Raw genomic sequence first — 72,089 nt, 5'->3', positions numbered from 1 at the left:
AGAGTCAGAGACACAGAGAGAGAGAGAGAGAGAGAGAGGGGTAGGTTCCCAAGAACTTCATAACCTCTTCCTGCATTGAGGGGGATGACAACCGCCCTTGCTAATGTTCTGAGGGTAGTTCGACTGGGCTGGTCTCTGGGCTAGTGAGTCAGAGGCTGGCCAGGAGCCCGGCCCCTGGGGGTAAGGCGCAGCATGCTACATTCAGCCTGACCTCTGTGTCATCTCTGGGGTTGGAGATTTCCCACCAGGTCTGAGACAGTCAGCAATACAGCCAAACTGCGCTCCTTATGGTGAAAGCCGCCCTGCTCACCCCAGTCCCACGGGCAGTGGGGAGCTCCTGTCTCTGCTTTGAGAATCCCTGGTCCTCTTCCAGGCCACATCTAATCCAATCGCTAATGCAGGGGCAGCCCTTTTCTGGTGTAGGCATCGTTAGTTTTCCTGTTACCTGTGAAGCCCAGAGCAGGATGAGGGGAGCCACTGGCCATGGCCCCTGCTGTGTCCCCTTTCCTTAGGAGTGTCTGGCTCAGTGTTTTTCTCCATCAGCATCTCGGGCAGCTCTTGTGGTGATATCTCCAATTTGCCCTGTATATATCTCTTCTGAACACAGTTGCTTTCATGTCACCTCCTCTCCCCTGAGAACAGGGACTCTCCTTAGCTTTTCTTTTTTTTTTTTTAATATTTATTTTTTTTTGGGGGGTGAAGCATTTGGGGTTAAGTGACTTGCCCAGGGTCACACAGCTAGTAAGTGTTAAGTGTCTGAGGCTGGATTTGAACTCAGGTCTTCTTGAATGCAGGGCCAGTGCTTTATCCACTGAGCCATCTAGCTGCCCCCTTAGCTTTTCTTTGCATCCCCATTGATTAGCGGCATGCAGGGCACACAGTAAGCAATGAATACATGCTTACCGGTTGACCCATAAGGCCTCTGGACCCCCTCTCTGAATAATGTTTTTAAATGCATAAAATACAACCCAGAGGATTATTAAAAGGAAACCAATTATGTTGAAATGAAGATTTTTTTCCCCATTGTAATTCACACCCCCAAAATCTCTGGGTCCTGGACCCAGGTTAATAATTCATAATCTAGTCATTTGACCAGGAAGGAAGGGAGTAGAGCATGGGAGGAGATGACAGAAGACACAGCAAAGTGAGTCGTCCAGTGGAAAAACAAGGGCTTTGGAGTAAGAGGACCCGGGTGTGAATCCTGACTCTAACATTTAACAACTGCGTGATCTTGCACACATCTCTTTAACTCTCTGGGTCTCAGTTTCTTCAGCTGTAAAATGAAGTGGTTGAATGAGTCATTGGAAATCTGATTCAGTCAACTGATGCCACCCCGAAGCAGCCCGGTCCCCAGCAGAGGGCCCCGCAGCCCCTCTTCCACACTGTATTTGTGGACTTACTTACTACTAGGAGTACTGGCATCCACCAGCCTGAGCAGGCCTGCCAAGCCTTCCCTGAGTCACTTGCTTTATTCAGTATTCAGTAGCCACTGCTTATGAGGCAGACCCCACTCCCAGAGAATGTTCTCACTCCCATGCCCAAAGGCAGTAAGTCAGGAGGGGAGGAGCCTGGCCTTAAAGAGCTCCCTTTAAAAATAGAAACACCTGGAGTTTGGGCGAGGAGGGTGCTAAGTGCTCCTACACAGGAGGGAGATCTTGGGACTTGGAGATTATCTAGGCCAGGGTTTCTTAATCAGATAGATTTTTGGGGAGGGGAGAGTGAGTGTGGGGTACGTGAACTCAGGGCAGCGAGGTGGCACAGGCCTAGAGTCAGGAAGACCTGAGTTCAAATTTGGCCTCAGACACTTACTAGCTGTGTGACCCTGGGCAAGTCACTTCACCCTGTTTGCCTCAGTTTCCTCATCTGTCAAATGAGCTGGAGAAGGAAATGGCAAACAGCTCCAGTATCCTTGCCAAGAAAACCCCAAATGGGGTTGTGAAGAGTTAAACACAATTGGAAAAACTGACCAACAAACACAAACTAAAATGAGGGGGAAATGACATCTTAGTTTTAATTTAATCGGTTCCTTTGTAGTTATAAGTATTTTCTTTTATGCTACTCAGGCCTGCTACACTATGCTGATTTGTGCTCTCTCGTAAACAAATGGGCAAACCTGGTCTTCAATTTTCTTACCTCTGTGGGGGACCTATTATAACCCAAGCCCTATCGCATGAGAACAGAAGAGGGGATTAGTATTCTCTATTAGAAGGGTGGGGGATGGAGGCAGCCAGGTGGCACAGTGGATGGAGTGCCATGCTTGGAGTCACAAAGACTCATTTTCCTGAGTTCAAACATGGCCTCAGACACTTCCTGGCTGTGTGACCCTGGGCAAGTCATTTAATCTGGTTTGTCTCAGTTCCTCATCTGTAAAATGAGCTGGAGAAGGAAAATGCAAACCATTCCAGTATCTTTGTCAAGAAAACCCCAAAAGGGGTCACAGAAAGTGGGACAGGACCAAAACAACTGAACAATCAGACAGGGAGTACCCCAAAAGCAAGGGCAATATTTCTTCTCATCCCATAAAACTAGGGGCTAAGAGTAGGGATATGTATTCTTCCATAAGGTCCTCCTTCCCTACCATGATTTTTCATGTCAATTTTATGCAGGTGTGCATGTATATGGTGAAACCAACAGGAAATGGATGACCTCATTTAGTTAGACCACTCAACAGGACTGTCAGAGTGTTTACAAGTTCCCTCCTCAGTAAATTCCTCAAGCCAGAGAAGCAAGTGAGTCCTGCTGCCTAGCACTAGGGAAATGAGTAAGTCAGGTAAAAGACCTGACGAGTCGTTGGGAGGATGGTTGTGTGGAAGGGGTAGACAAGTGGCTAAGAAGTGCTGAGTTTGCTTTTAGAAGAGTCCATGTTGACCTGTCCACCATGGTGCTTTTCTTGTATCAATCTTGCATGGCCAATACTAAGCTGTGAGTCATGGTTGAGGGTTGAGGGAGGTGAATCAGTCCCTCTCTCAGAGCTTCCTCAGCCCCAGAATTCCCTTACATAAGCAGAACAGTCACTCACAGCCTCAAGCCATGTCCCTTGACCCCAGTTATCAGACCCACGGGCTGTTGGAGGGAAGCACATGTATCCTCTTTCCAGAGAGTCCCACAGGGATACATGTAGACACTCACATATACACATTCCTTTGGTTTTTTGTTTGGTTGTTTGGTTTTTTTTGGCGAGGCAATTGGGGTTAGGTGACTTGCCCGGGGTCACACAGCTAGTAAGTGTCGAAGTGGTCCTGAGGCCGGATTTGAACTCAGGTCCTTCTGACTCCAGGTGGGGGGGCTCTATCCACTGATGCCATCTAGCTGCCCCTACGCATTCCTTTGTATACATCAACAGTATAGTAGAGAATCCTGGAGTTAGAGACAAGGGCTTGAGTTTGAATTCCAGCTCTGCTCTTTAATGCCCATGTGACCATGGCCACTTGCCTTAAATGTTTCTGGGCCTCAGTTTCTTTATCTGTAAAATCAATTTATCAACTGACAAGCATTCATATAAGCTTTAAGGGTTTGTGTTTGTGTTTGTTTTTGGTTTTGTTTTGCGGGCAATGGGGGGTTAAGTGACTTGCCCAGGGTCACACAGCTAGTAAGTGTCAAGTGTCTGAGGCCGGATTTGAACCCAGGTACTCCTGAATCCAGGGCCGGTGCTTTATCCACTGCGCCACCCTAGCTGCCCCAGCTTTAAGGTTTGCAAAGTATTTTACTTATAGTGTCTCATTCGATCTCACAATTTAAGCCCTGTGAGGTAGCTGATACTATTCCCACTTTACAGATGAGGAAACGGAGGCTGAGAGAGAATGATTTTGATTTTCCCAAGGCCACACAGCTAAAAGTGTGTCTGAGGAAGACACTTCTTCCTGACTCCTCCCTCCTCCACGGGCACCCAGCGACCCATTCATGTGTGTATACATATAGGCACACTTTTGTCCATAAGCACATACATGTGGTCACACACACATTTCGTTGACCCCAGGGACTCAGTGTGCAGACACAAACACACGATGCAGACACATTCTTAGGCAATTTTTGAGAGTCCCTTCCCAGGCTCTAACTTCTACAAGTCCCAAGACCCCTTGCACACAGGCAAAAATCTGTTTTACTCCACACACAAGTATGCTCACTCACTTCCTTGTACTCAGAGCATATTGAATCATTCACACACACACACAGACACACAATGATAACACAAGGTTGCTGACATATGCACACATAGCAAACACACAACACCAGGGGAATAAAGACTGAGTGGAAAATGGGGACTGCTTGGAACTAGGCAGAACCAGCTGTTCCAGGCCACTGGGAAATGGTTCCCATTCCTGGGCAGTGAGGGAGGCAGAGTCCTCCTTTCCCCTCCCAACATTATTTTTTTTTCCTTTATGAGCAGATTGGGCAAAGATGCCTAGGACCTAGGCTCCCCCTGCTGGCCACTAAGTTATCAGAATTTAGTCTCAATAAAGAGAGGCAGGAATCTTTTCCACAAGTACACAGGGAGAAAGGACCCAGACAGGCAGGTGAGTGCTTTGGCCAAGGCCAGTACATCAAGTCAGGGACTAAGTCTATTCCAGAGGGTGTTGACTTCTAGACTCAGGATCCTTGCAATAAGACATGCTGCCAGCAGCCAGGATGCAGTTTGCAATGAAACATTTGGTTTAGCTCTCATAGGGCTTTCTAATTAATCCATTAGTCCATCTGGCCAATGGGCTTTTTTAAAAAAATGAACTCTTAAAAATTGTCTTTTTCTTGATCGGAACTCAACAGACATCAAATACAATGAATGCAGGTGTCTACTATGTATTGCTTGTCTTTCTTCTAAAATACAGAATATATATATATATATTTTTGTGGGCAATGAGGGTTAAGTGACTTGCCCAGGGTCACACAGCTACTTAAGTGTCAATTGTCTGAGGCCAGATCTGAACTCAGGTCCTACTGAATCCAGGGCCAGTACTTTATCTACTGCACCACCTAGCTGCCCTAGAATAATTTTTAAAATAAAAACAAATAAAAATAAAATAACAGGGCCTGCTCAAAATAAATAATGAATAGATAAATAAAATACAGAATAAGTTCAATCTGTAGTTTTTCAAAATAGTCCAGTGCTTCTTTCTAGCCTTCCTTCTGATCTCTTCTCTGCACTAAAAAAGTCACACTGACCTTTTCTTTCCTTCTCTTTTTTTCCTTTCTTATATTTCCTTTTTATTTTCCTTATATACCCCATCCCTATCTTTCCTCATCTTCCCTGTACCAAATATGCATGATCAAGCAAATAAATTCCCACATTGCCAATGGGCTTTGATGAGATGGCCTTCATAGGCACTTTTTTTTTTTTGAGGTCAATTGGGTTAAGTGACTTGTCCAGAGTCCCACAGCTAGTAAGTATCTGAAGCCAGATTTGAATTCAGGTCCTCCTGACTCCAGGACAAGTACTTTCTATCCACTGAGCCACTTAGCTGCTTCTCCTTAGGCACTTACTACCATGAGTTCAAGTCCTGATTCTGCCTTTGTTATACTTTGGAGCAACTCACTTCTCCTGATCCTGGGGTCCCTAAGCTTATACCCCTCTCTATTTCCCCAGGATGATGTGAGGGGCACAGGAGATAAGAGATGTGAGAGGAATCATAGGAACATAGACTTAGGAGACATAGAGCTGGAAGGAACCTCATATTCTAATTCTGTAATTGGACAGGATGAAGAAGTTGGAACTCAAGGATGGAAGGAAGGGGCTTTTCCCATTCTGTGCTGAGTCTGAGTCTATGGCTTCCAAAAGCACGGACTCCACTTACCCCCCCTCCCCCACCTTCTTTCTGCATGGGAGACTCCTTAGCTCCCTTCAAAACTCAGCACAAAAGCAGGGTTTTGTTTTTTTTTAGAAAGCTTGCCTTGATCCTTTCCCAACACCTTAAATCTCTAAAGAAAGATGGTAGAGAATGTCAGTGACTGTGTTATCACTGGAAAAATCTATATAGTTTTCTCTCTCTCTCTCTTTTTTTTTTAGTGAGACAATTGGGGTTAAGTGACTTGCCCAGGGTCACACAGCTAGTAAGTGTCAATTGTCTGAAGCTGGATTTGAACTCAGGTACTCCTGAATCCAGGGCCGGTGCTCTATCCACTGCACTACCTAGCTGCCCCTTAGTTTTCTCTTGATGGGCACAAGTCATCTGGCAATTTATTTTAGAGTCCTGGGAGGGGTTTCCAGAGATCATCTTATCTTCAGAAATCTGTTGGGGGTTAGGGGTTTACTCCAATTCCATAACCAACCTAAAGAGGCAGTGTGGTTCAGTGGATAGGTATACAGCCTTGAAGGCAGGAAGGCAGGCTGATTCCTGACCTGCCTCTGTGGCTGTGTGGCTACTACAGGTGAGTCATTAAATTTCTCACTGTTCTAAACAACTCTCTGGGACTACGAGGTGCCCAGAGAGTGCTGACCTGCACTTGGGAGAAGGAACTTCTTCAACGGGATTCTGTACATCAGTGAAATCACAAGTTCCAAGCCCTATCCCATACCTAGTCCAACTGGCTTTCAGCCCAACTCTGCTTTTCCCAGCTCAGTCCAGTAAGCCCTGTCCCTAAAATCCCCAATTCATTTTTGTTTTTTTGTTTTTTTGGTGAGGCAATTGGGGTTAAGTGACTTGCCCAGGGTCACACAACTAGTAAGTGTCAAGTGTCTGAGGCCGGATTTGAACTCAGGTCCTCCTGACTCCAGGCCAGTGCTCTATTCACTGCACCACCTAGCTTCACCCCCCCCCCCAATTCAATTTAATAGAACTTAAATGTTTTTAAAACAGAAGATGGGAGGGGAGATAGGAAGTCTGATAAAGGAGATATAGTCTGTACCCTGATGGAATCTCTCTTATCTCTAGGCAAAGCCACCTGCTCCCCTGTTTGGCTCTTAAAGCCCTTTACCACCTGACTCTAATGTACCCTCCTAGCCATACTGGACATTTCTCTTTCAAGCACTCTATTTTCCAATTGTCCTAACTTGCTATTCCCCATGGCTGACTTTCCATTTTCCTATCTCCATGCCTTTGAACATGTCTCCCATGCCTCCTTTCACTTCCTCCTCACCTACACATTATAGAATCACTAGTTTCCTTCAAAGCTCGATCTCCCTCCCCACCAACCAGCCCTAGGTGTTAGTGCCCAACCCTCTGCAAATGACTTTTAATACATTGTCTAGTTTACATTTCCGTGTTCCTATTTATCTTGTGTGTAGCTTGTTTGTCCATATTTGTTTGTATGTTGTCTCCCCCATTAGATTGTGAACTCCTCGAGAGAAGAAACTGTCTTTTGCCTTTCTTTGTATTCCGGGTACTTACCACAATGCCTGGCGCATAGTAGGTGCTTAATAAATGCTTATTGACTGAGTGACTGTTCATGCAGCCCTGGCCCAAATAGAACAGAAACTCACTGAAGGAAGAGATTATATAATTTCTTTCATTGTATATCCAGTTCCTAATAGTAGTAGATGCTTAAGCAGCTGGTGGCTCAGTGGCTCAGAAAGACTTATCTTAAAAAATAAAAATAAAATAAAAAAGACTCATCTTCCTCAGTGCAAATATGGCTTCAGACGCTGCCTAGCTGTGTGACCCTGGGCAAGTCACTTCACCCTGTTTGCCTCAGTTCCCTCATCTGCTAAATGAGCTGGAGAAAGAAATAACAAACCACTCTAGTATCCTTGCTAAGAAAACTCCAGATGGGGACACAAAGAGTCAGACACTACTGAAAACAACTAAACAACAAGATAAAGCACATACATTTCTCTCCCCCCCCACCCTGCTTTTTGAGGGGCAATGAGGAGTAAAGTGACTTGCCCAGGGTCACACAGCTAGTAAGTGTCAAGTGTCTGAGGGCAGCTTTGAACTGAGGTCCTCCTGAATCCAAGGCCAGTACTTTATCCACTGCACCACCTAGCAGCCCCTGCAGTACACTTCTAAAGCTAGCAAAGAAAGCACACGGAACATACTTCACGTGTTCTCTTCACATGGCTCAAGACATCAAAGGTCCTTGTTCTAGGGTTGGAAGGTCATCTAGTCCAACACCCTCTTTTTACAGATGAAGAGACTGAGGCCTGGGAGATAAAGTGATTTTTCCAATGTTATACAAGTATAAGATATAGTAGCCTTGTGAACCACATCTATAATTTCTTCTCTATAAAATTTTCAGTGATTCTAACATTTCCTCTTTGCTCTTAGACGAAAGTGTTGCTTTGGGATTACCTAATTTCCCTTCTCCCACTCCCTTGTTTATTTGTTATTTGTGATGCCCAGAATCAAAAGGTTCTTCTCAATTCTCCCTACTTTTATATTTTTACTTATTTCTTTGTATTATTAAGTGTATACACATCATGAACTTGAACCCTAACTTCTGTTTTTACATGGACGGGATTTAGGAGAATGCCTTCACCCAAATGTCTTCATGGGAGCCTCTGAATTTGACCTATTTCCCCCCCAGCCAGGATCTCCACTGGGAGTATCAGAATAAAGCCCATGTCTAGGTCTTTACAAATAGAGCTAAAGGGCCTTAGGATCCAGTGTGAGCATTCCAGTAATCTAGTAATTTATGTTTTGGACATGCAGAGAGTCTTTTATTTCAGCCCGAAGAAAGGATGCAAACCATTACAAAACACTCCTATTATCCCATAGACAGCAACAAATATAGCACCTATGTACCAGTCAGGGAACTAAGAACTTTACAAATATTACCTCATTTGATCCTTCAAACCCTGCTATTATTATCCCCATTTTACAGTTGAGGAAACTGAGGCAAACATAGATGACTTGCCTAAGGTCACACAAGTAGTAAATATCTGAGGTTGGATTTGAACTCAGGTCTTTCTGGCCTTAGGTACAACACTCTATTCATTGAACCATTTAGCTGACTCAATTTTTTAAAAAATGAACATGGGACTTGGAGTCAGGAAGACTTGACTTTACGTCCTGGCTCAGAGAATTAACAACTATATATGAGGTCACTTCACGTCTCTGGACCCCAGTTTCCTCATGGATTCTGTTCCCCAAAGTCCCTTTTAGGTCTAAATCGATGATGCTCCAATCCTAAGAATTCTCCTTCCTTCCCTACAAATCCCACCTTTCTTCTGGTATCTATACAGTACCCCAATCTACAGCTCCATTTTGTGTTTGAGACTTTCCCAGGATGGCCTGGCATCGCCATCCCACTAGAACCTTGAGAATTGTTCTGTCTCCCTCATTCAAGCACTTGGACTGAGCTCAGAGAGCTCGGTTTTTGACCCTACTATGGCTTGAGGGTGTTGTGGGCTCTCCTTCCACCCCAGAGTCCCAGGAAACCCCTTGTGGCCCGACCAGAGCAGCTGTGATTCATTCGAGAGGGCCTGGGGTCCAGTCCTGGTGAAGCTTGTTGGAAGAATACTCTTCTCAGTTACCCTGTACTAACTCCCCAGTACTGATTACCCGCCCTTGTCTCTCTCTAGCTTTTCCTCATTTTTTTCTGCCTTGAATGGATTCCCCAGAACCTCTTCAAACTCCCAGGTTCTTCAGAAATCTGTTGAGGGGGAGGAGTTGGTAGTTCACCTTAACTCCATAACCAGCCCAGCAGGGTCAGGAATATTTATGCTCATATCCCTTCTTAAGAAGACAATTCTCCAGGATCTCATGCCAGGGGCTTGCTTTTTAGATAACACTGGCATTTGCATCTCAGCTGCATTTGAGTTCACCTGTTTGGGGCCAGAATTGACATATTCCCCCAAATCCACAGTGATTTAGAGATGGGATGGGCTTTATTTCTCTATGCAAGATCAATGGTGTCAAATAGGGATCCCTAGGGGCCACATATTGACTTAGAAAACCACAAGTTAACTTTATCCCTATTTTTATCTATCTAATTAATTAAACGTTTCCTAATTATATTTTATTTTATTTTATTTTTTTTATTTTTTTGCAGGGCAATGAGGGTTAAGTGACTTGCCCAGGGTCACACAGCTAGTAAGTGTCAAGTGTCTGAGGTCGAATTTGAACTCAGATACTCCTGAATCCAGGGCCGGTGCTTTACCACTGCGCCATCTAGCTGCCCCCCTAATTATATTTTAATCTGGTTTGACCACTGAGGAATTTGACACCCCTTTACAGGATCCTACTCACTGTCCCTCCGTACTATCTGACAAATTCCATTTTAGCTTTGTAATCACACACATACACACACACACACACACACACACACACTCCCCCTCATGAACTGATCTAATCTCACTTCCTAGAGCGATTTTACACTTCACCCATCTCCAGGATGCATATGCCTGAATTCTTGTACACCGCAGGCACTTAATAAATATTTGTTTGATTCTTGACTTGTAAGAAGAGAAATTATAGGAAAGCTTGTTGAGGGCAGGAATTATTATGGAGTTTGGGGTTGGGTTTTGTTGTTGTTGTTGTTGTTATCCCCAGTGATTCGCATGTAGCAGGTACTTAATAAATGTGTACTGACTTTTCCTGATTCAATGACGTGAGCAGAGCTAGAAAGAACTTTAGAGATCATCTGTTTTAGTTTTTTTCATTTTACTGAGCAGGAAACTGAGGCCCATAAGTCATCTTCCAAGATTAGGTAGGTAGCAAGTGGCAAAACCCAGAATCAACCCCCATCCTCAGATTTCCAATCCAGTCTTCATCCTGTGCCATACTGCTCCAGATTCTAGGTCTGATGACCCATACTCCCAGGAAGGTTGTAGTCTACCCCTCACAAAGCCTTCCCTGATCCTATCTCTCTGTAACAGCCTTTCCCTGGGGGCCTCTTTGGTTATACCTCTGGTGTCTTATCAGGTAGCATGGTGCAATAGAGTTGTATCCAAATACAGTCAAACTGGATCATCTCTTATTCTCCCATCTGCTCAACTGAGGATCTGGACTCATGCTTCACTGTAGAAAAAGTCATCCCCTTCACAGAGAGCTTCTTCCTCATCTCATATCACTCAGCTTGCCTTCTTCCCATTCACACTTGTCTGACATTGAAAAGGTGGCCCTTCTCCAGGTTAAACCCAACCCCTCTCCATGGACTCTGGATCTCTTCCCTTCCCACATTCTCTAGAAGATTATCCCTCAATCAGTCCTTCTAATCTTAAATCTCTCCCTATCGGGGCAGCTAGGTGGCACAGTGGATAGAGCACTGGCCCTGAATTCAGGAGGACCTGAGTTCAAATCTGGTCTCAGACACTTGACACTTACTAGCTGTGTGACCCTGGGCAAGTCACTTAACCCCAATTGCCTCACTAAAAAAAAAAAAAAAAATCTCTCCCTATCAGCTGCTCCCACTGACTGCCTACCAGAACACTCATCTCTCTCCGGCCCTTAAAAAACCCCAATCATCCAAGCTAGCAATCTTCCTTTATCTCTCCACCCTTTCTCGCTAATCATACTGGTAGCCTCTAATTTTTCTCCTTCCAATTGACTCTAAACCCTCTGCAATCTTTCTACTTCACATTCAACTGGAGCTGCTTTCTTCAATGTTACCAGTGATCCCTTAATCAACAAATCTAAAGGCTTTTTCTTAGTCCTCATCTTGATTTTTCTGCAGCCTTTGACACGGCCAATCATTCTCTCCTCTCTAGGTTTTCAGGACCTGCTCAATCAGGTTTTCTGTAAATTCATGCAGGTCACACCTACTAACTGAAAGTGTCCCCTGGGGCTCTACCCTGGGCCATCTTCTTTCCTCTATATTCTCTCCCTTCTCTTGTTGAGATATTGTTAATCTCAACAACCCCCATGGGTTCAGTTATCAGTTCTTTACCATGAGGTAGCTTGCTCCAACCAGAACCCATTCTTTGTCATAGGGGTGACCTCATGATATTTGGATGCCAAAGTCAGAAAGGGCATTTGGTTTATGTGGGGCAAAAAGATCTTGGTGGGGACAATAGGATTTTTTTTAACTTTTTTTTTTAAATTAGGCCACCAAACTACGATGGAAGATAAGATGTTGAATTTATCCATACAAGATGAAAACATTCTTTTTGGTGGCAGTGAGGATTAAGTGACTTGCCCAGGGTCAAATAGCTAGTAAGTGTCAAGTATCTGAGGCTGGATTTGAATTCAGGTCCTCCTGAATCCAGGGCTGGTGCTTTATCCATTGCGCCACCTAGCTGCCCCCTTGCCTTCTTATTCTGTTTTTCTCACACTTGTCTGACTTGAAGACATGGTCCTTTTCCTGGTCAAGCCCAACTCCTCTATGTGTGCCCTTGATCCCATGCCCTTCCACCTTCTCTATCAGATTGTCCTTCTTCAATCCCCCTCTTCTAAGCTTTTTTTTTTTTTTTTTTTTTAGTGAGGCAATTGGGGTTAAGTGACTTGCCCAGGGTCACACAGCTAGTAAGTGTCAAGTGTCTGAGGCCGGATTTGAACTCAGGTACTCCTGATTCCAGGGCCGGTGCTCTATCCATTGTGCCACCTAGCTGCCCCCCCTTCTAATCTTAAATCTCTCTAGATTTATTGGCTACTTCCCTGATGCCTATCAACCCACCTATTAGGTCCTATACTAATCTCACCTGGAAAATGATGGTGTCATTGAAGTGGGTTGTTGAGTTTTGCCTCATGGCCAAATATATAATGAAGGCAAACTGTTGTTGTTGCTGTTTTAATCAACATTGCACATTTAGTGAAGTCCAATTAATCAATAAAATCAACCAATCAATCGATAAAGTAAGCGACTACTACATGCCAGGGACTTGCAATCACGGAGAACTTTTCCACCAACTACCCAACAGCTGAGAATTTTTCCTACAGAGAAATTTATAAAAACAAAAACATTTTCTCCCAAGAGTATTATTCTAGGGTGTTTCTACCATACTTGAGCAGTTTGGTTATGTGTTATCCAGAGGTTTGATTCTCAGATATTATGAAATGATGGACCACATCAAGCAGACCATATCTGAAGACATTTAAAAGAGCCGGTCACCTTTCCAAGCCCTAATACCCCTTCTTTCCACACCAGACTATAGTAAGCACCTGCAGAGTCAAGTGTTGGCAGTCCTTGGATTTTCTACCCTGGATCTCATAATATTGGCAGTTCATGCAAGGAGGAAGCAATCACTGACACCACACTCTGCTTGCCACCTCCACCCAGTCCTGCTGCTGCCTTTTCACCCCAGAAAATCCTTCCACTCTAGTGTCCCCTTCCCCTGATCAGTCAGTTCCTCCAAGAACCTTCCTCTTAAGGAAGTGCCCTTGCTAGCTATGTTCACTCCTGGGTCTCTGGACTTCTTCCTCCACTGTGCTCCATTTCTGTGCTCCCTTCCCACAAGTTGTTTAGCTTCCTTTTATGTGCCATCTTCCCCCATTCTAATGTAAGCTCTTTGAGGGTAGGAAAGGTCTTTTTTTCCCCTCTTGTATTTGCATCAACAGTTCTTAGCATAGTACTTAGGATAAGGTAAGGAGTGTATGGGGTATTCATGGAGAACTAGCACTTATGTTGTGAGAGCTTGCCGAGCCCTTTTCAGGGCTGCTCATCGGTACTGGGTGTTCACTTGTCACCCAGCTCTCACCTGTGACTACAGGAATCTGCAGCGTGTGCAGTGGCCACACCCTGCTCAACCATCTCAGCAGATGGCTGGGAAGGCAGCTAAAGCAGGTGCTAAGGAGTGTTTAGAGCTTGGTCAGACATCAAAGAAGTCAAGGTCATTCAAGGCAACCCTGGGTCATCAACAGTCATCTTGACTTTTGTCCTGCCACTGGACTTTGATGATTCTGGAAGAGAAAGTGAGGCTGGTGACTTTGTGCAAAGCTGCCTCACTTAAATCTAATTCACACAAAAGTCAAGACATTAACCTGTGATGTTACTGGTCCTCTTCAAAAACAAAGAACAGTACACGGTAAGCACTTCACAAGTGTTTCCTGACTTGACTTCTTTTTTTTTTTTTTTTTTGTGGGCAATGAGGATTAAGTGACTTGCCCAGGGTCACACAGCTAGTAAGTGTCAAGTGTCTGAGACTGGATTTGAACTCAGGGCCTCCTGAAATCAGGACCAGTGCTCTATCCACTGTGCCACCTAGCTGCCCCCCCACCTAGCTGCTTCCCCGTTTTTGTGGGACAATGGGGGTTAAGTGACTTGTCCAGGGTCACACAGCTATTAAGTGTCAAGTGTCTGAGGCCGGATTTGAACTCAGGAACTCCTAAATCCAGGGCCAGTGCTTTATCTACTTCGCCACCTAGCCGCCCCAGCCCCCCTTTTTTTTGATGAGGCAATTGGGGTTAAGTGACTTGCCCAGGGTCACACAGCTAATGTCAAGTGTCTGAGGCCGGATTTGAACTCAGATCCTTCTGAATCCAGGGCCAGTACTCTATCCACTACGCCACCTAGATGCCCCCTTGATTTGACTTCTTTGCAAATGATTCCCAGATCCAAATATTTAGCCCTAAGCTATAGACTCCCATTACAATTGCCTTTTGGACACCCTGAATTGAATGCCTTATAATCATCTCAAACCCAACGTGTCCAAAATAGAATTTCTTGTCTTTCCTCTCCAAACCTCCCTTATTCCCACCTTTCCTATTTTTGTTGAAGCCACCACTATTTTCCCAGTCACCCACGCTCATGACCTCCGTGTTATCCTCAATTCTTCATCCAATCTGTTGTCAAAGTTTGTTCTCTCTACCTTCTCTGTACTCACACAACTATCCCCATGGGGCAGGTCCTTATCACCTCACGCCTGGATTATTACAATATCTTTCTTGCTGGTCTCCTTGTCTTGTCTCTCCTAACTTCAATCTATCCTATGCTCAAATGCCAAAATGATTTTTTAAAATAAACTTCCCTGGATCCTTGTAGCCTCCAAGATCAAACCTAAAATGCTCAGTTGGCCATTTAAAGACTTTACAAACTTGCCCCCTTCCTATCATCTCAGTTTTTTCACACTTTACTCCCTACCATTTACTTGACAATCAAGGTACACCGGACTATTTGCTGATCACACAACACTCCATTTCCTAACTTTTCACTGACTGTCTCCCATCCCTGAAATGCCCTCCTTCCTCACTTAGTTTCCCGGGCCTCCTTTAAGACTCAGCTCAAACCCCACTTTCTGCAAGGGACCTTTCCCAATCCCCCCAGCTACTTGTGCCTTCCCTTTAAGATTTCCTCCATTTGCTTTGCATGTATTTTGTGTGCATATAATTATTTGTTTGTTGGCACCTCAATTAGAATGGGAGTGTCTTGAAGTAAGGAATTGTGTTTTTGCCTTTGGTTAGATCCCCAACACTTAATACAGTGACTGGCACAGAGTAAATGCTTGATAAATGGTTGTTGACTGACTAATGGATTAATTAATTAATTCCTCTGGATTTACAGGGTGGAAACAGGAAATTGTTTCCAGATATGTAAAGTGAATTGGGCAGCTCAGAGGCGCTATAGAGTGACAGGTCTGGAGTCAGGAGACTCATCTTCCTGAGTTCAAATTTGCCCTCAGACATTACTACCTGGGTGACCCTGGGCAAGTCACTTGTTGGCCTCAGTTTCCTCATCTGTAAAATGAAAAGGAAAAGGCAAACCACTCCAGTATCTTTGCCAAGAAAACCCTAAATGGGGTCACAAAGAATTGGACATGACTGAACAACAAAGTGAATTACATAATTGAGAAGGACTGGGAAAAGTCTGATGCTTGCCTGAGATTTTGTGAGAATGCATTTCAGAGGTCAGAGAAAAGTCAGGCAAGATTCCAAGGTCAAAAAGTCTAGAGAGATAATCTCCCGGGGCTCATGACCACCAGGTACCTGCTATGGTATTTGTCATCACAGGGAAGTGCCACTAGAGGGCAACATTTCTACACAAATGAATTACAGCCTTTCCTCCGTGTGCTGCACCTGAAGCTGTATGTCCTTGAAGCCACTGTAGAGAAATGGGATTATGTTGAGATACAGTGTTGGACGGTTGCAAGGTTTCCAGAGACCTGTGGGGGTCATCTTGTGCCTTTTATTGTACTTCTAAGGAAAAAAATAAACCAATACTCCTACACTGTTACACAAGTCAATAAACATTTATTAGGTACCTACTATGTTCAGGCTACTGAGCTAGGTACTGGGAATATGATATAATTCCTGTCTTCAGGGAGCTTTCACTCCAAAGAGAGGATAAGACAAAAGAGCAAGCAATATACTGGAGCGATATACTCTTTTTTATATTTTAATTTTTAAATTTTTGCAGGGCAATGGGGGTTAAGCAACTTGCCCAGGGTTACACAGCTAGCAAGTGTCAAGTGTCTGAGGCCGGACTTGAACTCAGGTCCTCCCGAATCCAGGGCCTCTGCTTTATCCACTGCACCACCTAGCTGCCCCCGAGTGATATACTCTTATTAGCACAAGAGTTAATGGCTAAAATGTCAGTGAGCATTTATATCTTGGACATTGACAAACACTAACAATCAGGGCTCAATTTCTTCTTTCATTGATCATCTAGACTTTAAAAAGCAATGGGGGGGGCAGCTAGGTGTCATAGTGGATAGAGCACTAACCCTGGAGTCAGGACCTGAGTTCAAATCCGACCTCAGACCCTTAACACTTACTAGCTGTGTGACCCTGGGCAAGTCACTTAACCCCAATTGCCTCACCAAAAAAATTTTTTAAAAAGAGACCTTATAAAAAAATTTTAATTTTAATTTTAAAAAATGTAATAGGGGAAATGCTAATAATGCAGATGAAACTTAAGATGTGTTGCATGTACACTTTCCCACCCTGAGAGCTGGCTGTTAAATATTTACCAGTATACTCCTGCATAAGACACAAACACAAATAAGTAGGGTATATATGAGAGTATGATAGGGGCAGAATACAAGGTGTTCAATGTCCAATCAGAGTTGGAAGGGATCTTAGACATCAAGGTCCAGGGAATAAACAATAGCCTAGGGATCAATAGTGGCCTAATACCTGTTTTAAAATAAAGTCATTTTTTGTTTGTTTTTTAATTTAAAACTGTAAAAAACTATTCTTATGGGATTTGGACCATTGGCCGTATTTCACCAACTCCTAATTCTGGTTCACCCCTCTCATTTTACAGATCATGAAATTTGCACCCGGAGCTGTTGATTTGTCTAAGATCACACAGGTACAAAACAGCAGACCAGGATTTGACCTCACTTCCTTTGGCAACAAATATAGCAACGGCATCACAATGATAGCTAGTGGTTATACAGAGCCTGGAGGCTTGCAAAGTACTTAACAAATATTGCATTTTATCCTCACAACCATGGGAGGCAGGTACTATTTATTATGTCTATTTTACAGATAAAGAAATGGAGGCAGACAGTGATTAAGTGGCTTGTCCAGCATCAAACAGCTAGTGTCTGAGGCAGGATTTGAACCCAGGTCTTCCTGACTCAAAGTCCAGTACTCTATCAACTGTGGGACCTAACCATGACCACTCCCTTTTTTTATACCTAGGCTTATGGTTTGGACCAGATTCGATCCTGATAATCTGGGTTCTAATGAGAGGGAGGAAAGAGGTTGTTTTCACTCTCTCTAGTGTGTTATGCCCCCACCCTGATAACCTAGGTACAAATGATTTAAGCTCAAAGACTCATGTTGAAGATTTCCCCAAAAAGGAAAAGGAGAAACGTATTTAATGTACAGTATAAATTAAGCAAGGAATGAGTATTTTTTCTTTTTTGTTATGAATTTAAACACTAAAAAAAGGTACATTTGCATATACAAAGCAAAATGACAGCAAGAACAGAAAGGATTCCATATGAAACTGTGAATCTCCATTTTTTTGCCACTTGCAGTTTTTGGGGAAAAAAGTATATAGTGAATCCTACACATGTCTTTCCTTCTTTTTCTTTCTTTCTTTTGGCTCTATCCACTGTGCCACCTACCTGCCTCACAGCACACCTTTAAGTTTGGTCTGCATTATTCACATTTCCCCCATCACTTTTCTAAGGTCTAGACAATCAATAAAACAACAAATCAAGCCTGATTTCCAAAGTGTAAATACTCACATTGAATATTTAGCAACCAATCGGTGGATTCTTTCTATTTTAGCTTTGCCCCTTGGTTATAATAGATATGGGCATTTTTCATTTAGGACCTTTCTGAAATATAATTTCCAAGGTTTTTGTTTTTTTTTTTTCTCCCCCTTATAATAGCTTTCAAGGAGTACATTGATTCCTTTTTTTTTTTTAGTTCATTGATTCTTAAATTATCTATCCTTGACCTGCTCTCCAGGCCATTTGCTTTGATATCAGATATTTTCTTTTTTATCCTCTGTTTTAAATTTTTTGATTCCATTCCAAGGCTTCCTGCTGTTTCATAGAATCAATGATTTATTTAGTCTGTTCTAGTTTTCAAGGAGTCCATTTTTGAGTAAGGTTTATCACTTTCTCACCTAAATTTCTTCTCCTAATTACTTCCTCTAGAGAGCTAATTTATTTTTTTAATCTCTTGCTTCATTTTTCCAAGATATTCATGCCATTCCTACAAAAGTTTTGTTTTGTTGGGTTTTTTTCACTTTTAGTTACTGGTTACAGTTGTTATAGTTATTAGTTTCTCTTTTTTGGTAGGGAATTTCTAGATTTGTAATAAATTTTTTTTTTTTTGGTGATGCAATTGGGGTTAAGTGACTTGCCCAGGGTCACACAGCTAGTAACTGTCAAGTGTCTGAGGCCACATTTGAACTCAGGTCCTCCTGAATCCAGGGCCAGTGCTCTATCCACTGCGCCACCTAGCTGCCCCATAATTTTTTATAATGGTCAATTATTTGGTTACATCTCTAGCTTTAGTTACCAAATTGGGGCTTAATGCCAGAGCCAAGCTCCACTCTCCCACCCCTCACACCCATTATTGTTTTCAGTGGAGTAGTCTTGCCAGGCACAGTCTTGCCTACATGCTCTTGACCTTGGTCCCCAGGGTTCTTGTGATGGCTTCTACTTCCTGGGATTAGCCTGATGTGGGCTGGAATTAGGGTCAGATTGATTGTGTGTCATCCCAAAAGAATTACAAGACTCAGTAACTCAGTTTCCCAAGTTTTATTGCAATACTGTGAGTGACCACAGGGAGAGAACCAGAATAGTGGAAAGGTATCTCTCAAATAGTGAAAGAAAAGACAGTTATAGTGTAGATAAATTGATTTATCAATCTCAATATGCTAATCTCTACCTTCGGGAGGTACAGGGGAAGGCCTGTCCTAATTTGGAGTTCCTGGGGTCCTAAGCCAACCCCCAAGGCAGGTACCTTTTTCAGTGGAGGTGTGTTTTGGGAGTTTACCCATCATAAGGTGAATCTGGGGACAAATTTGGCCTTTTCTGTGCACGTCTCTTTCTGATTCCCATGGCTAGTTTCAAAACATCTTCATTTTTCATGAGAATTTCTATAGCCTGTCATTTTATTTAAGGTCTTCATGGCCTAGCTCCCTCTGTTCCCGTTATAGGTACAGATCACTGGGGGTACAATAACCTAGCATCCTGATTGGTAAGTTATCCATTAACTGGGGTCTAACTCCCTTTTGGAGCTAACATCTGAATTAAAGCTTGGGTCTTAGGTTTTTCTGCTAACCCTCTTTGCTACCTCCTACATCACTTTCTGATCGAATGCTGCCTTTGTCTTGGTTAACGTGAAGGTGGAAGGTACAGTTTTATTGGAATTAGTGAGGAGAAAGTGTATCCTTTTTAACTTTCTTCTAAGTGACGATTTTATAGTCCATGAGAACTGTGTTACATTACAAGCCCAAACCTGAATCATGAGACTGGCCTTAGTTAACCTGCCCTAGGAATACTCACAGAAATAAAGTGGTTTATTTAGTCAAGAAGCAAGGGAGGAAAGGGAGCCAGGAAACAGAAGCTGAAAACACAAAGCGTCTCCTGAAGTGCAGAGATGAGGAAATGCTGGTAAGAGGAAAGGAAGTTTACACAAGGAGTCCTGTCAGGAGAGACCTGACCTCCCACAGACAGTATGTTATAATGGAAGGAACCTTAACCTTGAAGTAAGAAATCCCACTCCTACTATAGGCAAATGATTTTACCTTTAAAGAGAGGATATTAAAATTCCTAACATTTATTAAGAGCTTACCATACACTAGGCACAGATACAAAGGGCAAAGAATACAAATACAAACAGAAAGAAAGGCAGTACTTGCCCTCAAGGAACTTACATTCTAAGGGGGGGGGGGAGAGAAGAGAACATTTAAAAGGAAGCTGAAAAGAGGGAGGAGGGGGCAGCTAGGTGGCAGGATAAAGAACCCCAGCCCTAGATTCAAGAGGATCTGAGTTCAAATTTAGCCTCAGACACTTGACACTTAATCCTCATTGCCCTGCCAAAACAAAACAAAACAAAAACAAAACTGAAAAGAGGGAGGAGGGTAAGGGAGAAGGGATGAAGGTCCCCAGCACAGGGGTCATGGTATAAAATGTTCTGAGAGGGGGCAGCTAGATGGCACAGTAGATAAAGCACCGGCCCTGGATTCAGGAGAATCAGAGTTCAAAATCCAACTTCAGACACTTGACACTTACTATCTGTGTGACCCTTGACAAGTCACTTAACCCTCATTGCCTCGCCAAAAAACAAAAAAAGTTCTGAGAGTCAGTCTGCAACCTGGAAGGGAATGAAGACATGGCTGGTCTAAGTATCCTTAAAAATGGAGGTTCTTGGAGGAATCGGCCAATTGGAGGAAGAGACCCCAGACGCAGAGAATGTTCTCTATCTGTGAAATCCAGATGTGGAGTGAACTTCCTGTGTAAGGAGCACACAAAGGGATTGTTGGTGTTCAGCCATTTCAGTTGTGTCCGACTCCTCATGACCCATTTGGGGTTTTCTTGGCAAAGATACCGAGAAAGCTCTGTAGCACTTTGGGTAAGTCCTGTGATGAATCTTGTGGGAGGACATGGACAGGAGGCAGAGAGGATGAGCAGGCTCAGGGTGATGCAGTGTGAGTCACTGTAGGGAATGCTTACCTGAGTAATATCATCAATTCACTTCAGTGTTTGAGACTCTTTCACTATTTTTGAGACATTTACTTCTCTGGGCACAGGCTGTTGTCTCCAAGCAGAAGTTCCCTGCGGGCCGAGTTTTGTCTTTGCCTTCCCTAATGAGGAGCCTGCCTTGATGAATACTTGTTGAAGTTCATGAAATCCGAACATTTGGGTTCCTATAGAAACTGCTATTTTGAGAAGCCAGAGAGAAGTTTCATAAGGATGGCTGGTAATGGGTAGAAAGGGGAATTAGGAGGAAGTGTGGGTGGGGACATTTTCTCCCACCAGCCATAGAGAACTTTTGCAATGGAATTGTTTTTGAAAATGGCTTGCCCCAAGACTGGATGAGGAACTCATACAAATAGATTCAATGTCCACAAAACCAATTTCTCAAGGCCACCCAATGGGGGAGGGGGGTTAAGGAAGATTGGTGTCTTGAGGCAAAAAGGGGAAGAGGGAATTTGTATGGTGGAATGGACAGCGTGCCTAGAATCAGGAAGAACTGAATTCAGATGCTGCCTCAGCCATTTCTTTTTCTTTTTACTTTTTTAGCTGGGCCCGGGGTCACACAGATAATAAGTAACAAGTGTCCGAGGCTGGATTTGAACTTAGGTCCTCCTGAATCCAGGGCTGCTGCTTTATCCGCTGCACCACCTAGCTGCCCCAACCATGTCTAACCATGTGAACATAGTCCCTTAATTTCTTCACCTGTAAAATGGAGGTACTAAAACCTACCTCAGTGGGTTGTTGTGGGACTCTGATGAGAAAATGTATGTGTAACAAGCCAGAATGCACCAGAGCCCCTCTGGAAAAATAATAAAAATAATCATAGTGGGGCAGCTCGGTGGCACAGTGGATAAAGCGCAGGCCCTGGATTCAGGAGGACCTAAGTTCAAATCCAGCCTCAGACACTTGACACTTACTAGCTGTGTGACCCTGGGCAAGTCACTTAACCCTCATTGCCCTGCAAAATAATAATAATAGTGATAGCTGGTATTTATACAGTGCTTTAAGGTTTGAAAAGTGTTTTACAAATATTATCTCATCTTATCCTTACAACAGCCCTGGAAGGCTAAATTCTATTATTATCACCAGTTTACATATGAGGAAGTCTAGGCAGAAGGAGGTTTAGTGACTTGCCTAGGGTCACACAGCTATTAAATGGCTGAATTCATATTTGAACTTGGGTTTTCCTGACTCCAGGTCCAGCTCTTTATATGTTGCTCTATCTACCTTCTCAGAAACTTCTGGAGACTCCAAGGACTTGGTGACTTTTAGGATGATGTACTTCGTGGTTGCTTCCAGCTATGTGGTGACCCAGCGCAGAAAGAAGTACATGGGTTTTTTTTTTTGTTTTTTGTTTTTTTAATAATATTTATTTATTTTGGTGAGGCAATTGGGGTTAAGTGACTTGCCCAGGGTCACACAGCTAGTAAGTGTCAAGTGTCCGAGGTTGGATTTGAACTCAGGTCCTCCTGAATCCAGGGCTGGTGCTCTATCCACTATGCCACCTAGCTGCTCTAAGAAGTATATGTTTTAATGTGATGTGGTAAAATTTGAGTGATTCCTTTGTCCCTCGTGGCCCATGATAGTGGCAGAAGGGTGAGGTGTAACACCTGCTAAGATATGGCTTCAGTTTTACAAATGACTCCAGTGAGGGTGGGGGAAAGATCTACCCAACTCTCTGTCATGGTGATCATGGCCAGATGGCAGCTGGTGTAAGGGGGACACAACTAGGTAAGCATGCCCCTGGCCCCTGGCAGCCTGTTTCCTTTCCTCTTTCCTGATCTTAATCCCAAGGCCCTTTTTCAGTTCAAAAGGTCTAGAGCTGAATGGCAGCGGGCAGAGTCCCCAGGGACTCCTCAAGCACCCACAAGGAGAGGACCAGTCCAAAGTTAGCCCTGAAAACAGATGTCCCAGCAGAGTATCACCAAAGCGAAATGAAAAATGCCTGATTCAGTCTTGCAAAACTGCTGGATGTTCTGATGAGGTTTAAATATTAGCCTCCCAGAAGATCACAGTAATGATTGTAAGGTAAATTAGTTACTGAATCCCATTAAAGTGTCACGTGAGGCTTTAGAGCCAAGCATTTCTCTTTGTGTGCAGGAATAAAATAGCTGCCCTATACCTGACTTATACTGTGCACTGAGTACTTTTTACTTCCTCTATATTGGGGAACCTCTCAATTTGTGAGCTATAATCTTGTTGTTCAGTTGTTTTAAGTTATGTCTGACTGTGACCCCTTTTGGGGTTTTCTTGGCAAAGATACTGGAGTGGTTTGCCATTTCCTTCTCCAGCTCATTTTACAGATGAAGAAACTGAGGCAAACAGGGTTAAGTGACTTGCCCAGGGTCATCCAGCTAGTAAGCATATGAGACCAGATTTGAACTGAGGAAGATGTTTTCCAGACTCCAGGCCCCGCTCTTTATGTATGGTGCCACCTAGCTGCCAAAGCTGTAATCTAATCCCTAGTTTCTTAAATTGTGAGTTGAGACCCCATATGGGATCATGTAACTGAATGTGGGAGTTGCAAAAAATTTAGCAACAGTAAAAAGTTATGTATACCTAGTTTATATACCTATGTACCTGGGGTCACATAAAAATTTCTCGAGCAAAAGGGGTCACAAGTGGAAAAAGTTTAAGAAGCCCTGATCTAATCACCTGTGGAAATTTATAAATTTATTTTGATTTAGGCACCCTGCCTTTGGACTGAGATTAAAAAACCTTAGGCCGTTAGGGTTTTTTTCTGTGTAAGAGGAGCTAGGGCCCCTCGCCCTCCACTTCAGCTGTGGGAGGAGGGGAGGGGGTGAGGATCTGAGCCAGGATAAGCTGTGCAGACGCAAAACCCCAGGCCATGGTGCTGCCCGTGCACACGGCGGAGAGGCGCACAAAAACCTTCAGAGATGCTGGGGTTTGCTTCACCCACCCCCCAGCTCGCCAGGTTCACCTGAGAGAGAGAGTTAATAAAAAGGGACACTAGAGACGCTGAGGTGGGGAGACATAGGAAATTGGGAGAGGCCAGAAGATTAAGAGAACAGGAAACAGTACCGTGGTTGGAGAAAGTGCTATGATACAGAGATGCTAGAGACACCAGGGGGTTGGTAACAGAAGTGAGGACACTAAGGGGCTTTTCAGGGGGATCAATAAAGTGAAAGTTGGAGTGAAGGTGCAAAAGAGTGAAAGTTGGAGAAAGCTGGAGCATACCCTAAGGCAAGAGGCAGCAATTGCCCTTATTATATTAAAAGCAGACAGGTTTTATGATTTGCATTTCTTAACCCTTATTGTTTACATTGATTTTTTTTTTTAGTGAGGCAATTGGGGTTAAGTGACTTGCTCAGGGTCACACAGCTAGTAAGTGTTAAGTGTCTGAGGCCGGATTTGAACCCAGGTACTCCTGACTCCAGGGCGGGTGCTCTATCCACTGTGCCACCTAGCTGCCCCTTACATTGATTTTTATAAATAAATTCTGCTTTGATTATTTAATTAAGAGGCTTCTTAATCTTTTGCTTATCAACTTGGGAGCAGAGCAAGTGTGGAGAAACTTTTAAACGGCCCATATTAAATTAATAGCAGTCAGATAGCCAGTCAGTCAAAAGTCCCCAGATTAGACCCCCGGTTAGATTAGGCCCAGCTAGTTAGCAAAAGTATTCTTACATTTGAATGGCGACCACAGCAGGACTTACGGCCCAATTATAATTTTTCTAAAGTTAAAATTTTTCATTTAAGTACAGTTATAAATTTTTTCAGATTAAGATTAGCTAGTTAATAATTTTTTCTTACACACCCATAATAAAAAACCTCCTGGGACCCTGGGATGGAGACACCTAACAAGCCAATGAGTGTGAGAAAAGGGACATTAAACCTCTCTAATTAGAGGTAAGCTTCCCTTAGGAGTAAACCCAGTCCATACAGTCTGCCTGGGTCTAGACAGATGTTCAATGCCTGAGCCCCTGGGCCCAGCAGAAATTCCTTCAGGCTAGATATGAAAGATGAGTGATCAAGATCCATTATACTCATTTTGAGAGCCTATCCAGGGTAATATGAGAAGGGTTTTCAGAAGAAGTGACCTTGCAATGCAAATGGAATGGAGGAGAGGGGTAGGGAGAGATATTCTTGGGATCTGAAAAGCCTTGGGGAATTTCCAAACAATCCACTCAAAAGGCACTCAAACCCCCATGAAATTCATGTCCCTTTCCTTAAGAGTCATTGCAACAATCCTTTGCTGTGTGTGTGGTTGTGTGTGGTTGTGTGTGTGTGTGTATGCGCGTGTACACACACTCTCATCACCAGCATCATCCTAGTCACCTTGAGGATATGGCTCATCTTCTGTCTTTGTACCCTTAGGCTAGCTAGCATTGTCTCTTACCCATAATAGGTGCTTACTAGATGTTCTTTGAATTAAATACCCTCTGAATTACCTACCTGGTGTCTTATTAAACATAATAATGTCCATTTTAAAGGGCCTGACTGTGTAAGGCACTTTGTATCCACCAGGCCCTGGGGACACAGACAAAAACCAAACCGTTTCTGCCCACAACCTGTTCATAGCCTCTTGGGTGTGAGGCCATGTTGGAGTTTTTGCTGAAAATCAAAGAAGCTTCACAGAAGAACCAGGCGGACCAGTAAATGATGAAAGCAATGGGTTCTCTTGTTTGACATCTATAAGGGAAGACTGAGTGTCTTAACTGGAGATAAAGTGCCTAAGGGACTCCAAGGGGAGGCCGGAACAATGAGGGCTGACTTCACCCTGCACACAAACTGTGGTGCCTCTGCCACATGCAGACTAGCATAGCCTCCTTCACATGGGTTGGGACCAAGGCTGCCAGAATGAGGCAGGGAAGGATAGGGGAGAGATACAACTAGGGGCATCGCCAGAGAGCCTCAGGCACATCAGTCTTCAGGCCACTGAGAGCAGGAGAGGGAGATGCTGGTCCCAACACTTAGCATATCCCTACACCAAGCTCTGAACAGCTCAATGGCTGGAACTTCAGGGCAGCTTCTGTGGTTTTTAAAGGAGGGTTGAAGTCTAACACCAACAGGTCTGATTGATTGATGCTTTGTAAATGCTTTTTGGCAGATTGATTGATTAATGATTAATCGATTGAGCTATTGATTCCTTACCACTGATCTCATAGACAGGGAGACACCAGTCAGCTAGAAAACAAAACATTAAAAAAAAAAAAAAAAGAAAACAGCACATTTCTAGCTTGGAAGAATTCTGGCATAGACTATTCCAGATATGGGGCATTCTAGAGAAGGGACAAGACAGAAGGGAGGGGAATCCCAGGCGGCAAGAAAGAGTCTGAATCATTATTAACAACTCGAGGGATAAAGAGAGACTAGGACAGAAAACTACAACTGATAGGGGCAAACCTGAAGAAATTTAAGTAAATACAAGGTAATTTGGGTAGGAAGAGAGTATTGAAAACTGGAAAGATGAGGGAAGGCTTCATAGAGGAGATGGCATATGAGCTGAGGCTTAAAAAAAATAAGGATTGAGAGACTGAGGTGGGGAAAGACTGGGTTGTAGGCATGAGGCATGACTCATACAAATGCATGGTGGTGGAAGATGGAGGTTTGGAGAATAGCTTGTAGTCCAGTTGGACTGGAATGAGGGAATAAGTAGCATGAATTTGGAGCTGCAAGGTACCTTTGAGATCATCTCCTGCAAAGGCTTCATTTTTCTGAAGAGGAACCTGAGGCCCAGAGAGATGTTAAATGACTTGCCTAGGGTCACATAAGTAATAAGTGACAGATCTAGGATATAACCCTATGTCTTCCTACTTTATTTTATCTTTAATTTTTTTTCTTTGTGGGGCAATGAGGGTTAAGTGACTTGCCCAGGGTCACATGGTTAGTAAGTATCAAGTGTCTGAGGCCAGATTTGAACTCAGGTCCTCCTAAATCCAGGGCCGGTGCTTTATCCACTGTGCTACCTAGCTACCCCACCATCCCCCTCTTCCTACTTTAAATACAGAATTTGGGGGATGTGAAGTGAAACAAGGTAAAATGAATGGAAACTTAGGTGGGAGCCCAGATGGTAGAAACTTTTTCCCCCCAAACATAAAATATTTTTATTTGCAAATTAAATAACAGGGGAAGTGCTATGTGAAGACTCTTAAATGTGGTGTGTATATTTTATCCTAGAAATAACAGAGACACTGAAGGCTCTTGGACAGAGCAGTAACATGGTCCAGACCCCTGCTGTAGGAAGATTATGTAGGCGGCTCTGTGAAGGATGAACTGGAGAGAGGACAGATTGGAAGGAGGAAGATAAATTACTTTATTGGGAGAGTCTGTGTGAGTTGGGAGGGAGCCTGGAACTAGGTTGGTGGTTGGGTGATTGGAGAAAGGGAACAAGCAATATAATGTGGTGGAAGGAGACAGAAAAGGTCAAGGGACAGACATCATTAGGGGCATTGACAAGATGTGGAGGGATAATCAACAAGACTTGGCCATTGATTGGATAATGGGGAGTTAGGAAGAGATAAGATGCAATGCCAGGTTCAGCCTTCCTAGTGAGCTCTGGGGCAAGTTAGGTCCTATTTTAATGGTGTCTGCTTAGACCTGTGACCTGTGACCTGTGACCTGTGACCTGTGAGAGAAGCTTTTCAAAGATTTTGTATCAACAATTTTTTTTTTGGCAAAAATTACAACTATTCATTTAAGATATTGAAAGTATCTGATATTTGCTTCCTGAACTATATTACTATAACAATCATGAAAACAGGCCACACTGGGTTTGGCAATTAGGTAGTTATTGGTGATCTTTGAGAAAGTAGTATCAGGAGAGCGGTGGAGGAAGAAGCCAGGTTACAAGGATCTTAGGAAATGTTTGGGTGATAAGGAATTGGTTAAAGACCAGGTTTGTTTTTCCCCCTCCTCCTGTAGGGATGAGATGATATACAGATCACATATAAGAATTAAGAAAAAATTTTGAAAACATTTTTTTTTTCAGTGAGGCAATTGGGGTTAAGTGACTTGCCCAGGGTCACACAGCTAGTAAGTGTTAAGTGTCTGAGGCCGGATTTGAACTCAGGTACTCCTGACTCCAGGGCCGGTGCTCTATCCACTGCGCCACCTAGCTGCCCCTTGAAAACATTTTTAAAGGAGAGGGAGGGAGGGAGGAGGGGGGGGGGAGAGAGAGAGAGAGAGAGAGAGAGAGAGAGAGAGAGAGAGAGAGAGAGAGAGAGAGAGAGAAGGTCCTGGAGAAGGCAAGAAGAAATGGTGTCAGAAGTATATGTAGAGGAGTGAGGAGTAGGGAAACCACTTCTTCTGTGACAGAAGGAAAGAAGAAAGTAAGGAGATGGGCAGAAACAAAATCAGACATGGAGGGGATTTGAAAAAATGGTCTCAGGCTTCTTCATGAACTAGAAAGCTGCTTTAAGTAGAGAGTTGTTAACTCTGAAAATATCAAAGAGCTCACATAAGTTATTATGCAAAAAGCATCTTTATTCCATTAGAGGAGGGAAAACTAGGCATGCATGCCGGGGTAGGACTGAGGAGACCCAAGGCAGTAAGGCTAAGCCTTGATACATATAGTTTTGGCAAGACAAAAAAATCAAGCAGTGAGGCATAATGGTGGCAATGATGTGTAACAGCAACAATGTGGCAAGTTTGCCTAGTGACTAAAAGTCTATTCATAGCAGGGCTTCATGACCAGAATGTGGTTCCTGCAGGTGCTTGTCCAAGATCAGGGACCACCTGGGCCTGAGTTGAGCCAATTCTGTGATTTAACTATGACAGAGTTCATGCAGAGGACTATTGTTATGCCAAGCTCAGAGCACAGCCTGTTTCCTGAGCCTTAGCTTGGAAAACAGGGTGTCTCCTAATAATAAGAAAAGAGAAGAGCAAAAAGAGGAGTGGTCTTGAGGTGGGGACCCTGATAGGATGGAAAGTGTGCAGTTGAAAACTTCTGTTAGAGAGAAAACAGCCTCTACAATGAATGAACTAGGGAATTGTGAGGTGAATGACCTAGAAGGACTGTTAGGAAGCAGTAAGGACCTAACTGAGATTACATACCATAAATTTTAAGTGACTAAAAATAGCTTACTTTTGTGATTTTTCTCCAGAAATTCTCAGTAGCCTAGGAATAGAATTGAAAAAAAAACCTACAGAAATTCCCAAGCATTTATTAAGTGCCTAACTAATTAAGTGCCAAGTGCTGGGCTGGGCTGTAGAGATAAGGTTGATCATTTGCAGGTTGAGAAGAGCAGAAGATCAAGGGGGCAAGGAATCCCAAGTTATCATAGGGCAAATCTTTAAGATGGCTGACAAATGAAGGTAGAGTCAGAGAGATGGATTGGTAGAGTTGGGTCAAGTTAACAAAAGTCACAATAAGAGTGAAGGGAGGGCAGCTAGATGGCGCAGTGGATAAAGCACCAGCCCTGGATTCAGGAGGATCTGAGTTCAAATCTGGCCTCAGACATTTGACACTTAATAGCTGTGTGACCCTGGGCAAGTCACTTAACCTTCATTGCCCCACCAAAAGAAAAAAATTGTGAAGGGCAGAGTTTGTGTGACTGAGAAACTGGGAGAGGTCAAGAGGAGTCTCCAGTTATCAACTTGGATAGTGTTTTTGCTTGGATTGCTCAAGCTTTCTTTTTCTTCTTGGTTCTCAGGAAAGACTTATCCCATCTCTGATACTCCCCCCAGAACCAGAACCTTAAGTGCTCTGATACCCAGCAGAGCCTTCTTTCTTCTATGCCTTGGGCTTCTTGTACAGAATAAGCCACTTTGGTATACAGGCTAGATATCCTACCATAGGCTAACCTAAGGCAAAATTATGACAGGGACTAGTTCATCTTCATTTTCCCCTATACCCACCATCATGACAGATGTCCCAAGCATGCCTTCTCCAATTAGCAGCTCCTTCTTTTAACTCTCCCTCTCCTTATCCAGATGGATAAAAATCCATCTGTCCTTTGTCCTAGTTCCATAGGTAATGTTAAATGGAAAGAGATTGGGTGTTTGGGGATAGGCACTGGACCTATGATTTCACTAGGTTCTACTAATGCCCATATCATTCCAACTTGGAGAACTGGATTCTAATTTCCCCTTTACTAATTCAACTCAGGGCAAATCACTTCTTTCTCCAGGCCTTAGTCTCATCATCTGTATGTTGTACTGGGTGATGTTGTAATAGGTGATTTCTTCCACTCCTTCAAGCCCTAGAATTCTGAATCTTTGAGATGGTACATAATACACTCAACCAGGTTAATATGAGAGTGAGCTAGGTAATACAGTGAGTGAATAGAGTGCTGGACCTGAAGTCACAAAGACCTGAGTTCAAATCCTGCCTCAGACACTCACTGTGTGAACCTGAGCAACTTTCAGCTTGTCTGCCTCAGTTTCCTCATCTGCAAAATAAGCTAATGGTATCTACTTCTCAGGATAGTTGTGAGATTGAAATGAGTGACTCAAGCATGTATAAACAAAAGTTGAGAACTATCTTTACATGTAATGGAAAAAATAAAATACCTCATACAAAAAAAAAAAGAAAAAAAAGAAATGAGTGACTCATTGTAAAGTGCTTTGCAGTGCTCTAAGGCAGTCTCCTTGGTACTACCACACAGTTTACAGATGTTTGGGATTCCATCATCTGAGGGGTTTGGATGGGGGAAGGAAGGAGGGACCACCAAAGAGGCTCTATGCTGCCCTAAATGACCTGTTCAACTAATGTAAGTCAAGGAAAGCGTATGTGCTTACCTTTCAAGAGGCGACCTTCCAACCCACACACGTTTATTCCGCTTGACCCTCGTTCTTTTATTGCTCCATTCTCTCCCTCAAGGATCCACATTCCTTGACGCTTGGAACCTTTGAAGAGTCTATGACCCTCTCCTGTAAGCCTCAGTTGAGGCTGCCTTCTAAGGAAAGTGCTGAGGGACAGGGAAAGAAACAGGGGCTTCCCCTTATTAGAATGGAGGGGGTTATCATAAGCACCCAAATATTATGGTTCTATGACAACCAGCTGGGTAGAGTTTATAGACACTGGACACTTGGACACTGGCGACCCATGGGTGGGAAGGGGTGACGTAAAACAGAGAAGGTAGAGAAGAGCAGAAGATCAAGGGGGCAAGGGGGCAATTTTTTTTCATTTGAAGTAGTCTCTGCAGATGCCCCCTTGCCCACATTCCATGGGGGAGGAGTTGGAGAGGCTCAAATGGGTGATATTGATAAGCCACTTTGAGTATTGCAAAGCGCTTTGCAAACATTATCTGATTTGTTCCTCAAAGTGACTATGTAAGGCTAGTAAATGATTACATCCACTTACAGATAAGAAAAAGAGAGGGTTTGGAGAACTTGCCCAAGATCACACTGCCTGAAAGGAGATGGCATGTGAATGTAGATCTCACCCTATTCTGAGTTAATTTCATTCTATTTTGTTTAGCATCAGTTTGGATGAAGATGATACCCTCCTAACACCAGGGTCCTTACTCTGGGGTCTGGGATCTTGATTTTAAAAAATAGATAACTCTATTTGAATAGAATTTATTTCTTTTATAATCCTCTATTTTATTTTATGCATTTTGAAGCATGATTCTAAAAAAGGGGGCCCATAGGTTTCACCAGATTGCCAAGGGGGTTCAAGACATTCATAAAAAAGTTTAAAATCCCTGCTCCAGTAAATCCTACCAGACCCTCTAGGTTCTTCTGCCTCCAAGAGCAAGCACCAATAGGCACCACCGCTCCTTTCAAAGAGTCATAAACTCTGGAAATCACCCAGACCACCCTCTTCTTTTCCTTTTCCAGAGGAGGAAATTGAGACCCAAGAAATGACATGACTTCCCCAACGAGCTGATTTGGGACAAAAATTCACATTTTCTGACATTCAGCCTACTTGTGCTGCCCATTATTTGAGTCAAAAGAACAAAACACACACACACACACACACACACACACACACACAATGGAGTCACTCTTACTTAGGAGAATGTTTAGAAACTATTCTCTTACAATCACCCCACTGTCCACACATACATGCTCCATTTGTCAATACCAACCACAGCTGGCATTAGTTGGTGGCCCAGCCTGCATCCTTTGAGTGTTCTGGAGAAGTGAGGATTGCCAAAGGCCATTGTGTCAAGGCTTTGCCCAATCACTGCCATTTAACTCCTGGCCCCCTCCAGCTTTTCATCTCACTGCTGGTCTTTCTGATTTCAACATACCTGGGCCAGGGAGGCACAGACACCAATAAAAAGGAACAGGACTTGAGGGAAGGATAAAAATCATCAGGAGAGAGGGGAATGAGCCTGGCCAACATGGGACAAGCAGCAATCTGGACAGGTAAGTCAGTACCGAGGTGAGTAGGAGGGTTAAGGGGTTGGAGAGAGAGGAGATTATAATTGCTAATTAAGGGGCTGCCTGCAACCCTTCATGGCTGGTTGTTATTATTGATGGAAGGAAGAACCATCACGAATCAATGCAACAAGTCCTGGGTTTGGATTCAGGAGGACAGCTCTGTGTTCAGGTGTTTCTTCTGTCATTCACTCTCTGTGTCATCTTGAGCAAGTGACAATCCCTTAAAGAGAAATGCTCAAGGTCTCACGGTGCTAAGTAGCACAGCCCAAATCTTCTGACACCAAGTCTGGGGGTCTTTTCACCAGGCCACACCATGGCATGCTACCCTTCATTGATGAACTCCTAAGATTTCTCTGTCTGTCTGTCTGTCTGTATCTGTCTGTCTCTGTCTCTGTCTCTCCCTGTCTCATTCTGTCTTCCTCTGTGTGTCTCTGTCTCTGCCTCTCTTGCTCTGTTTCTGTCTGTCTTTCTGTCTCTCTCTGTCTCTGTCTCCCCATCCCCTACTCATTTTCTCTCATAATGTTTTAGGTTTGATTCTTCTGCTGTTGCTTCAATGCAGTAAGTAGACAATTTCCCTGGACCAAACACTTGATTTCTGTCCCCCCCCTTTCCCTGAGATCTCTAAGCAACACATCAACAATCCAAACGACAGCGACGACGACAACAACGATGACAAAATCAAAGACAATTCCTTTTTGGATTTCTCCAGAAACTCCTTTCTCAAGAGCTCAGTCCACTTTGTCTGCCTATGTGATCTCACTCAATTTCCCAACTGCCCTGGGAGGGGAATGAAGGATGATCCTTTATTATGCAAACAGGAGAACAGAGGCGAAGAGAGGCTGAATGAGTAATTCAAGGTCTGACAGCACATCTGTACCAGATGGCAGTGTTCCTTTATCCAGAAGAGGGAAGAAATGAACTTAGTAGCCAGCTCAGAGACAGAGCCAGAAGGCAACACAAGTAGTTGAACCCTCACTGAGCCCTGACTTCTGCCTGAGGCTCTTTTACAAAGGCTGCTGATGGCTTTGACATTTCATTTCTCCTACTCCAATTCCTTCTCTCCCTACTCTTGTTGTCAAGTCATTTTTCAGTCATGTCTGACTCTGTGATCCTTTTTGGGAGTTTCTTGGCAAAGGTTTTGGAGTAGTTTGCTCTTTCCTTCTCCAACTCATTTGACAGATGAGGAAACTGAGGCAAACAGGGTGAAGTGACTTGCCCAGGGTCACACAGCTAGTAAGTGCCTGAAGCCAGATTTGAAGTCCCTGAGCTGAGTCTTCTTGCCCCCAGGCTTGATTCAAAGCCCAGTGCTTTATGCACCATGGTGCCACCCAGCGGCCAAGCTGCAAATTATCCACTTTGGCCACAAGACTGTTCACATCTTGGGGCAAAAGCAAGAGGATGGTGGAGGCTCTGATAATTAATGGAGGGGTGAGAGGCTCCCTGCTAAATCAGTCAGAGACATTTCAATGCTACCCAATTTATTTCAACGAGAACTTGTTGTTCTATATGTGTCAGGCATGTTGCTAGACAAGGATAGAAAGTCAAAAATGAAAATGGTCCCTGCTCTCACTTTCTTCACTGATTTCACATGATTCTCTTTCCTGTACTCTATGCACAAACTGGCCCAATAGCTATTCCCTGAACTGGACAACTTAACCAATCCCACTGGCCTATGGGAGAACTAGGATAGATAGGGACCCAGGTCTCCCAGCTCCTAGTCGAGTTATCTGCTTTTGTCATAAAACTTATGCCTTAGACTTAGACTATGAGATTCTTGTGGACAGGGGCTGTTTCTTTCTTCCCTGCTGTCCTGTGTTCAGCACACAGTACCCAGTTACTAGGCACATAACAAATGCTTTTAGATCAATGTATTGATTATCACCATTAGATAGCATATGGGTGAAGGATTAGTAATCAATTTGGTTTAAGTGATACCCTTGTCACAGGGCTGCTATATGATGTATCAGTGGCTAGAGCATTGACCCTGGAGTCAAGAGGACCTGAGTTCAAATCTGGCCTCAGATACTTCCTAACTGTATGATCCTGGGCAAATCACTTAATCCTATTTGCTTCAGTTTCCTTATCTGTGAAATGGGCTAGAAAAGAAAATGGCACACCACTCCAATATCTTTGCCAAGAAAACCCCAAATAAGGTCATGAAGAATCCAACACAACTGAATTGACTGAACAACAAGAAGCTACTCCTGTCACTGATTGACTATGTGATCTGGGTCATCACTTAACTTACTGGAAACTGTTTCCTCATCTGTGAAATGGGAATAGTAAACCTATATGACAGGGTTGTTGTGAATAAACAACTTTGTAAAATGTAAACCCATATAGAAATGAAAACTATAGTCTCTCTTGACACTGGATTCCAAGAAAAATCCTAAATGAGACAGCTATGTAGTATAGTACATACACACACACACACACACACACACATATATATACATATATATATATATGTGTGTGTGTGTGTGTGTGAGTCACCTGTCAGGAAGACCTGACCTCAAATTTGACTTCAGACTTTTACTGTGTGGCCATGGAAAAGTCTCTTAACCTCTGTCTGGCTCAGTTTCCTCAGCTGTTAAATGGGATTCATAACAGCATTGACTTCACAGGGTTGTGTAAGGATGAAATGAGATAAAATTTGTAAATCACTTATCACAGCGCCTGCTTAATAAATGCTTGTTTCCTTCCTTCCTAAATAAAGAAATAAATTCTTTTATTAAATGTCTGTAAGTTGTTCATAAACTAGTACTCTGTAAAATACTAATTTGAAAGAAAGAAAGAAATCTAGAAAAAAAAGAAGAAAGCAGAAATCTAAATCCTGGGGCTTCCTCCTTCAAATTCTCATTTCCTTTTTGGACTCTCCCTTTGGTGTTACACGTAACAGCAGCAGTAGCAGCAGTAGCAGCAGTTAACGCTTCTGTGTTGCTTCACAGTTTGCAAAGTACTTTCTTCACCTGTAAAGTGGTAACCCCATTTTAGGAAGGAAACTGAGCCCCAGAGGGATTGAAATGACTTGTCCAGGGTCACACAGCTAGTAGATGCCAGCATCAGGATTTGCACTCAGGTTACCTGATGCCAGGTGTGGCGTGCTCTCCCACTGCACCAAGCTGGCCCACTCAGCCTTATTGACAATTAACAAGATTATCTCCCTTCAGGGTCAGGAATCCCTAGTATATGGTGACTCTGGGGTTCCAGGAGCCAAATGGTCACTTAGGTCAGTCGCAATTTTGCTGATAGATGGCCTCAAGTTGTTTTAGCTCTTAGAGTCCAACTTCCTGCTCTTTTGTTTGTTTGTTTGTTTTTGTGGGGCAATGGGGGTTAAGTGCCTTGCCCAGGGTCACACAGCTAGCAAGTGTTTGAGGCTGGATTTGAACTCAGGTCCTCCTGAATCCAGGGCCGGTGCTTTATCCACTTTACTGCTCTTTTTTTGAAAGTCCTTTTTTCCTCCTGTCTGGATATGGCCACTCTACATTCCTAGACCTTAATTGAATATTTACTCAAACTCTCTGGCTCAGGTTCTTAACTGGGACTGCATCCTGTGAGGCTCTGCATCCTTACCCCCTCACTTTTTCTGTCTTCTGGTCAGAAAAGAAAAAATGGAGAAAAGAGCTAGTTTTTAACTGAGTCTCTCCCAGGGAATCTTGGGAGGGTTTCTGACCTTGATGTCACTCAAAGGCTGGAGGATCATAGATTGAGAGCTGGAAGGAACCTAGGAGATCATCTAGATTGACCCCCTTGTTTTACGAAAGAAGGAAATGAGGGTCAGAAGGGTTATCTGACTTGCCCCAGGTCACATAGGTAGTCAATGACAGAAACAATATTTGAGCCCAGGTCTTCCAACTACACACACCAGCACTCTTCATTGGACCACATTAACATGAAGTCTTGAAGAGGTGAAGATCCTCATCCAATGCCCCAACCCAGTTTGGGGACCCAAAGACCAAGGGCACACCTTTCCCTTCCTCCTTTCCATCCTTCTCCAGGGCAGGGGTTCCCAGGTAGGCTTTCCCTCCCCATCACTTCTATCTGGTCTTCCCTCTGTTCCCATCCCAGGCTCTGCTGCTAAACTGGTCTGCTACTTCACCAACTGGTCTCAATATAGGTCTGGCCCCGCAGCCTTCCTCCCCCAGAATGTGGACCCCTCCCTTTGCACTCACCTTATCTATGCCTTTGCTGACATGAAGGATCACCGGCTTACCACATCTGATCCAAAGGATGTACAGTTTTACAAGGATTTGAACAGTATGAAAATCAGGTGAGCCACAGATGGCAAGGGGAGGGAGGAGGGAGGGGGCCAACATCTCAAAGAACAAGGAAGCCTAGATAGACATCCTTTGATTTGCTACTCCAAGAAAAATGCCTGCTCAATTACATCTACTTCAATACTTCATACATTACCTAATATACCTTGGAGCTTTAGTCTGAATTCTCATTTTACAACTCTCCACCTCCAGGAAGCCTTCCTAGACTACTAGCTCCCCCAGGACTCTGCTTCATTTGGCTTCCTCCTGCTCTCATTACAGAGTTTCTGAAAAAAATCCAGCTTCAGGCCTTAGGCCTTACAGATCACATCAGCTATCTGAGCATTTTCATTTAGAACTAGCCCAGGAAACCTATAATGATAACAATGATGATAATGATAATGATAATAATGGTAATATGATATATAAATAATATAACATAATTTACCAAAATATAATGCTAGAAAAATTTGTAAAGATATTTTGTTTGTGTTTATATATTTGTATAAACACACATATATGTATATATGTGTGTGTATATATACATACATATATATACACATATACATACATATATACATATAGATATAGATATATATGAAATCTCATTTGATCTTTACAACAGTTATGTGAAATAAGTACTATAGCTTTGATTATCTCCATTTTACCAATGTAGTAACTGAGGCTCAGAGGAACTAAATAACTTATCCCTAGACATACATCTAGTGAGTATTAGAGGTGGGTTCTCTTCCTCACTTAAAAGAAAAAATCCCAAACATTTTATTGATGCATTTTTGTCTTACATCAAGGTCATTTCAATAGCTGTCCCCTCTCCTGACTTATGACAAAGAAAACCAATTAACAACAAAATCCGATTTAGAGCCAGTGAGCACGTAACAGTGGGTGTAATATTCTTTCCTACTAGTCTCCCAGCACTCGCTGTGACAGCGGAGGTATATTTCATTATCTGTTTTTCAGGACCTTCGCTGGTTTTTCAATTACTCAGAGTTCAACTTCCTTCTAGTGATCATTTAATTACGTAGCTGTCATTGTGAATATTGTTCTCTTGATTCTACTAATTTTGCTCTGCATCAGTTCATGCTGGATGCTTAATTACCTTCCCGCTCATGACCCACAGTCCAGCCCACTGTGTGTTTTTCTAGCTTTCACTCCAAGTGAAAGAAGGAAACACAAGATACAAAAATATCAGGAGTAAAATGGTAGATACAGAGCCAAATTCTATTTCCCCTAGGCTGTATGGTGCCTGGACATGTGGAGCAGAGCTTCATCAAAAACCCCCAAATTTAGACTCTCCCTATGTCTGGCACCCCCTTGGTGGTATTTGGTTCCCACACAGTCCATTCCTAAGGGTTTTGTTTATTAATAATTAATTAATTTGGAGGTGGGGGGTGCTTAGAAGAAACCAGTCCAAGGCCCTGATTTTACAGACAAGTAAGCTCTGAAGAAGGAAGTGATTAAAGGTCACATAACTAGTAAGGAGCAGAGATGGAATTTAAACCCAGATCTGGCCCAGTAGATTGACTGCTAGGCCTGGAGTCAGGGAGACTCCTCTTTGTGAGTTGAAATCCAGCTTCAGACACTTATTAGCTGTGTGACCCTGGGCAAGTCACTTCACCCTGTTTGCCTCAGTTTCCTCATCTGTAAATGAGCTGGAGAAGGAAATGGCAAACCACTCCAGTATCTTTGCCAAGAAAACCCCAAATGGGGTCACAGAGAGTTGGAAATGACTAAAACAATTGAACAACAATAGACTTCTTCTTCTTTTTTTTTTTTTAGTAAGGCAATTGGGGTTAAGTGACCTGCCCAGGGTCACACAGTTAGTAAGTGTTAAGTGTCTGAGGCCGACCTGAACTCAGGTACTCCTGAATCCAGGGCTGGCGCTCCATCCACTAGCTGCCCCTAACAATAAACTTCTGACACCAAATACACAGTCTGCTAGACCATGTCAGCTTTAAATAAAAATGTCCCTTCTGAGGTTTGAACTTAGGACCTTCAAGTGATGACAATGACCCCATGCCAAATGCACCAAGAAAGCAGAGTCTCCCAGAGTATCCCCATGATAAATTGGAATCTCTCTCCTCATCCCCTACCCCCACAATTACATTTCATTCAATTCAATAAACATTTATTAAGTGCCTACTATCTACTAGGCATTGTGCTAAGGATACAAAAAGAGGCAAAAGACAGTTCCTCACCTTAAGGAGTTTGCAATCTAATAGAGAAGACAACATGCAAACAGATTTATACAAAACAAGCTATATATAAGATAAATAGGAAATAATTAAAAGAGGGAAAGCACTGAAATTAAGAGGGGTTAGGGTAGACATATACCAATTATGTCCTCCCTGAGTCACCTTTTCTCTAGGGTTAATATCACCTCTTCCTCCAACCAAAGTTTGCATGACATGGTTTGAATTCCACTTACCACCCTGGCTGTCCTCATCCCCACAGGCTCTAGTTTATCGGTGCTCTGATGTGTTGATCATAACTAGACATAAAAGCCCAGATTCAATCTTAGTAGGAACCACCTCCTTCCTCCTTCTGGATGCCTGGATATGCCATTCTGAAGTTTTACAAAGCACTTTCCTCACAAAAACCCCCGTGAGGTAGGTTAAGCAGGGATGTAGATAAAAGTCCCTTTTTGAATTGCCAGATCAAACTGTTGATTCACATCAAATCTATAGTCAGGTCTTTTTCATATGAATTCCGGATAAACCAGGTCTCTCCTGTTACTCTTTATGCAATTCTGTTTTTGAAACCAAGAGGACATTACCTTCATCTTTATTTTTTTATTTTAAAAATTCATTTTTTAACATTCATTTTTTGAGTTCCAAATTCTCTCTCCCTCACACCACTCCCCATCTATTGAGAAGGAAAGCAATATGATATTTATTATACATATGAAATCATAATAACTATGTTGCAAAAAAAGAGAAAAGTAAGAAAAATAAAGAAAGTGAAAGAAAATATTCTTCAAATCTGCACTCAGAGTCCATTAGTTTTCTCTCTGGGGGTGGTTAGCATTTTTCATCATGAGTACTTTAAAATCATCATGGATCATTGTATTGATCAGAGGAGCTAAGTCTTTTACAGTTGATCATTGTTACAATATTATTGTTGCTGTGTACAATGTTCTCCTGGTTCTACTCAATTCACCTTGTTTCAGTTAATGTAGGTCTTCCCAGGTTTTTCTGAAACTATCCTGATTGGCATCACCTCAATTTCCAATTCTTTGTCATGACCAAAAGAGCTCCTATAAATATTTTTGTACATATAGGTCCTTTGCCTTTTTACTTGATGTCTTTGGGTTACGGACGTAGTAGTAGCCTTGCTGGGTCAAAGTGGTTTTCAAAATATGGTCTATGGACTCCTGAAATCCTTTCAAGGGGCCCTTGAGGCCAACACTATTTTCATAATAATATTAAGATGAAACTTGCCTTTTAAAATACTACTCCTTTTTCTGAATACATATCAGGATGAGGTTGGATTTTCTTCATTTCCTTCAACTGAAACAACATATTGCAAGAGGCTCAGTGTGAAAGCCAGAAGTAGGATGCAACTATCTTCTGTTAAGTTAGACATCAGAGATTTGCAAAAAGATGAAAAACATAATTCTCATTCCTTTTTTTATTATGGAAAATAGTTATTTTCTTAAAATGTATTTTTATTTATTATATACTTGGAATGGAGCTATTATGGTCATTATAAGATGATATATATGTATATATATTTTTTAAATGTATCAGTTTTCAATTCTAAAATCATATATATTGATAGATATAGCCACCCCCCAAAAAACAAAGGCTCTCTGGGGTCCTCAATACTTTTTTTAAGAGTACAAAGGGGTCTTTAGGCCGTGGGTGGTGGGAGGGTGGAGGGGGTGGGAGGTGGGAATGGAGGTCAACACTTTTGAGAAATACTGCCCTAATCCATTCTATTGCTTCTCTTGTCTTTTCCCAGGAATCCCAACCTGAAAATCCTGTTGGCCATTGGAGGCTGGAATTTTGGCACTAAGAAGTGAGTTGGGGGCCTGTGGGATCCACTGGTGGGGTGAATTGGGTGGGGGAGCCTGATCTGGGGGTTCAGGCAGACAGGAAAAGTCCTACTGAGCTGGGGTAGAAGGGAAGCTGAAGGCAAAACTTTCTTCTAAGCTCCCAGGAGCCCCGCTTAGCACGGATTGGAGCTTAAGAGAAGGGGAAGGCATTGTGGATGGTATAGAAGTTATAAGGAAGGGACAGAGATGATGTGTACCTAACAGTCAGAAAGCAAAGATCCAGCCCTATCACTGGCTTAAGAAGACTGAAGAGCAGCACCAGGATGAAGATAGGGTGTGTTCTCACTGTGGGCTTCAGTAGAAGGGGAGCAGGGCAAAATTAGTCCCTCCTAATCTCTTTAAAAAGGGCTTTCACTTCTGTTATTTCATTTGTTCCTAATAGCAGCCCCACGAGGCAGGCAGGACAGCTAGTGTATTATAATTTCTCAGATAAGGAAACGGAGGCTCATCAAGCTAAAATGGCTTACCCAAGGCCATAGATCATAATTGATACAGCCAGGATCAAAATGAAGAAAAAGGTCTTCTGACTCTAAATGCCACATGTTGTCCTGTTTCTTGCCCACGATGGACAATGGGGCTGAATTCATTCCAAAGTAATCCCAGGAGCCCAGAGGGAAAGAAAAATTGGGAGATAGCAGCAATGCTAGAAACGTATCAAGGAAGCAGAAGGCAGGATATCTCTGAGCTCTCCTCACCCTTCTGTTCTTGAGTCTGAGGACGTGGGTGGCCCCAGTTCCTTCATCTGTAAAAGGAGCAGGTTTTCAGATTCCTTCCAGGTTTAAATCTGTGGTCCAATGACCCCTGTTCCTCTTAGAACTCAAATTCCTTTCCTTTTTAATTCTCCATGCTAGGAGGGGGCAGTCATCTCCCTCTAAGGAAGGGGCAATTTTTCTGAGCTAGCTGAATAGATGCTCAGGATAGGAGGGTTCTCAGGGGATATTGAGAAGACAGGATTTTGGGGACCAGGGGTGCTCCATGTAATGTTAGCAAGATGGGGACATTGAGTGTGGGAGAGAGTAAGAGAGTCTGGCAACTTCTGTCTCTTTCTTCCCTGTCAAGGACAGGGTTGGCCTATCTCTGTCTGTTGTGAAATGTGAGTGGCCCCTCTCCCTGGCTCCCTGAAAGGAGGATTGAGATCCAAGCCCTCTCATTTAATGCCTGTCTGACTTTGGGCAATTCCTTTCCCATCTTTCCCCCCAGTCTGTTTCCTCTTTAGCAAAGTGAGACTAGGTGATCTTTAAAATCTTATAATCCTAGGGGGCAGCTAGGTGGCACAGTGGATAAAGCACTGGCCCTGGATTCAGGAGGACCTGAGTTCAAATCTGGCCTCAGACACTTGACACTTACTAGCTGTGTGACCCTGGGCAAGTCACTTAACCCTCATTGCCCCACCAAAAAAAAAAATCTTATAATCCTAGCGTAAGATTGTAGTAAGAGCACCCAAAGGCCATCTACTCCAACCCTCTCATTTGACAGAGGAAGGAACTGAGGCCCGGGGAGACGAAGTGACTTGCCTAGGGTCACTCAGTACCAATACAGAGTATCTGGACCCATTCCCTCTCCATCTCTGGGGTTCCTCACAGGTTCACAGACATGGTGGCCAGGCCTGAAACCCGCCAGACCTTTATCCAATCAGTCATCAGTTTCCTGCGTCAACACAATTTTGATGGCTTTGACCTTGACTGGGAGTACCCAGGCAGCCGGGATAGTCCTGCTATAGACAAGGAGAGATTCACAGCTCTGGTAGAGGTACAGTGTCTGGGAGTAGGGGTTGGGGGGAGGAGAGAAGGAGGTATTGTCCAGGAACAGCCAGGAGACTAGTGTTCACTTTTCCAGACTATAAGGAGGGTTGAGGGTGTGTGTGTGTGTGGGGGGTATGTGTGTATACATGTGTATGTGTGTATATATATATATGTATGTGATGTGAGTGTGTGTACATGCGTGTGGAAGAAGGCTGGAAATATAGGAAGACAAGTTACAAAAGGCTTTGAATGCCAAACAAATTATTTTCTATCTGATCCAGGAGGTGATAGTAGGCAGGTCACTTAATTTCTTAGTGCTGGGGGCAGCTAGGTGGTGTAGTGGACAAAGCACCAGCCCTGGATTCAGGAGGACCTGAGTTCAAATCCGGCCTCAGACACTTAGCTGTGTGACCCTGGGCAAGTCACTTAACCCCCATTGCCAAACAAACAAACAAAAACAAATTTCTCAGTGCCAGAGGCAGCTCTGGAAGGCTATCATTTGCATGTCCGGTGTTGTTCTACAAAGGGAGAGTGAGTTCCCTGCACCAATGAAATCACAAGTTCTGTGGGAGGAAAAATCAAAGTATGAATCTCCCCTCTTTAGAGAGGGAGAAAAATGGCTGATGGGTTCACAGATGGATGTGGCGGCCATTCCTGTTCCTCACCAGACCTCTGTGTCCCCCTAGAAGGAAGGGGAGGTGAACATTATTATGTCATGTGGATTTTGGCCTGGTTTGGCCCCATGTTGCCTCCCCAGAACCTGCACGACGCCTTCCTCCAGGAGCGTCAGAAACCAGGAAAGAACCGGCTCCTTCTGAGTGCGGCGGTTCCTGCAGGTCGATACCAAGTGGATCGTGGCTATGAGGTCCAGAAAATTGTCCAGTGAGTCTAGGACCCATGTGGTGGAGGGAATCCCTAGTGTGCACTTTGCTCTTAAGGGAACAGAGGCTTAGAAACAGGACTGAGCTGTGCTGGGAGAGGGGAAGGGCAACCATGGGCAGTGGCTTTTGGGAACCCTGAAGGTCATTTGGTCCATCCCCTTGCCCCCAGAAAAGATAGCCCCTTCTTCAGGTCGTCAAACAGCCTGCAGGATGTTCTACCACAGGTTGGCAGATATGGCGGCCATTTCTGGTACTTGTTAGACCTTTGCTTTCTTAGCTGCCTTTGCCCACTGGACAGACTTCAACCTCTCACTTCCCTCCTTCCATGACTTCTGCAGGGCTCTAGATTTCATCAACCTCTTGACCTATGACTTTCATGGAACTTGGGAAAGAACTACTGGTCACAACAGCCCCCTGTACAGGAGGCAGGCCGAGAAGGGAGGAGCAGCTGAAGCCAATATTGTAAGTGCCTGGAGCCTGGGGCGAAGCCTCGGTGTCTCCTGGCCTTGTTTGAGGAGAGGACCAAAGTCAGCCCAGGAGTGACCAAGTAGGATTGATGGGGTTAAGGGCTTCTGGGAGTAAGGCTTTCAGGGGTCTGTGGCTTCCCGTATAATGCCACTCAAGGGCACAGAGGGAGACTTCAGGGAAAGTGGTAACTGGGCTGTAGGTCAGAGCACAATGCCTAAATGATCCCATATTTACTCCAGGTTCTTAATTTGAGAAGACACTATTTCTCTATCTTTAAAAACACACATGGGGCAGCTAGGTGGTACAGTGAATAAAGCCCCAGCCCTGGATTCAGGAGAACCTGAGTTTAAATCCAGTCTCAGACACTTGACAATTACTAGCTGTGAGACCCTGGGCAAGTCACTTAAACCTCATTGTCCTGCCCCCCCCCAAAAGATACCTTGCCCTTAGTACAGTGCATGGCATATAGTAGGTGATTAATAAGTGCTAGTTGACTGACTGAAGAAGGAGAGCTCCTTGTTTGTTAATGGGGGCAGCTAGGTAGCACAGTGGATAAAGCACTGGCCCTGTATTCAGGAGAACCTGAGTTCAAATCTGGCCTCAGTCAGGCACTTGACATTTACTAGCTGTGTGACCCTGGGTAAGTCACTTAACCTTCATTGCCCTGAAAACACACACACACACACACACACACACACACACACACATGTTTTTACTTGTTTTGATTTTTACTTTTTTAAATTGTTTTTCCCTCTCTTCTGGGTTAGTAGCCCTTGAAATCTATATCTGTCTGTCTGTCTATGCCATTGTGCCGCCAAGGATTCAAAATCTTTCCTCAGACTCCCCAAATCAGAATTCTTTCCACTATACCAATCTGGAGACTGAACAAGAGCTCTGAGAGTTTACTGCCTTTCCTCTGCCATCTTGGTTCCTAAACAAGAGCTCAGATGGATCAGGGCATTTAAAAGAGGCTGGAATGGGGCACTGGTAAAGGATTGTCTAAAGAGTTGCCTCATCAGCCTCATGGGAGTCGAACAAAGCTTAGTTTGGGAACTCCTTGTTTCTCCTCTTCCCATGCTCTAACTCCCCCTATTCTGCTTCCTAGGATTTTGCCGTGAACTATTGGCTGGAGAAGGGGGCCCCAGCAAGCAAAGTGATCTTGGGCATGCCCACCTATGGACGGAGTTTTACCCTTTCTTCCCCTTCGGACACAGGGGTAGGGGCCCTAGCTTCTGGGGCTGGGACTCCTGGCCCTTTCACAAAAGAGGGAGGCCTGTTGGCTTTCTATGAGGTAGGTTAACCAACACTCCAAAGGTTGAGAGGTAGGTTTGGGGTTGAGAGTCAGTACAAATGAGAATGGATTCTTCTTCACCCCAAGATCCTGTATGAGGGTGCTAGCATGTTGAACACTAGACAAATGGTGCCCATTGTTGTCTTTTTTGTTTGTTTGTGTGTTTTGTGTGTTGTTGTTTTTTTTGGTGAGGCAATTGGGGTTAAGTGACTTGCCCAGGGTCACACAGCTAGTAAGTGTTAAGTGTCTGAGGCTGGATTTGAACTCAGGTCCTCCTGAATCCAGGGCCGGTGCTCTATCCACTGTGCCACCTAGCTGCCCTCCATTCTTGTCTTTATACCACATTGCTTTATTTTGAGGCTCAAATCTGCTCCCAGCTGAAGCCAGAAATGGTTTTAGTTACATTTAGGGTTGTGGGACCTTTATTGTCCCAATTCCATTCTATTTAGAAACTTCCTATGCCACTCGAGAACTCTCCTAGGCTCTTCAGGATGATCCAAACTAGGGTTCTATTCTAGACACTCTCCCAACACTAATATCTGGAATGAATTTTCCACTTAAAGTGTGAGGGTGAAGGGAGAAGGGAATGAGGCAAAGAATTCCACCCCACCTTCCATTCTCCTTGCTTACCTACCCCCATACATGCCTGTCACTTGTTCCTCCAGGTGTGCTCCTTGAAGAATGCTACTTTCCACCAGATAGAAGAGCAAAAGGTACCTTATGCCATCCAAGGAAACCAATGGATAGGCTTTGATAATGTGGAAAGCCTCAAAACCAAGGTGAGCTTCCTATAAGATCTTCTACATTTATAAATGTCAATCATCAAATGATTTGTGAATATTAATGATACACCACTAATAACAACTGTTTGCTTACTCTTATATTTACTGGTTTGAAAAAAAAACCCACATAATTCCACATAATCTTTAAGCCAAGAATCTTAGTGCATTCTAAATAATATATATGCATTTCAAACAGAATAGTTATGAACTATAAACTTTCTCTTTCTCAAATTGCATTTTCTGAAGGAAGCAGCTAATGGGAGCTGGGATTTAGTCAAGGGTTTTAAACTTGCTACACATATCCTTTGGGACAACCATCAGCCATTGTTGGCTCGTCTTGTCCCACAATAATACCTATACAAAGGGGGCTCCCCTGTAAAATATATTTGTATCAGGAATGAGGGGAGTGATATAGTTTCCTCTTCTACAAAATGAGTGGGTTGGAATAAATCTGTGCTGGGTGAAAGATGAAACGACTGAGGAAAACAGAGGTTCTATCTTCTGAGTATTTCAATTTATTAAGTATATCAATTATATCAATTTATTAAATATATCAATTATATCAATGCATGTCAATTGCTCAATGAACTGAGACCAGACCTCCTCAGCTAAGGCCTGGACCTCAAATGCAAGGAAAGACAGACTTTTATATATATTCAAAAAAATTAATCAAATACAGTCAATCAATTAAAAGGAAACAATATAACATTAAGTAATCTGATTTCTAATTGGAGAAAAGATTAGGGACTTTCCAAGTTGGGAGGGAGAGAATGAATAGGTGTTTCAGAATTCAGAAAAAGTGTCCCACTCCTTCTAAGTGTTTATAAATAATCAAAGGAATGTGGAAACAATAACTGATTGATGAGTGTGGGTGCAGCTTTCAGAAAAGACATTTGAATTGCTTGAGATGTACAATTGTGAGAAAACTTGCATCAGTCTTTGGATCTGACTGGGTTTCTGGTCATCATAACCTGGCACCTTAGTTGAAGGTTTCTAAGCATCAGAGAGAGGTAGTCCAGTTTCCCAGTCATGCAGGACTAGGTTCAAACAATGCAATAAGGTTTTCGCCCAAGTTTTCTCACAATTTTAGCTAGACTTATAAATTAAACAGAAAGGGAACTGAGCTAGCTCCGGAACTGAATCACAAAATGGAGTCAGTGTGGTTCACTCAAATCCCACAATTAACCACTTGCTATTCTAATTCCCTTAATTCCTTCATATCTATTAGAGGCACCTTTGTCTTGGGTTTGAAGGGCTAATTTTGGAGGCTGGAGAGGTCATTGATCTCTCATAGTCTTTCCCCAACATTTATCAGCAAATGCTCTCTAAATAGATGATTATGTGGTAACCATTACCACCAAGCAATTAAAAAATGAAAGCATAGCCCAATGAATAATTTACATATCCAAGTGAAATTTATTAAAGCCTCTAACAGAGGTAGCTTTAGTTCTAAGATAACAGAGTAGAGGACTGTAATGTGACTGCTTCCAATGTTATTCCTGAGTATCTGAGGAATCTTCCTATATTATCAACCCTCCCATTTATGGAGGGCAGGCAGCTGTGAATCTTCTTTCAGCTTGGTGATTCAGCAGCTTATCAGTAAATGTTCTATTTAAACTCCCCCCCCCATTCCCCAAGGTTTGGGGAGTGCTGATTGTTCAAGGTAAAGGCAGCAGAGCTCATGAATAGTCTTTCTGAACTCACGATTGGTCTTCCTGGAAACTTCCTTGGCACACATTCAACACCTTCAGTAGCCTTAGACACAGGCAATTTTTATCTGTATGGGAGGCTTGTGCTAGGCAATTTTCGCCAATTATCCAAAGATGACCTAAGGGGTTGAGTGGGAGGAAGTGGAGCAGAGCCTAGCACAATAAAGCTTTTCACAGAAGTTAGGAAAGGGAGAAAAGTAGTTCTGACATTCTTAAAAGAAAACTATTAACACAGTACACTATACATAATCCATGTGTTTTTTTTCTCCTTAGCAAGAGATTTTCCCCAAATAGAGGTTTCACTGGCAGTTTTAGAATATAGTAAATAAATAAATGGATCCAAACCCCCATAGGGAATTCTTCCATCCCTTAGACTTAGTTCCACAACAAGAAATTAATAATCAATCACATCCCAGATTGGGAAGTGGGCTATGGCAGTTACAAAAGGCATTGGTTAAGAACAGCTATAAATACTCTTCCAGTCCTAACATTCTATCAATCTGTCAACTACAGAAATGATCAGAGCCTTGTAGTGGCTAGAAACTCAAGGTCTGCAGAGTTATTAAATAGTACCACAGAATCTAGGAATGCCAAAGTTGGAAGAAACCTCATAGATCATCTAGTGCAGGGGTTCTTAACCAGGGGTCCAAGAATTTGTTTTTATCAAATATTTTGATATTTGAATTTCAATAGAATTGATTTCCTTTGTAATCCTATGCATTTTATTTTGTATCCTGAGATGAGTTTTATAGTTTTAACCAGACTGCTGAAGGTCTCCGTAACTCCCCCAAAAGTTTAAATCCCTTAGTCTGGTCCAATCCTCTCATTTTAGAGGTAAAAAACCAGAAGCAATGAGAGGTGAAGTTTATCAGACCACACAGCTAATAAATGTAGCTTTTCTCACAAGTTGCCTAGCTCTTGAAAGAAAGGCTGATTTCTGTATGGTGAAACTATGGCTTTGAAGGGGTCTCCTCCACCGAGGCCTTTGTGCATCTCATCCCATGGCCACAGGACCTTTGACACACCTGTCTCTAATCTTTCCCTCTCTTCCCCATACTAGGTTGGATATCTGAAACAAAAGGGACTAGGTGGGGCCATGGTCTGGGCCATAGACATGGATGACTTCAAGGGCACCTTCTGCAACCAGGGCCCGTACCCACTCATCCAGACACTGAAGAGGGAATTGGGTGAGTGAAAGTCCTAGGACACAAGGCCTCCCCTGAACCTCCTTTATCCCTTTGCAGAACTGCCTTTGTCTTAACACTGATTCTCCAGACCTCATCTATCCCAACTAATCCTGATTGAGAAACTTGTTGAAATTCACTTTTATAAAAGCTCCACTCGCTTCCTCCCCTCTCTGCCTTCTTTATATCAATAGTGACTGTCCTATTTCATCTTATTTTATCTTCCATGGGAACCTGTGCAGTGATTTCATCCCAGAAGGTCTTGAAAGTTGTTACAAAGGGGCAGCTAGGTGGCACAGTGGATAAAGCACCGGCCCTGGATTCAGGAGTGCCTGAGTTCAAATCTGGTCTCAGACACTTGACACTTACTAGCTGTGTCAGCCTGGGCAAGTCACTTAACCCTCATTGCCCCACAAAAAAAGAAAGAAAGAAAGAGATAATATTTGTCAAGTGCCTGACACAGAGTAGGTGCTATATAAAGGTTTAATCCTTTCCCCTAAAGCCTCAGTTGTGTTGTAAAATATTAAGATTTAATATTGTAACAACATCTTTGGTCTGGTGTTCTTAACTTTTCTTGACTCCCTAGGATCATATACCAGTCATTCAGTCAACAAGCATTTATTTAAACTTTTCAACAACTCTCTGATACATCCTCTCTCTTCTGACACTGCCACCCCTCATCACCTCACACCTGCATTATTGCAATAGCCTGTGGGTGGGGCTACCTTCCCACTACAGTCCATTCCCAATCTAATGCTCCATTTAGCCCCCAAAGTAATTTTCCTAAAGTTCAGATTTGACCATCACACACACACACACACACACACACACACACACACACACACACACAAAAAAAAAACTCCAGTGGCTCCCTATTGTCTCCAGGATCAAATACAAAATCCTCTGTTTGGCAAAGCCCTCCATAACCTGCCCCCCTCCTACCTTTCCAGTCTTCTTATATCTTACTCCCTGCCATGCACCCTTCAATCCAGTGACACTGGTCTCCTGGCTGTTCCACAAACAAGACACTCCATCTCTTGGCTTTGGACATTTTCTTGGCTGTCGCACACACCGCAGTGTTCTCCCTCCTTATCTCACCCTCCTGGTTTCTCTGGCTTCTTTCAAGTCTCAACTAAATTTTACTTCTCATAGAAAAACTTTCCTAACCCCTCTTAATTCTAGTGCCTTTCTCCTCTTAATTCCTTCCTGTTCATCTTGCATATAGCATATGCATACATAATTGTTTGCTTGGGACTTTCTTTTGCCTCTTTTTGTTTCCCCAATGTTTAGCGCAGTGCTTGGCACATTGTTGTTGTTGTTCAGTGGAGTTTTGTTGGCAGAGATCCTGGAGTGCTTTGCCAATTCCTTCTCCAGCTCATTTTAAAGATGAGGAAACTCAGGCAAACAGGGTGAAGTGACTTGCCCAGGGTCACACAGCTAGTAAGTTTTTGAAGCAAGATTTGAACCCAGGAAGATGAATCTTCCTGACTCCAGGCCCAGCAGTCTATCCATTGTACCACCTATTTTCCCTTCCTTCTTTTAGTCTTTTCAAAGTTAAAAAAAAAATCTTATTCCTTGATATAGTCTGTCAAAAGAGTAAAGGACACCCACTTTTGGTTAACAAAGGACACCCCCACCATATAATCAGTGGTTTGGATCTCTAAAAGGAGCTGACTACTCTGTTTTCATTTGAAATATAAACATACTCTATCTTGATATAGTAGCAGCTAGGTGGCACCATAGTGCATAGAGTGCTGGGCTTATCTTCAGGAAGACTCATCTTCCTGGGTTCAAACACTTACTTGCTGTGTGAGCCTGGGCAAATCACTTCACCCTGTTTGCCTCAGTTTCCCTATCTATAAAATGAGCTGGAGATGGAAATGGCAAACCATTCCAGTACCTTTGCCAAGAAAACTCCAAATGGGGTCACGGAGAGTTGGGCATGACTACTTGACAGAACAATATGTAATAGATGCTTTTTATTGTGAACATATAGTTTGATTCTATTCAAATGACTAAGTGTTAAAATTACAAATATAGCATATATTGTGATAGTAGCATATCTATTGCCTATAGCAGTATATATGTATGCATATATGCATATTTGTATATACATAAATCTGTAACACTAATCGAAAACAAAAAATCTGGTTATATATGTATATATAATACTAATCTAAAACATATGTCTGGTTATATATGTGTATATAACACTAATCTAAAATATATCTGGCTATATATGTTTTATATATATATATATATATATAGCAATAATCTAAAACATACATCTGGTTTTAGATGTTATATATGTTTTAGATTAGTGTGATATATTCATGTATATACAAATATGCATATATGCATACATGTGTATACTACTATAGACAATAGATATGCTACTATAATAATATATACTATATTTATAATTTTAGCACTTAAGTAATTTGAATATATTAAATATTGTATATATATTAAATATTTAATATATATATTTATATATGTTTTATTTTAATTTAATTTAATTTTTTCAGTTTCCCACATTTTATTGCAACACTCTGAGTGACCACAGGGAACGTACCATGGAGACTGGTGTCTCAAATAGGGGGGAAGAATAGTTATATTTATAGTGAGAAAAAAGTGGGTTATCTCCTCATTATCCTGGTCTCTTCCTTGTGGGAGGTTCATGGGAGGTCCTATCCCAATTTGGACCTCCTGGGGTCTTAAGACAACCTCCAAGGTGGGTACCTTTTTCCCTGGAGGTGTGTTTTTGGGGCTTACACATCATAAGGTGAACCTAAGGACACATTTGGTCTTTTCTGTACATGACCATAAAGACATGCTTAAACTTGTCAGACTCTATATGTTTTAGATTAATGCTTATACTTACTCCATTGCTAAAATAGACTTTGAAGTGGTCACAAACTACTCAAAAGCTCTATAATCAGATAAGATTGATCACTAAAACTATTGCTGAAATCCAAGGCCTCCAATCCCATGTTCATGTATACCACCATAAAAGAATTTTTGGTACAATGGAGTTTGTAGCAGAGAACAAGGGGGATAGTTCTAATGCCCCCCCCCCAAAAAAAGGAGAACGTGCTGCTTTAAGACCAAGAGGCTGTGACTCACGGTAGTGTCTCCCATCTCAAGGACAGAAAGACTATCCATTAATTCCATACAGCTGTCCTTGCTGAGTACCTTTCTAGAGGGAATAGGGAAAGACATGGCTGGAAATGGGAGATCTAGTGTCCTATAGCAGCTAGCATCCCCTGCTATTCTGAGGACCTTCACCTGCTACTACAATATGCCTCATTGACCATGAATGTGTTCTTGAAGAAGGGATTTGATGGTTGTACATTCTGGTCTACAAAACTGTAATGACTGATGCACAAATTGTTGCCATGGATGACCATGATCTCCTTTGACATCATGGCAGCTTGTAAGGGAATATAGATGCAACAGTGGTTCCTGGTGCCAACTATCTTAGTGGTTCTGACATTGTTCTCTTATGACATAATCTAAAGTTGGGGAAGATGACTAATGATTGAAGGTGCTATACTGGGGAATTATTTGTTAAATGGCCCTTTCTTTAACTCCCTGTGGCTTCCCAATACTCTCATGCTTCAAGGGAAGAGCTATCTGATTGATATAACTTAGAGTCCCAAGGTAAGAAAGATACCATTGCCTTGTCTGGGATGAGGCCAATGCTACATTGTCAAGTGAGAGATATACATCAAGACCTAGGAAGAGAGCACTTGAGACAGAATAAGTCACTGTTCTTTTGGAAGGAACCTAATCAAATCAGCTCCATGTTGGGTTGGCAGAACACGGCAGCATTTCTATGGCAAGCAAGCACCTGAGAACTCTTTTTTCCTTGTTATTGAATGAGATTGCCCAACAGCCTAAGAGACTACTATGGAATAGATCATGTTCTAAGCTCTAGGATTTCTTGAATAACTGACTATAGGTCATGCTTGGTGGTCTTGCTCATCAATATTGACCTGACAGTCCACATGATAAATCAAGAGTCCTTTCTGATTCATGGCTGGCCAGTGCCTGATGGTTCTCAGGTTAGTAGAATGCCATTCACAGTGCCTATTCCATGCCTATGCCTGAGAGTCTGAGCCCTGATTTATAGGGCTCATTAACCAAGACCCTGAGAAAGATGCATGTGTGATTAAATAGTGCTCCATAATGTGTGAGATATCAATCCCCTAGAGAGTCTCATCAAATCATAATAAGTGCTCTTGAAATAATGCCAGATATTTGGTGAGGAATTAGAAATTGTTGAACTTGCTGACCTTTCCAATCATCCATTTGCAATCTGCACAAAAATTAGAGATGAGGATGTAGTTGTAATACATGATACTATTTATTGGGTTGAACAAAGAACAGGAAAAACCTTTTCATATGAGTTATAGCTATTTTGGAGCAAACAATATATAGAGTCAAGACATTCATCCATTTTTTTTCTTTATTTAGAATTTTTCCCAAATTACATGTAAATATAAATCTTGACATCAATTTTTTTTTTTAGTGAGGCAATTGGGGTTAAGTGACTTGCCCAGGGTCACACAGCTAGTAAGTGTTAAGTGTCTGAGGCTGGATTTGAACTCAGGTACTCCTGACTCCAGGGCCAGTGCTCTATCCACTGCGCCACCTAGCCGCCCCGACATCAATTTTTTAAAAACTTTGTGTTCCAAATTCTCTTCCTCTCCTTCCCCCCCCAACCCCCGCCAAGAACTCAAGCAATTCAATATAACCTATACATGAAAAGTCATGTAAAACATTTCCACATTAGCCAAGTTGTGAAAGAAAACAGACAAAATCAAAACTTCAGATAAAGGAACTAACAAAAAAATATGCTTCAATCTGTATTCAGACACCATCAGTTCTCTCTCTGTAGATGGACTGAATTTTTCATAAGACCTTCAGAGTTGTCATTGCTGAAAATAACTAAGCCATTCACAGCAGATCATCTTGCACTATTGCTGTTATTTTGTATCCAGTACGTTGCATCAGCTCATGTAGGTCTTTCTGGGTTTTTCTGATAGCATCCTGCTCATCATTTTTTAAAATATTAAACTACATTTATATAGTGCTTTAAAGAGAGATTTCCTTACAATAAACCCATGAGGTTGATTCTTGCAACAACAGTAATAGATAACATTTATATAGTACCTTATACCCGACTAAGAATTTTCTTCACAGTAGCCCAGCAAAGTACCATACATTTTATCATCATCATCATCATCAATCAAGCCTCATCTTCATCAATTAATCCTCATCATCATCAATTGATCCTCATCAATCCATTCTCATCTTCATCCAATCATCATCAATCCATCAATCAATCTTCTTCATCATCATCATCTTATATTACTCTTGCGTCTGCTTCAATATTTTTTTCACAGTTACTATTGTTAACTGTTTCCCTCCATCCTATTCCCTCCTCTATGATATTTACTCTATTTTCTATCTTCTTTCACCCTATCCCTCCTCAAAAGTGTTTTGATTCTGACTCCCCAATCTTCCCTCTCTTCTTTCACCCCTCCCTCCTTATCCCCTTCCCCTCCTATCCTCCTGTGGGGTTATATAGATTACTCCACCCAATCGAGTGTGTATGTTATTCCCTCCTTGAGACAACTCTGATAAGATTAAGGTCTTTGAACCAATTCTGATGAGTGTAAGGCTCATTCACTGCCCAATTTAGATAGATTACTCCACTCAATTGAGTGGACATACATCTTTTTTTTTTTTTTTTTTTGGTGGGCAATGAGGGTTAAGTGACTTGCCCAGGATCACACGGCTAGTAAATGTCAAGTTTCTGAGGTCATATTTGAACTCAAGTCCTCCTGAATCCAGGGTCAGTGCTTTATCCACTGTACTACCTAGCTGCCATTCATACTTTTTTTTTTTTTTTGTGGGGCAATGGGGGTTAAGTGACATGCCCAGGTCATATTTGAACTCAGGTACTCCTGAATCCAGGGCCGGTGCTTTATCCACTGCGCCACCTAGCCGCCCCCATTCATCCATTTTTAAAATAGATATGACCAAAGAGATCAGACTCCTCCTACTGGTCAGTTTATTTAAGTTCCAATTGCCCTTAAATTGGGTCACCTTTGCTCCCAACTACCTCAACCTTATAAGCTTTCTGGCTATTTGGGATACTGAGTGACTGGAAGGACAAGTTGATTGGAGATTGGGAGTTTGCTTACATCCGTTGCATAGATTTCTATAGCCCAACCAATAAAATCTGTTACATATTCAAAGCAGTGTCTCAACTCTATCCATTTTATTTTTCTTCAGCATTTACTCTACTAAAGTAATAAGCAGAGATCTCTATATTTATAGAGAACAAACTAGAAGAATGTATCCTATTTCTGATTTGTTGTTGTTCAATTGTTTCAGTAATGGCTGACTCTTTGTGATCCCATTTATTTTTTTTGTTTTGGGGTTTTTTTTTTGGCAAAGATACTGGAGTGGTTTGCCATTTCCTTCTCCAGCTCATTTGACAGATGAGGAAACTGAGACAGAGTTAAGTGATTTGCCCAACGTCATATGGACTAGATTTGAACTCAAGAAGTGGAGTCTTCCTGATTCCAGGCCTGGCATTCTGTGCCACCTAGCTGCCCCTAAAGGGAGCAGATGCAAAATGAGATTGTGGAATTAATGAATTTAGTTTGAATTTAGTATGTGCTTTATACAAAATGGGGGAATTCAGAAGCACACCAACAATGTCTTTGGTCTAGTGTTCTTAACTTTGTAGAATCAAGGACAATCTCAAGACTGGTGGGCTTATTTGTACTTCATATCAAAATGGGCTGTATTTCTTTTAGAAAATAAAGCAGGGATTTGATAGGAGAAATGTCCCTTTGTTAACCAGACAAATATCATGAATTAAATCAAGGAAGGTAACCCTTTTTTCCCACCTTGAACTTAACAAAAAGAAGGAAGCTTTTAGCTTTTCAGGAAGATAGATCATCTCCAAGGGTGTTACTCTAGCATTAACATCACTATTTTTCTCTTTTTGTTAGATCAAAACCCTTAAACCTAAACATGCCTTGTTTTATCTTGTGGTGTTTTGTCTTTTGTTTCATAAACTGCAAGTAGGCATTTTTTGTATCGGGGAGAATTCCATTTATCAAGGGGAAACTTTACTGTGTGTCTCTCCAAACAAGAATTCCTGCATATTAATAAAATGTCTTTGACAGACTTTTAGCTAAAAACACAGGGTGCCCAGTTTTTCTTCCACAAGGTAAAGGGGATCAGAAGTACCAGCAATAGAAAAACAATTCAAGGACCACAAACCTAGATCAGGTCACTGTCTGTTCAAGCTAGCTGCTTGTTCTCAGTGACGGAGGCACCCCACCCTTCTCTGGCTGTTCTTATCTCTAGCATGTTCTCTTTGGGTGATATCAGCACCCCTATTTGAAGACATTGAAGATGATTGTTCCTCTGTCCCCACAGGCATCTCATCTTCAAGCAAGAGCCCCACTACAACCCAGCCCACTCCAAGAGGAAATGCCTTCTGTGAGAACAAAAGTAACGGGTTTTACCCCAATCCTGAGGACCACACCACCTTCTACAACTGTGCAGAGAATCAGACATTCAGACTCTCGTGCCCTGAGGGACTGATCTTTAGGGATTCCTGCAAGTGCACTTGGCCTTAAGTTCAGAAGCTCCCTCTGCCAACCTTGGAGAGTCGTTCTTGGTCCTCATTGCAACCAACCAGCCTGCTCCCTCTCCTAAGATGCTGCTCTGTCCCAGCTCAGAGCCCTTGCATGAGTAGGGATTCAGGTGTTCGTGGCTGTATTACATACTCTCGATTTCGTTTTTTCCTTATTAGCCCCAGATTTGTGCTTTGGGCTCCCAAGGAGCCTCCGACAATTGTAGTCCCCTTTTCTCTTATGGGAAAACCATAAAGCTAAGACTGTCCCTACACGTTTCTTTAATCTCTCACTGAGGATCTCAGAGCTTCAATCAGACTTCAATTTAACCTTACTAGTAAGTAAGTATTAGCAGAGACCATAGGGGTAACTAGGATAGAGTAAATGGCCCTTTCCCCCAGGTGCCACCAAATCAGTACCACAGGCATAGGGAGCAAGGTGACAGAACCACACACAGATGGGTGATGGTGTGTGTCTGGGCACATCTTCCACTGAGCCTTGACACCATTTCCCCACTGCTCACCAGGTCCTGGGGAAGTTGGAGGCAGGCATCTCCTTTATTTGCAGGCCTTGTACCTAAGCTGAGGCCAGGAGGAAGGGAGCTGGGGTAGGGTATGGAGAGGGAAGAAGTGATAGTTCCCAATTTGTAAGCCCCTCCATAGGTTATGTGAGGACTCAGTCCTTAAGAACAGTGGTATTCCTGCAGTTGTCATGGGTCAGAGCAGGAAGGGGCAATGGGATGATTTGGGGAGACTGCTGCCATAAATTCCCATTCCTTTGGGTTTATGGGTCCCAGAACCTTTTCTCAGAGGGATAATAGCAGGGTTGGATAATAGAGTTAGGATTGCACATGGTTCACCAATAATGTGCTCTCTTTGACCAGCCCTTTCTCACACACACACACACACACACACACACACACACACACACACACACACACACACACAGTGGAAGTAAGATCCCTGGGGCATACATGCATCAGCTTGGTCAGGGCTCGGTCAGTGAATGAACCCAAAGCCTTCACATCATCCTGGACGATCTGGTTCTTTGGCATCTCCCCCACCATCAGCATATACTTGATGCAGACAGGGAGAGTTGTGATGGAGGGAAGGAGCAGGTGGGAGGGGAAGGGTGCCAGAACTCCCCCATTTCCCCCACATCATCTAGGGCCCCCTAGACCTCTCCAGTTTCTCTGGCTTCTTCTTCCTCTCCTCCCACTCATTTCTCAACCCTTTGCAATTTGGCTTCTGACTTCATAATTTAACTGAAACTCTCCAAAGTTACCAATCATCTAATTGCCAAATGCAAAGGCCTTTCCTCAATCCTCCTCCTTCTCGATCTCTCTGTGGCTTTTGACCCTGTTCACCCCCTTCTCCTCCTTGATGCTCTCTACCCTAGAGACGGCTGGTGGCCAGTGGAGAGAGCACTGGGCCTGGAGTCAGGAAGACCTCCATTTAAATCTGGGCTTGGTACTTGCTAGCTGGGCAAGTTCCTTCAACGCTGGCTATCTCAGTTTCCTCCCCTGTAAACTAGGAATAATAATAGCACCTCCCTCATAGAGTTGTTATGAGAATCAAATGGCCTATGCAGCCTCCGGCACTCCAGGCCCCAATTACCAACTGCCTGTTGGATATTAATGCATTCATTTATTTGGCAAGTGTTTATTAAATGTCTACTACAAGCGAAACACCGTGCTTTGTGCTGGAGATACAAAATGAGCCAGTCCCTGTCCTCAAGACTCTGTCTGTGACCATCTGAAATTCAGCATGGCCAAAAGAGAACCTCCCCCATCATCCCAAACTCACCTTTCTTCCAGACTTCCCTACTTCTATTCAGAGCCACACCATCTTTCTAACCACCCGGGAACGCAAGCTGAGTGTCATCCTCGATTCTTCCCTTTTCCTCGCTTGCTGTTTCTAGAGCTTCATATTCTCCTTTGCTTGCTCACCGTCCAAATCAGGTCCCTTTACTGTTGGTGATCCCAACTTTTTCTCCCAGGCCTTCTCTTCTTTTATTCTCATTCTCTCTCTGTCAGTCTGTCTCTCTCCCCCTTCCTCTTTCTCCTTCCCCTCTCTTTCTCCCTCTGTCTCTCTTTCTCTCTCTGTCTCTCCCCCTATCCTTCACTCTCTCTGTCACTCTCTTGGATCTCTGTTTCTGACCCCCCCCCCAGATCTACATGTCCAGCCTCAGTCTCTCCTCTGAGCTTCAATCCCACATCACCATTTACCTTTTGGATATTTCAAACTGGATGTCCCAGAGACATCATCTTAAGCTTGCTACATCTCAGACTTAAGTCATTTCTCTCTCTAAATTTCCTTCTCTTCCAAAATTCACTATTTCTGTCAAGGGCACCACCCTCCTTCTAGTCTCCCAGCATCATACACTCAGCATTCCCCTTGATTCCTCATTCTTTCTCATTCCATACATACAAATGGTTTATAAATCTTGTCTTTTCTGTCTCCACAATATCTCTCACATCCAACCTTTTCTCTCTACTCACACAGCTACTACCTGAATTCAGGCCCTCATCCCCTCTGGCCTGGATTATTTCAGCAGCCTCCTACTTGGTCCCCTTGCTCCAAGTCTCTCTCCACTCCAGTTCATCCTCCACAATGCTCACAAAGTAATTTTCTTTAAATGCTATTCTGGCTGTGTGCCTCTCCTACTCATCAACTCCAGTGGCTTCCTGTTGCCTCTCTGATCAAATATAAACCCTTCTGTTTAGCTTTTAAGGGCCAACACAACCTTGTCCCAATTTCTTACCTTTGCTGGACATTACTGCCTTCCCATGTTCTGTGATCCAGTCAGACCATCATTTTCTTTGTTCTTAACCCCATCTTCCATCGTCTTGCTTTTATACTGACTGGCTCATAGTCCTGGAATCTTCTCCCTTCTCACCTCTACCTCACAGATTCATTCTCTCCCTTTAAAACACAGCTCAAGAGACATCTTCTACATGAAGCCTTTCCAGATCCCCCCAGCTCCCAAAGCTACTTTGTATTCACACACACATGCGTGCATGTATGTATATACACATACATAGTATATACTTATATATGTGTGTATGGATATGTAGACATTTATATACAAACATATATACATACATGCTGTTTCCTTGTTTAGAACATAATCAAAATAGCTAACATTTATATAGTGCTTCACAAATATGACCTCAGTGGATTCTCATAGCATAGAACAGATGTTATTATTATCCTCATTTTATAGGTAAGATAGCTGAAACAGACAGACTTTAAGTGACTTGCCCAGAGTCACAAATATAAACAGCTAGTAAGTATCTGTAGCAGGATTTGAATTCAGGTCTTCCTGACACTACCTGTTCTCTATCGAATATGTCACTTATCTATCATTATATTGAGGGCAGGGTGTAGTTCTACTTTTATCTCAGTATCCTTAGTGATTAGCAAAGTACCTGGCACACAGTCAGCATGTAAGAAATAAATACTTGCTATTTGATTTTAAAAAAAACAACTGGTCTTGGGGGTAGCTAGGTGGTGCAGTGGATAAAGCACCAGCCCTGGATTCAGGAGCACCTGAGTTCAAATCCGGCCTCGGACACTTGACACTTACTAGCTGTGTGACCCTGGGCAAGTCACTTAACCCCCATTGCCCCGCCAAAAAAAAAAGAAAAGAAAAGAAAAGAAAAACAACAATAACAACAACAACAACAAAAAACTGGTCTTTTGCCTTCTCTCCTCTCATATGTCCACAATAATGGTTCAGGTCTTCATCATCTCAGAGGCAGCCATATGGTAGTAGATAAAGTGCTAGGCCTAAAGCATGGAAGATTCAAGTGCAAATCCAGCCTCAGATACTTCCTAGCTATGTGACTCTGGGCTAGTCATTTAACCTCTGTTTGCTTCAGTTTCCTCATCTGTAAAATGCGGGTAATAATAGCTCCGACCTCCTAGGATTGTTGGAAGGATCAAATGAGATAATATTCATAAGTTACTTGGTACATACTAGGCACTTTATAAATGCTTCCTCCCTTCTTTCTTGCCTAGAATTTCAGCAGCCTCCTATATGGGCTCTTGGTTTTTAGTCTCTTACCTCCTGGACCATCCTACACAATCTGCAAAGTAATCTTCTGAAAACAAATCTGACCATGACCTTTCCTGCTCAAGAGTCTTCTATGGACTCTTATGGCCTCTGGAATAAAATATAAACTCTTCAACCTTACATTTTAAGCCCTACACAGTCTGGTGCCAACCTACTTTTTCAGGCTTAGGTCATGACATTCTCCTTTACACATTCTACATTTAAGGTAACATGCCCTGCTCTGTTTCCTGGACTTAGCCTTCCATTCTCCTGTTTCTGTGCTCTTTTATATATCAACCCACATCTCTTAGAACCCCTAGCATCTATCAGCACTTAACTCATACACCTCTTCCCAGAGGAAGATTTTTCCAATCCCCTTAATCCAGGGGTTCTGAACATTTTTATGTATGTCATGGACCCCTTTGGGACTGGAAAAGCCTAGTGGAATAATGTTACTAAATCCATAAAGTACATACTTGGGATCACAAATGAAAACATACTGAAATATAGTTATCAAAATATATATTTTTAAAAATAAGTTCAGATTAAGAATGCCTCACCTACAGGGTCCCTTCCTCCCTAATTTACTTTGTATCATACTTTTCTCTTGGCATGTTTCATTCTCTAGTTAACAGAGGTTCTTAGCCTGAAGTCCATGAATATCTAAAAATATTTTGATAACTGTATTTCAATACGATTGGTTTCTTTTGCAATGCCATGTATTTGATTTTATGTATTTAGTAACATTATTCTGAGAAGGGGTCCATAGGTTTTACCACACTGCCCAAGGGGTCCATGACACAAAGAGAGTTAAGAACCTCAAGACTAGTAGAATAAAAGCTCTTTGAGGGCAGGGACTATTTTTCCTTTTGTTTGTAAATCTCTATCACCTACCACAGCACCTTGCACATAGTAAGAATTTAACAAATTATTGTTGGATTAGATTGGAGGCTACTGGATGATCTGCAAAGGTGAGCTCCTCCTTAAGTGTGCCATGTGTCTCTGTCTCATGTTCCTCCCCTACACTGATCCTTACCTTTTTTGCCTCTGGTACAAAAATCCTACTGGTGGCTCTGACAGAGCCTTTGCAGCTCCCATCACAGACAGAACAGAGATGGAGTGTGACTGCCACAAAGTCACACAGCAAGTCACCGCCTCAACATCTTACAGACACCCAGAATATTAGAACTGGAATGGAGCTTAATGAGGGTCCAACCCTCCTAATTTATAGGTGTAAAAACTGATTGAAGTTGAAGTGATCAAAACAAATTATCTCAAGTTAGGGTTTTTTCCATTCCACCTTGAAAAATCAGGAGATCTTCAGTCCAAAGAGGTACATGAGACCTTGACCTTAAGACCATCCATATCTAGCCTTACTCTCATACCAGTGCTGAGCTTGTCTGGGAAACAGTTCTCTGAGCAGGGCCTCATGGGAGGTACACTTTCCCTTCCACTCAGTGGACCTTACAGTTTCCTGGCCTGTTTCTGCCATAGTGTGCTTCCTCATGTGGCCAGGAGGCGGCAACAATGACTAACTTTAAGGGCTCAGGCTAACAGACTAACTTGTTTTGAGGGTCTACTATCAACCAAGCAATCAATCAGTGAGCATTTATTAAGCACCTACTATGCACCAGGCATTGGGGATATAAAGACAAAGATAAAACATCTCATGCCCTCAAGAATATATATATATATATATATATATATATATATATGTGTGTGTGTGTGTGTGTGTGTGTGTGTGTGTGTGTACGTGTTATGTGTATGCATATATATGTATATATGTATAGGGTGGGCCAAGTCATGAAGGGGTTTCAATATTCAATAACTCCATTATTTTTTGTTTTTAATTTGTAATACATAGCATCTATGCAGTATATATAGGAAATGAATTTACATTACGTGTGAAAAATCAAATCTTGTAAATGGCGAAAAATAAAGAAAAAAATAATTTTCAAAAAGTTATTAAAACATTGTGACTTTTGCCCCACCCTGTGTATACACACATATACACGTGTTTATATGTGTATATACTATACACATATATAAATATATGTGTGCATATACAAAGATGAAGTCTCTGCATAAAAAATGCCAAATAATGAAAACTCCCAAATAAATTTTCTTTAGTTTTAAAAATAAAAATAAACATTTCTCTAAGCACTTACATCCATTCCCAACCTTGCTCCAGCCTACCTCTCCACACTTATTACAATTACTCCCCTTCAGATAACCTTTCAGACACAGTAAGGGAGAGATAGGCGACATCATGTGCCAGGTGGCATATGTCAGTCAAACTACTAATACTACCCTAACCACTACCTTCCCCAGACCTCAATGGAGCCAGCTCAGAACCCTTGGTCCAAGAGCCCTGGAAGTAACAGTGTCCGTCAGACCACCAGCCTTGCTTCCAACTTGGCCCTCAATGGCCCTACAAAGAATCCATCTTTATGGACATTCAACTTGGAAAATGTCTTTGCAAGTGCTGTGGCCTCTGCTTCCTTGGCAGTTGTAGCCCCTGATAACCCAGTAACAAAAGTTCTCACCACCAAAGTCTTTGGTACTGTCAAACAAATCAATGTCTAAAACAGATACAGTTTTATCAGTAGAAATGATAGTAAAGATGTGGTATTTGCTTTACCTTACAACTAAGGACCGTTGGACCTTTCCTTTTGCCCTGTGACTGTACCCTTTAGAGTAGTTTATCTCCCCCATTAGAATGTGAACTCTGTAGGAGCAGGGATTGTCTTGTACTGTGTATTCCAATACCTGACCTGGTGCTTTACACTTAGTAAAAACTTCATAGGTTGGTTTCAGGTCACATGATCAATAAGATAGAGAACATGACACTTTCTCTTAAATTCCAAACCTCTCAGACCTCTCCAAAATAATAATTGTGTATAAGAGATAAGGCAATTTCAGCTATCTTCAGGCTCTTAGAAACTAAGAATCCTAACAAGGTAACAACCCAATGAACTAACAGTAGACAAGGCTAATCATTAATCCTTGTTTTGTTTTTTGTTTTTTAGTGAGGCAATTGGGGTTAAGTGACTTGCCCAGGGTCACACAGCTAGTAAGTGTTAAGTGTCTGAGGCCAGATTTGAACTCAGGTACTCCTGACTCCAGGGCCGGTGCTCTATCCACTGTGCCACCTAGCTGCCCCAATCATTAATCCTTAATATGCTCACTCAACATTCCATCGCCAACCAGCCACCATCAAAGAGGAAGGAGTTAGAAAGTGAGTGATAGGGAAATATAAGGAAATAAGCATTTATATAGCACCAATTATATGCCAGGCACTGTACTGAGCAACTTTACAAGTATTTTCTCATTTGATCCTTACAACAACCACAGGAGAAAGGTACTATTATTAGTAATCCTATTTTATGTTTGAAGAAACGGAGGCAAACAGAGTCTAACTTAGGTCACTCAGCTAGTAAATGACTGAGACCAGATTTGAACTCAAGCATTCCTGACTCCAGGTCCAATGCTCTAGTCAATGTGCCCCCAACTGCCTCTAAAGCAAAGACTGAAATTACCAAAGATATCAGGAAGAACATTTAGTTAACAACCTTGAGTACAAGATAAATCAGCATGGAAGACAGTATTAAGGAAAGATCACCTCTAGATCATCTAAATGAGACCAGAAATGTTTGAATAAATATTACAAGATAAAGGAACATGCATCAACACCTAATAAGGCAGAGGACCCAGCAGATTCTCAAGAGAACATGGAACCATGACAGGCTGTCCCTGCATGGTTTAAGAGAGAAATAAAAATGGTGAAAGCAGAATTTTTGGCTTTCAGAGCAGAAATTATTAATGGAATAGAAAAAAAAACACAAAATAAAACAAAAAACCTTTGAATCCACAGTGGCAAATCTCACCAAAGAAACAAAAGCGAGAACAAAGGCTTTAGAATGACACTAATCAGAAGTGAAGGAAAATCTGGAAAAACAGAAGGAAAAAGTGATAGTGTTAAAAGAAAATAATTCCCATACAAGTAAAAACACTGATCTCAAAGACAGGCTGTAGAGAGAAGGGTTTCTTAAGTTTTTTCCACTCATGACCTCTTTTTGCCCAAGAAAATTTTACGAAACCTTGGGTATATAGGTAAATAAAATAGGTGTATATAACCTTTTGCTGTTGCCAAAATTTTTGTGACCCCTATATTCAGTTATATCACTCCATATGGGGCCATGACCCATAGTTTAATAAGCTAGGGTATAGAGCAATTAATAAATGCATTGTATTCAATAATTTATTCATCTGTGTAAAGATGTTAGGGAGAAAGAGAGGGCTGATACAATGTGACTCACCCTGTCACACCCTCCCATGGATGGCCCTGGATGCCCCACTAAAGATGATCATGGGTTGGTATTCTGGGAATGTACAGCACTTCACAGCATATAAACAAGTCCCATTATGAATTCCCAGTCCAAAAGGAGCCGAGAAGTCATCTAATCTCCCCATCCACCTCCATCTTACCCGATGCTCCTCTGATCGTACATGTCAGAGATAGATAGTATCATCTTTAAGTCTGGTGTAAAGCACCAGTCTTGAGTTGATCTGCCATCTCTCTTCCCCTCTCCTCCCCCAAGCATGTATTGTCCTTTCACCTAGAGCCTTTTCCATGGAGAGTTGCTGAGGCTGGGAGCGTCTGAATGCCAGTATTCAAACTGCCAGGAAGCCACTGGGCCAAGATGGAGAGAAGCCACAGAGTGGGATGAAGGAGAGGGAGCCACTCCTGTTGCCCTAGCTGCAATCTGTGCTCCTCCTGTTGAGCCAACAGGGAATGGGGAGAACTGGGCACACTGCCCCAGAAAAAGTGAGTGGAACTGAAACCTCATGGCATAGGAGACTGAACACAGAGAGAAAGACACATGGAGATGGACAAAGACAGAGAAACAGAGACAGGGAGAAGGGGAAAGAGACATGCACACATAGAGATAGAAAGGAGAGAGGAGTGGGGAGAGCGGGGGAGAGGGAGAGGGAGAGGGAGAGAGAGACCAGAGAAAGGGAGAGAGGGAGGGAGGGAAAGAAAATAAAGAAAGGGGAGTCTGAAAGAGAAAGAGAGAAAAGGAGAGAGAGGGGGGGGAGGGAGAAAGAGAGAAGAGAGAGGGAGGGAGAGGTAGAGAGAGAATAGAGAGGAAGATAGAGGTAGATCGGGAGAGAGAAGGAGTGAAGGAAGGAGAGAGAACAGAGAGGGAGGGAGAGGGAGGGGGAGAGAGAAGAAAGAACAAAACAGAACAGAAGAGAGAGGAGGGAGAGGGAGAGAGAGAGAGAGGTAGAGAGAGAGAGAGAGAGAGAGGTGATCAGATGAACCAGTAGTTATGGTGATTGGTGAAACTACTAAAATCTGGTCCACAGCCCCTCTCTTTCCCCAATTGCCTAGAACAGAAAAGCCACCTTGGATTTATCTACCCTATCATTCCCTTTATGTTTTCTCTGCAAACAGTAGGGGCTGGGGGTGAAGAAGAGGTTCAACCCCCTGACTGCAGCCATTACAACCTTTAAACAGAAGCCTGGTCCTTTAAAGGCTTATTTCTATGCTATTTGAAATTCCTATCTAAGTATATGATCATTTATAATTATTTGGGTTCAAGCTTTTTTGTTTTAGGCTTGTGAGAGGGAAAAGTACTCAAAGGGGAGAGGAGATTTTCCTGAGCTCTGGCTATGCAAAGTATTTTACTTTACTTCAAGATCAAATGAGATAATAATTACAAAGCACTTAGCACAGTGCCTGGCACATAGTAAGCACTAGATAAAGGTTAGTTGTTGTTGTTGTTGCTCTGATGATGATGATGGTGGTGGTGGTGATGGTGGTGATGATGATGGGCTTCTATGTGCCAGGCTCTTTGCAAATATTATCTCATTTGATCCTTACAATCACCCTGGGAAGTAGGTACTATTATTTTCCCCCATTTTACAGTTTAGAAAACTGAGGAAGACAGGGTTAAGTCATTAACCCATGGTCATACAGCTACTAAGTGCCAGAGGCTGGATTTGAACTCGGGTCTTCCTGATTCCAGGTTCAGTACTCTATCCACTGTGCTTCCTATCCATTTCAGTGGCTATGTACCTGAAGCAGTTGCCTTTACCGGCATCACCATATGACTGGCCAAATTGAGACAACAGTGATATCAACAAAGACCCATCAACAGGACCTTAAAAGCAGGTATCTTTTGTGTCCTCATGAGCCAAGTAGCCCGCACCACCAGGTGTTCACTCCAATGATCTGATTAGCTCTCAGTGAAATGGAACTAAGAGAATGGGAGGCAGAGACAGGGAGCATCGTCTTCCTCCAGGCTCAGGGAAGCTGGGTGTGAGGTTGCCATGGGATCAAAGATTTAAAGCTGAATGGGCCATTAGAGGTCATCTTGTCCAAACCTCTAATTTTTCACATGAAGGACCTGGTGCCCCAAGAGGTTAAATGGCCTGCTAGCAAGTAGGAGAGCCAGGATTCAGACCCAATGTTCCCGGGTCTCCGTGAAAGTCTTTGTTCAGTCCATCACATACTGCTCTTAGCATACAGTATATCATGGATAGGCTTGGAATTAGAATTCAGGTCCCTTCCTTTCTGGTCCCACATTAGACTGACCTATCCTCTCAACAGTCAATCAGATAGTTAGGCAAGCATAGACTGTGTGCCAGCTCCCACATTGAGTACTTACCTTGCCCCTGCTCCTTATTAATGATGTGACCTTGAGGAAGACCCTTCATCTCTCCAGGCCCCAGAAATTTATCTGTGAAATGAAGGGGGGGCAACTAAATGACCTTCAGAGACCTTTGGCATTCTAAAGTTATGATCATGTTACATTCCTAGGAACCAACCAAACCCGCCCTCCAGATACAGCTTCATTTCCTGTTCGTTTTTCACAAAGCAGGTAACACTTTCTATTTGGTTATGATCACTTGCTTTTAGCTGGATCCCTAATTCAGTCAGCCACCAAGTCAGCAAGCATTTATTAAGTTTTATTATGTACTGGTTACTATGCTAAGTGCTGGGGATAAAATATTTATTTAATATTTTATTTTTTCCCTAAGTACATATAAAAACAATTCTTAACATTTATTTTTTGTTTGTTTGTTTGTTTTATGCCGGGCAATAGGGGTTAAGTGACTTGCCCAGGGTCACACAGCTAGTAAGTGTCAAGTGTCTGAGGGCGAATTTGAACTCAGGTACTCCTGAATTCAGGGCCGGTGCTTTATCCACTGCACTACCTAGCCGCCCCCTAACATTTGTTTTTTAAAATTTTGACTTCCAAATTCTCTCCCTCCTTCCCTCCTCTCCCGTCTCATTGAGAAGGTGAGCAATTTGCTATAGGTTACACTTGGGCAGTCATGCAAAACATAATTTTATATTAGTCATGTGAAAGAAAACACAGACTTAAGAAAAAAACCCAAGAAAAATAGAGTTTAAAAAAGTATGCTTCCATCTGTAATCTTACACCATCGATTCTTTCTCTGGGTTTGGATAGCATTTTTCATCATAAATCCTTCAGAATTGTCTTGGATGATTGTATTGCTGAGAAGAGCTAAGTCATTCATAGTTTTTTGGTTTTGTTTTTGTTTTTTTTGGTGAGGCAATTGGGGTTAAGTGACTTGCCTAGTGTCACACAGCTAGTAAGTGTTAAGTGTCTGAGGCTGGATTTGAACTCAGGTCCTCCTGACTCCAGGACCGGTGCTCTATCCACTGCACCATCTAGCTGGCCCTAAGTCATTCATAGTTGATCATCACACAATGTTACTGTTACTGTGTACAATGTTCTCCCAGTTCTGTTCATTTCACTTTACATCAGTTCATGTGAGTCTTCCCAGGTTTTTCTGAGATCATCCTTGTCATTTCTGAGGATAAAAATAAAGAAGGCAAAACTATGGTGCCTGCCCTCAAGGAGCTTACACTTTAATGGGGGAGGGAATAAGCATTTGTATAACACCTACTATGTACCAGACACTGGGTTAAGTGCCTTTTTTTTCCTTTTTTTTTTTACAAATATTAGATCCTCACATCAACCCAGGGAGGGAGGTGCTATTATTATCCCCATTTTATAGTAAAGGAACCTGAGGCAAACAGAGGCTAAGTACTTGCCCAGGGTCACACAGTTAGTAAGTATCTGTGGCAATATTTGCATTCAGAGCTTTCTGACTCTGCAACATCATCTACTTGTGGAGAGGAGACAACCCTACCTCCAACCAGAGCACCTTATTCTCTTCCTGTCTTATTTATTCATTCAATCCTACCCCATTCACCACAGTGACTTTTCCAAAACTTTGTATCACTTATCAAGCTTCCCATGGCTCCTACCCTCTCAGGAGAAAGCTTTGTCTCCTATTTCACTGAAAAAAATTGAGGCCATTCCCTTAGAGTTCCCTCTTGTCTCCTCCTACTCATCTCATGTCATTGACACTATTGCTTTCTTCACCCTGGTCCCTCTACCTGCAAAAGTGATCCCATTCTATCCTGTCTTCTCCAGTAGATTGTCCCCTCTATCATGCTTATTTCTCTCCAATCTCCAATCACTCTCTGTCTACAGATGTTCATATCTTTCTCAACCTCAAAAGAAAAATCCCTCACCAGAGGCAGCAACCCAGCCAAACTCTTCCAACTTCCCCTCCAAACAACTTTACAATAACACATCAAATTGAATTCTGGAGCAACATAGCCAACAGAAAGTTGGGGTAAGGGATTTTCAGCCCATTTTCCAGCCTCATTTTTCCATCTTAGGAAGTCAATAGGAGAAGTCTGTGACACTAGAGTTGAGGACAGCCTGGAGCAGATACAATAGTGGCAACACTAGTGATGGATCTAGGGTGGCTGAGACATCGGCAGCAGCAGACTTTGGGCACTCTCAGGCAAGAGATGATAATAGGGTCGGACAACTGGTCAGAAAGAGAATGCAAAGGACCCGTAGACATCACTGGGTGCAGGATCCAGAGTTTTTTGGCAACTTCATTGCCCATAGACAATTTTGGATTGCAGTTCCAGGAGAGAGAGGAACACTAGCACTTGCAGGTGCAGGGTAGCTGGGATTCTTCCTGGATAAAAACCAGAGAATAGACTAGGACATTACTCCCCAGGTCACATTACCTTGGAAGAACTGAAAACTTACAGACCCCAAGAACTAGCTCTGAAAATAGCTGCATGAAAAAGCCTGAAGCTTGGGATAGTCCACATGAGCAGAGCCCAACTTTAACCTAAAGTTCAAAGTCAAGAAATGGGCTGGAAAATGAGCAAACAAACAAACAAAAGAACCTGACCATAAAATGTTACTATGATAGCTGGTAAGACCAGGACATAAACTCAGAAGAAAATAATGTGAAAACAGTGACACACAAAACCTCAAAGAAAAAATTTGTGAAGAGACCACTGTACACAGTGATAGCAATATTATTTGATGAAGAACTGTGAATAACTTAACTATTCTCAGCAATACAATGATCCAAGACAATCCCAAAGGACAAATGATGAAGTGTGCTATCCACCTCCAAAGAAAGAACTGATATTGATTAAACATAGACTGAAGTATGCTATTTTTCACTTTCTTTCATTTTTTCTTTTAATCAAAGTTTTCTTATATAAAATGACTAATATGGTAACGTTTTACATAATTGCACATGTATAACCTATATCTGGTTCCTTACTACCTCAGGGAGGGGGAAGGGGAGGGAGGGAAGGAGGGATAAAATTTGGAACTCAAAACTTTAAATAAAAATGTTTATTATTTTTTAAAAAGAAAAAACCTGCAAATTGGACACAGCCCTAAAAAGAATTCTTGGAAGAGTTAAAGGAAAAAAAATTAGAAATACTAAAAATTGGGGAAAGAAATGAGAGTGATGCAAGGAAATTATGAAAAGAGAATTAACAGCTTTGTTGGTTTTTTTAAAGGCATAAAAACCTGAAGAAAATAACTCCTTAAAATAGGATTGGTCAATTGGAAAAAAAAAGGATACAAAAGTTCATTGAAGAACATAACTTATTAAAAAATAGAATTGGGCAAGTGGAAGTGATAAAAAGTAAATGAAGGGGGCAGCTAGGTGACGCAGTAGATAAAGCACTGGCCCTGGATTCAGGAGGACCTAAGTTCAAAGTTGACCTCAGATACTTGACACTTACTAGCTGTGTGACCCTGGGCAAGTCACTTAACCCTCATTGCCCCACCCCCCACCCCCAAAGTAAATGAGACATCAAGAAACAATAAAACAAGGTCAAAAGAATGAAAAAATGTGAGCCATCTCATTGGAAAAACAATTGACCTGGAAAATAGATTAAGGAGGGATAATTTAAGAATTATTAGACTACTTGAAAGCTATTATTTTTAAAAAGAGCCTAAATTATATTTCCAAAAATGTGGAAAGCTGCTCTGACATCTTAGAGCCAGAGGGTAAAAGAAATTAAAAGAGCCCACTAATCATATTCTGAAAGAGATCCCAAAATGAAAACTCCCAGTAATATTATAGCTAAATTTCAGAATTCAAGGTCAAGAAAAAATATTGCAAGCAGCAAGAAAGATACCATTAATATATCATGGAGCCATAGTCAATATCACACAAAATTTAGTAGCTTCCATATTAAAAAAGTAGAGAGCTTAGAATATGATTTTCCAAAAGGCAAAGGAACTGGGATTATAACCAAGAATCACCTACCCAACGAACAGTATAATCTTTTTTGGGGAGGGGAGAGGAGAAATGAATATTTAATGAAATAGAAAATTTTCAAGCATTTCTGATGAAAAGACCAGAGTTGAATGGAAAATATGACATTTAAACATAAAACTCAAAAGAATCATAAAAAAGGTAAACATGAAAAAGAAACCATAAGGGACTTAATAAAATAAAAATGTTGACATTCCTATATAGGAAAATGAATCATGAACTCCTAAGAACTTAATCATTATTAGGGCAGTTAGAAGGAGTCTACATAGACAGAGAGCACAGGTGTGAGTAGATTATTTTGGGATGATCTCAAAAAAAATTAAGAGATGAGAAAGAGAGATTCACTGGAAGAAGGGGGAAAGGAGAGGAAAAATAGGGAAATTATCTCACATAAAAGGTGCACAAAGGAGAGTTTTTACAGCAGAGGGGAAAATGAAAGGAGTGGTGGGCCGGCTTTGAACCTCACTCTCATAAAAATTGGTTCAAAGAGTGAAGAATATATATATATATATGTATATGTATATATGTATGTATATGTATATATGTGTGTATATATATAAATATAAATTATATATATATACACACACGCATACATACACATACTTAGCTGGGTATAGAAATCTATCTTATTTTTTTGTTGTTGTTGTTTTTGTTTTGTTTTGTTTTTTTGGTGAAGCAATTGGGGTTAAGTGACTTGCCCAGGGTCACACAGCTAGTAAGTCTTAAGTGTCTGAGGTCGGATTTGAACTCAGGTACTCCTGACTCCAGGGCCAGTACTCTATCCACTGCACCATCTAGCTGCCCCCGAAATCTATCTTATTTAACAGAGTGGAATTGTGAAATGGTCTAACCATTCTGGAGAACAATTTGGAACTATGCCCAAAGGGCTATAAAACTGTGCATACCCTTTTTTACAAGCGATGCCACTACTAGGTCTATACCCCAAAGAGATCATAAAAAAGGAAAAAGAACATAAATGCACAAAAATATTTATAGTAGCTCTTTTTGTGGTGGCAAAGAATTGGAAATTGAGAGAATGCTCATCAATTGGGGAATGGCTGAACAAGTTGTGATATATGATTGTGATAGAATACTATTGTGCTATTTGACAAT

At 42.3% G+C, this 72,089-nt stretch overlaps 1 protein-coding gene across 6 annotated transcripts; it reads left to right on the top strand.

Annotated features, from left to right (window-relative positions):
• Positions 1-32,057: 32,057 nt before the first annotated feature.
• Positions 32,058-57,913, top strand: CHIT1 (chitinase 1). Of its 6 annotated transcripts, none has more exons than XM_043999972.1 (11): positions 32,093-32,194; positions 32,738-32,767; positions 36,278-36,479; positions 40,447-40,503; positions 42,124-42,289; positions 43,064-43,164; positions 43,502-43,625; positions 44,737-44,922; positions 45,588-45,701; positions 48,474-48,600; positions 56,065-57,913. In XM_043999972.1, exons 1-11 carry the CDS (start codon positions 32,155-32,157, stop codon positions 56,265-56,267), a joined length of 1,350 nt encoding a protein of 449 aa, XP_043855907.1. In that variant the 5' UTR covers positions 32,093-32,154; the 3' UTR covers positions 56,268-57,913. The 6 variants fall into 6 exon arrangements, with proteins under 6 accessions (XP_043855908.1, XP_043855907.1, XP_043855906.1 ...); XM_043999971.1 differs by having other exon boundaries at positions 43,040-43,164; XM_043999974.1 differs by having other exon boundaries at positions 32,156-32,194; positions 36,327-36,479; positions 43,040-43,164.
• Positions 57,914-72,089: the final 14,176 nt, after the last annotated feature.

The sequence above is a fragment of the Dromiciops gliroides genome, chromosome 4 (assembly GCF_019393635.1).
Source record: "Dromiciops gliroides isolate mDroGli1 chromosome 4, mDroGli1.pri, whole genome shotgun sequence".
NCBI lineage: Eukaryota > Metazoa > Chordata > Mammalia > Microbiotheria > Microbiotheriidae > Dromiciops > Dromiciops gliroides.
This window is presented reverse-complemented; position numbering and strand designations above follow the sequence as displayed.

Coding starts and splice junctions, on each gene's coding strand:
- CHIT1 (XM_043999971.1), top strand. CDS start 32,155: ATGAGCCTGGCCAACATGGGACAAGCAGCAATCTGGACAG. Junction 32,768..36,277: donor TCTGCTGTTGCTTCAATGCA/GTAAGTAGACAA, acceptor TTCCCATCCCAG/GCTCTGCTGCTAAACTGGTC. Junction 43,626..44,736: donor GAGCAGCTGAAGCCAATATT/GTAAGTGCCTGG, acceptor TCTGCTTCCTAG/GATTTTGCCGTGAACTATTG.